Below are 71,446 nucleotides of genomic sequence, written 5' to 3'. Positions count from 1 at the left end.
GTTATAAATGTATAGAACAGCCAGGGCTATATGTGGCTACTAACATGAATTCAGGATGGTTTGTTGTCTCTGGTCCTGGATGTCACTGAATGGTGAAAGGTCATTTTTCTTGGTGAGGACGAGATATCAGAGGTTGTGGTCTATATTGGTATTAATGATATTGGTCAGAAGGAAGATGTGGTCCTGCAATTGGAATTTAATCTCCAGGTGACTCCTGGTGTCAGGAACGAATGAGTACAGAAATAAAAGGATAAGACAGAAGAAGGTGTAGCTGGAAAAATGGGAGGGTTTTAGTTTTCAGGTACACTGGGACTAGCTCTGGCATCTGTACAAAAACAATGTTGCTGGAAAAGCTCAGCAGATCTGGCAGCATCTGTGGAGGAGGAAACAGACTTAACATGTGAAGAAGAGTCACCGGATCCAAAATGTTAACTCTGTTTTCTCCTTCACAGTTGCTGAGCTTTTCCAGCAACTTTGTTTTTGTTCCTCATTTACAGCATCTGCAGCTCTTTTGGTTTCTGGCATCTTTTCAATGTAGACAGACTGTATCTGAACAGATCTGGGGCTGAATTCCTTGTGTGGTGTTTAGCTAGCGCTAATGAGGAGAGTTTAAATTAACTCTCCATGGGTGTGGGACTATTAGACAATACTACCAGGCAGAAAGAAATACTAGGAGAGGAAGATAACACTAGAACGTAGAATAGTAAGTGAATAGATGGAGTCAGAGTAAAAGAGAGAGTAATTTCTTTCTGATTAATTCATGGGATGTGGACGTCACTGGCTGGGCCAGCATTTATTGCCCATCCCTAATTGCCCGAAGGGCAGTTAAGTGTCAGCCACATTGCTGTGGGACTGGAGTCACAAGTAGACCTGAGCAGATAAGGATGGCAGTTTCCTTCCCAAAAGGACAGTAATTAATCAGATGTTTTTTTCTGATAGAGTTACATCGCATAAATGTGAATGCACAGAGTGTCATTAATAAGACTGGACAGTTACAGGCACAGATTGTCATGTGGGATTATGATGCTGTGACAGTAACAGAGTCTGGCCTCAAACAAGGCCATGTCTGGGAGCTCATATTCCTGCTCATGAGGTGTTCGAAAAAATGGGATAGGAAAGAAAAAGGAGGAATAGGATCTGGAAAGTGTTGAGTTCTGATGAAAGAGAATGTTGCAGAGGATTCAAGTACCGAATTGATTTGCTTCGAGCTAGGGAGTAAGAAGTGTGTGGTTACATTGTTCAATATAATCTATTCACCAACAAACAGTGGGAAGGAACAAATCCGAAAGGAAATTACACAGGCAGATGTACCCACCAAGGAGCAATTGACCTCAGCACTGACCCTCTGAGAGTGCGGCGCTCCCTCAGCACTGACCCTCCAACAGTGTGGCACTCCCTCAGCACTGACCCTCTGACAGTGTGGCACTCCCTCAGCACTGACCCTCCGACAGTGTGGCACTCCCTCAGCACTGACCCTCTGACAGTGTGGCACTCCCTCAGCACTGACCCTCTGACAGTGCGGCGCTCCCTCAGCACTGACCCTCTGACAGTGTGGCGCTCCCTCAGCACTGACCCTCTGACAGTGTGGCACTCCCTCAGCACTGACCCTCTGACAGTGCGGCGCTCCCTCAGCACTGACCCTCTGACAGTGTGGCGCTCCCTCAGCACTGACCCTCTGGCAGTGTGGCGTTCCCTCAGCACTAACCCTTTGACAGTTTGACACTCCTCATTTTAAAAGGTTTTGATGGGACATTCTCACCTTGTCTAAACTCCAAAGTTTCCTGAAGCTCCCTCTGGTCACAGGGATGAATGAAGTCAAAAATATTCTGTCCCATGAGTTCCAGCTGTTTCAGAAACAGACACATCAGTCTTAAATTACACCACCTTCTGATAACAGTGAAAAACCATGCTTTCAGAATCCTGAACAATGAGTTCCTCTTCCCTGTATCACCATCCAATACTCATGGTATCTGCTCCCATATCCCCAGCCCATACCCACTTCCCTCTCACCCTCTGTCAATCCCAAACCTGTCCGTAGTCTGAACACCATAGCTCTTGCACACCTCCAATCACCCCAACCCTCCTCCAACTTCACCAATCCCGCTGCCTACTCCCCCCAAGCTGTCAATATTGTGACTGCAGGAGTCATCCTGAGGGCTGGACTGATGCTCAGGGATTCTGCCAGCTCCTGATTCACTAATCTCACTCTCACCTCCACATGCCCCCTCACCATGCCTCCTCATCCTCATCCCTCATTTTGGCCCACACCCTGCCCTTCCCTGACAACCTTTCCCTTCACCCTGCCTCCATACTCTGCCCCCTCGCCTTGCCCCCTCACCCACCCTCTCACCCTTCCTTCTCCCAGCTCCGAGGCCTACACTCTTCCCACACATGCTGCCTCCACACTTTGCACCCACACTGTACCCATCCCCACGCCTGATTTACCTGTGTCAGTCCCAGGTATTGATGGACATTTCCCCTGGTGAAGGTCACTCCCCCACTCTGGCTCAGCAATAATAGAAAGCCATCCAGCAATGAACCCAATTCACTGCTCGATCCCGAGAGGCAACCAGGCCCCTTCTCACTGCTCCCTGCAAAAGGGAGAAATCTTTGCATTTATACGGCATGCTTGATAACCAACAACAGTGCAGCTCTGCGTCAGCACTGATGGTCGGACAGTGCAGAGCTTCCGCAGCACTGACTCTCTGACAGTGCGGTGCTCCCACAGCACTGACCCTCTGACAGTGCGGCACTCCCACGACACTGACCCTCCAATAGTGCGGCGCTCCCTCAGCACTGACCCTCTGACAGTGTGGCCCTGCCTTGGCCCTGACCCTCCGACAATGCAGCGCTCCCCCAGCACTGACCCTCCAACTGTGCCCATTCCCTCAGCACTGACCCTCCGACAGTGCGGCACTCCCTCAGCACTGACCCTCCGACAGTGTGGGTGTCCCTCAGCGCTGAGCCTGCAACTGTGCCCACTCCCACATCACTGACCCTATGACAGTGCAGCGCTCCCTCAGCACTGATCCTCCAACTGTGCCCACTCCCTCAGCACTGACCCTCCGACAGTGCGGCACTCCCTCAGCACTGACCCTCCGACAGTGCGGCACTCCCTCAGCACTGACCCTCCGACAGTGCGGCACTCCCTCAGCACTGACCCTCCGACAGTGCCCACTCCCTCAGCACTGACCCTCCGACAGTGCGGCACTCCCTCAGCACTGACCCTCCGACAGTGCGGCACTCCCTCAGCACTGACCCTCCGACAGTGCCCACTCCCTCAGCACTGACCCTCCGACAGTGCCCACTCCCTCAACACTGACCCTCCGACAGTGCCCACTCCCTCAGCATTGACCCTCCGACAGTGCGGCACTCCCTCAACACTGACCCTCCGACAGTGCCCACTCCCTCAACACTGACCCTCCGACAGTGCCCACTCCCTCAACACTGACCCTCCGACAGTGCCCGCTCCCTCAGCACTGACCCTCTGACAGTGCGGCACTCCCTCAACACTGACCCTCCGACAGTGCCCACTCCCTCAACACTGACCCTCCGACAGTGCCCACTCCCTCAGCACTGACCCTCCGACAGTGCCCACTCCCTCAGCACTGACCCTCCGACAGTGCGGCACTCCCTCAGCACTGACCCTCCGACAGTGCGGCACTCCCTCAGCACTGACCCTCCGACAGTGCCCACTCCCTCAGCACTGACCCTCCGACAGTGCCCACTCCCTCAACACTGACCCTCCGACAGTGCCCACTCCCTCAGCATTGACCCTCCGACAGTGCGGCACTCCCTCAACACTGACCCTCCGACAGTGCCCACTCCCTCAACACTGACCCTCCGACAGTGCCCACTCCCTCAACACTGACCCTCCGACAGTGCCCGCTCCCTCAGCACTGACCCTCTGACAGTGCGGCACTCCCTCAACACTGACCCTCCGACAGTGCGGCACTCCCTCAACACTGACCCTCCGACAGTGCCCACTCCCTCAACACTGACCCTCCGACAGTGCCCACTCCCTCAGCACTGACCCTCCGACAGTGCCCACTCCCTCAGCACTGACCCTCCGACAGTGCCCACTCCCTCAGCACTGACCCTCCGACAGTGCGGCACTCCCTCAACACTGACCCTCCGACAGTGCCCACTCCCTCAACACTGACCCTCCGACAGTGCCCACTCCCTCAGCACTGACCCTCCGACAGTGCCCACTCCCTCAGCACTGACCCTCCGACAGTGCGGCACTCCCTCAACACTGACCCTCCGACAGTGCCCACTCCCTCAACACTGACCCTCCGACAGTGCCCACTCCCTCAGCACTGACCCTCCGACAGTGCCCACTCCCTCAGCACTGACCCTCCGACAGTGCGGCACTCCCTCAACACTGACCCTCCGACAGTGCGGCACTCCCTCAACACTGACCCTCCGACAGTGCCCACTCCCTCAGCACTGACCCTCCGACAGTGCCCACTCCCTCAGCACTGACCCTCCGACAGTGCGGCACTCCCTCAACACTGACCCTCCGACAGTGCCCACTCCCTCAGCATTGACCCTCCGACAGTGCGGCACTCCCTCAACACTGACCCTCCGACAGTGCCCACTCCCTCAACACTGACCCTCCGACAGTGCCCACTCCCTCAACACTGACCCTCCGACAGTGCCCGCTCCCTCAGCACTGACCCTCTGACAGTGCGGCACTCCCTCAACACTGACCCTCCGACAGTGCGGCACTCCCTCAACACTGACCCTCCGACAGTGCCCACTCCCTCAACACTGACCCTCCGACAGTGCCCACTCCCTCAGCACTGACCCTCCGACAGTGCCCACTCCCTCAGCACTGACCCTCCGACAGTGCCCACTCCCTCAGCACTGACCCTCCGACAGTGCGGCACTCCCTCAACACTGACCCTCCGACAGTGCCCACTCCCTCAACACTGACCCTCCGACAGTGCCCACTCCCTCAGCACTGACCCTCCGACAGTGCCCACTCCCTCAGCACTGACCCTCCGACAGTGCGGCACTCCCTCAACACTGACCCTCCGACAGTGCCCACTCCCTCAACACTGACCCTCCGACAGTGCCCACTCCCTCAGCACTGACCCTCCGACAGTGCCCACTCCCTCAGCACTGACCCTCCGACAGTGCGGCACTCCCTCAACACTGACCCTCCGACAGTGCCCACTCCCTCAACACTGACCCTCCGACAGTGCCCACTCCCTCAGCACTGACCCTCCGACAGTGCGGCACTCCCAAAACACTGACCCTATGACGGTGCAGCACTCCGACAGTACAGACCCTGTGACAGTGCAGCACTTCCACAGCACTGACTCTCTGACAGTGCAGCACTCTCACAGCACAGACCCTCTGACAGTGCAGCACTCCCACAGCACTGACCCTATGACAGTGCAGCACTCCCACAGCACTGACCCTATGACAGTGCCCACTCCCTCCGTACTGTCACCATCAAAGAATCCCAGAGCACATTCCGAACAAGGTTTGGTGCAGAGTTAATTAGCTCAGCTGCCTGGACGATGGTTTGTCATGCAGAATGATGCTAAACAGTGTGGTTTAAATTCATCTCATGACTGACAACCCCATGAAGACCACATCCTCTCTCAACCTTATCCCTGACCTGAGACTTGTTGACTCTCAGGTTAAGATCATCACTAGGCTTCACTTTCTCCAATGGGAGAGAGATCTACTGTTTTCATTTTCAAAACCCTCTTCACATTCTCCCCTTAAAACACTCTGCAGACAAGTACAGCACAGGGTCAGATACATGGTAAAGCGACCACTACGCTGCCCATCTCAAATACTCCCATGGTGGGGATGGCACAGGGGTTGGATACAGAGTAAAGTTCCCTTCACATGGTCCCCACTGAACACTCCTGAAAAAGATCCCTTTGTCCCTACTGTCTGCCTTCTGCCTGTCACCCAATCCTCTATCTTTGCCTGTACTTTGCCCCTAAAACCATGGGCTGTTATTTGTTTAGCAGCCTCCTGTGAGGCACCTTATCAAATACCTTCTGGAAATCCAAATACAAGTAGATCGTGTGCACCAGCTCTTTTTTGTTTAACTTGCACGTAACCTCTTTGAAGAATTCTAACCGATTTGTCAGGCACAACCTTCCCTTGATGAAGCCATGCTGGCTCAGCCCTATTTTATCATGCACTTTCATGTACTGCACAATCTCACCCTTAATAATGGATTGTAAAATCTTACCAACAACCGAGGTCAGGCAAACTGGCCTATAGTTTCCTGTCTTCTGCCTCTCTTCCTTCTTAAACAGGGCTGTTACATTAGCCATTTTTCAGTCCTCTGAAATCTTCCCCGACTCTCATGATTCCTGAAAGATCACCACCAATGCCAGAACAATCTCCTCAGCTGTGTCCTTCAGAATTCTGGGGTGTAGTTCATCTGTCTGGGTGATTATCACCTTCAGACTTTTCAGTTTTCCCAGCACCTTCTCCTTAGTCAGGGCCACCACATCACTTCTGCCCCTTGACTCTCATGAAGTTCTGGTATGCAGCTGGTAACCTCCACCGTGAAAACTGATGCAGAATATGTGCTCAGCCCCTTCTCCATTTCTTTGTTCCCCATTACGACTTCTCCAACCTCATTTTCCAGTAGTCCGATGTCCATTCTCACCTCTGTCTTACTCTTTATGTATCTAAAAAAGTCATGCAATTTGCTTTTGTAATTCTTTATAGTACTTATATAAAAAGCAAGAGGGTAGCCAGGCAAAGTGTTTGCCCACTCATGTACAAAGGAGGGAATCTATGTGTGGTGCCAGAAGAGGGAGATGAGATCCTAAATGAATAGTTTGTGTAGTATTCACAAAAGAGAAGGAATTGGTGGAGGATGATCTCAGGAAAGGCAGTGTCGAATGTCTAAACCAAATTGCTAGTAAAAAGGATAAGGTATTGCGCGTGTTAAAAAGTAATAAGGTAGGTTCCGAGGTCCCGATGGGATCTATCCCAGAATATTGAGGGATGTAAGAGAATAAATTGCTGGAGCTCTGACTGACATCTTAGCATTCTCTTTGGCCACAGGGGAGGTCCCAGATGACTGGAGAATAGCTAATGTTGCCCCATTGTTTAAGAAAGGTAGCAAGGATAATACAGGAAATTACAAGCCTGTGAGCCTCACATCAGTGGAGGGAAATTATTGGAAAAGATTCTCAGGGACAGGATCTATATGCAGTTAGAACCAGCTTATTAGCGATAGACAGCATGGTTTTGTGTGGGGAGGTCATGCCTCACTAACTTGATCGAATTTTTTGAGGAGGTGACAGAGATGATTGATTTAATTTCATTTCTTACTACCAAGGCAACCTTTCTCCCACCATCCATTTGCCTGATCTTTCAATAGGATGCGTATCCTTGAATATTTAGTTACCAGCCTTGGTCCCCTCGCAGCCATGTCTCTGTGATGCCCACAGCATTGTACCTGCCAATTTCGAATTGCACTCCAGGCTTATTTACTTTGTTTTGTATACAGCACGCAATTAAGTACAACACACTTCGTCTTGTGTTGACAACTCCCTTCCTCATAGTTGTTCTCTGACCTGTTGTGCCTGAATTTAAATTCCTGAATCTTTCCATGGTGTCTGTCCTATTATTCGTTCTGGAAACATTTATAACCCTCTCCTGAGCACTTCCCCCAATTAGTTTAAAGCCCAGAAACCTTATTTAGCCTTTCCTCTAGGGTCCTGGTTTAAGATCAGTTCAGGTGGGGCCCATCCTGACAATACAGTTCTCTCCTGTCCCAATACTGATGCCAGTGCCCCGCAAAATGGAACCCCTCTTTCCCATGTCACTCTTCTAAAGGAAGCAGATCCTGAGTTGTTAGTTCGCGGAAACAGTGCACACTGAAGCTGAGACTAAAGGAGTTCCCAAATCTTATTGTACTAGAGATGGAAGAACTGTAGATTTCCTCACAGACCTGTGGATGAAGAATGGATGATTGTTTATCAATTAGTGGTACCACCAGGATATTGTAAGGAGTAGCACATGAAATTCTGAAGGCAGGACATGGAGGAGTGTGGACAATGAAGGCATCAAAAGCCAGGTATTTTACATGTTCAGGGCTTCATAAAGATATAGTGCATTCTGTAAATGTTGTGGTAGGAAACCCCTCAGTATGGAATTAAACTAGCTCCTTTGAGAGCCATACCAGCTTTGAGGGAGCATTCAGTCAGTTTTGAGTATATTGCATAGGACCATTGCCAAAAATATAAGCAGGTTCTCAGTATATGCTAACCGTTATAGACATGAGAACCTGATTTCCAGAAGCTCTTCTTTTCAGGACAGTTAGAGCTGAGGTAATAGTGGAGAAGTTAACTGCATTTTTTTAACTTGTTGTGGACAACCATTCGAGGAACAAACTGATCAGGGTTTGAACTTTATGTCAAGGTTTTCCTGGACATCATCCGCAGTTTGGATATAAAGCAGCTGAAGCTGACTGCGTATCATCCATAAACACAGGGAACTTTGGTGAGGGAGCAATGTATTCTCAAAAGCAGGATTGAAGCAAACCGTAAACAAATAGCCCCCAGGATTGGGACAGAGGGTGAGATTTATTATTCAGGAGTGTGTGTGTGTGTGTGTGTGTGTGTGTGTGTGTGTGTGTGTGTGTGTGTGCAGTGTAAGATTTGGACAGCAAAAAGAAGCTGATCTGAATCACTGACCGTGGTTGGGTTTTCTGACTTTGTGAACAACATCCCGGAAATGCTGGTTGGCACCATGACTAGCTCACCTGTAAGTAAGAGGTGCCGCGAATGTAGGAAACTGATGGTCAGTCTTAGGACTGAGGCTTTGTGGAGATGGATACTGATGTGTTGTGGCAGAGGCAGCTGACAGGCAAGCTCAGCAAATAATTTCCTCTCCTGGAAACGATGACATTGTGCAGCCTCTCTGCATCTTGTCCTCTGTGTCTCTGAGCTGCTCCTGTGGAAACAGTGGGAGTACGGTAATAAATAAACAGATAATTACATTGATGAACACAGGTTTTTCACTGTTCATCCTGTCCCCCGGCAACGAGCTCCAGATCCCCTCTCCTCCAGCACCATCTCTTTTTTTCATGCGTGTCACAGGACTACTTCACTTGTAAGGTCTGCGTCATTTCACTTTCTGTACTTGTGATTGGGGACTGAAATGGGACAAAAACGTTTTACAAACCAAGGATTCTTGAATGAATTACTGCACTTTAAAAAACAGGTTCTGGTATTTAAAGAGAGGTTTACTCTGTACCTAATCCAGTGCTGCCCCTGTTCTTGTGTTTGTTTGACAGACACAGTGTCAAGGGAACTTTGCGCTTTCCCTGTCCTGCGAGTGTTTGATGTAGACAATGTTGAGTGAGCTTTACTGCAGTTTAAAAGTTTAGAGAAAGCTTTACTTTTATTTTAAAAGAGTAGAAAGAGCTCTACTCTGTTTCTAACGTTGTGCTGCCTGTGTCCAGGGCATGTTTGATGGGGGCAGTGTAGAAGGAGCTTTACCTCATCTCCAATCCCATACTATCCCTGTCCTGGGAATGTGGACCTGGAGGAGCACAGCGGGCCAAGCAGCATCAGGGGAGCAGGAAAGCCGATGTTTTGGGTCGGGACCCTAATCCTCTGATGCTGCCTGGCCTGCTGTGTTCATCCAGCTCCACACTGTGTTATCTCTGACCCCAGCATTGACAGTTTTTTGCTATCCCTGTCCTGGGAGTGTTTAATGGAGACAGTGCAGCTTTACTCCATATCTAACCCCAAGTAGTCCCTGTCCTTGGACTGTTTGATGAGGATCTTTCTGACCCGAGTGTACACAGGATGATCGGTTGACCATTTGGTGTTAATTTCTACTCAATAGAGCTGATGGATCTGGTGATCTGGGAGCTGGGTTTTCTGCATTGAAACAGCGGACATGGTAGTGTGTGTGTGTGAATATATATATGTGTGTGTGTGTGTGATTGAGTGTATGTGTGTGTGTGAGCTTGATTGTGTGTGAGTTTGTGTGTGTGTGAGATTGTGTGTGTGTGTGTGTGTGTGTGTGTGTGTGTGTGAGAGAGAGAGAGATTGAGAGAGTGTGTCTGTGTGAGAGAGATATTGCAAGTGTGTGTGTGTGTGAGAGAGAGATTGAGTGTGTGTGTGTGAGATTGAGTGTGTGTGTGTGCATGTGTGTGTGAGATTGTGAGTGTGTGTGTGAGAGTGAGATTGAGATTGAGTGTGTGTGTGTGATTGAGTATGTGTGTGTGATTGATTTTGAGTGCGTGTGTTGTGTATGTGTGCGTGTGTGTGTGTGTGAGTGCGTGTGTGTGTGAGAGTGTGTGTATGTGAGAGAGAGAGATTGAGTGTGTGTGTATGTGTGTGTGATTGAGTGTTTGTGTGAGTTTGAGTGTGCATGTGATTGAGTGTTCGTGTGTGTGTGAGTTTAAGTGTGTGCATGTGATTGAGTGTTTGTGTGTGTGCCTGTGTGTGTTTGAGATTGAGTGTATGTGTGTGTGAGTGCATGTATATGTGAGATTGAATGTGTGCGAGTGCATGTGTATGTGTGTGTGTGTGTTTGAGATTGAGTGTATGTGTGTGTGTGTGTGTGTGTGTGTGTGTGTGTGTGTGTTTGATCTGTTACATTGGCATCTCCTGACCACATGGAGGCATCCTAAGACTGAGAATGAATACTGGCTGGTCTCAGGCTCTTTGATAGTTTGTTTAAGATGGGGAATTATTAGGAAATAGGTTCTGAATTGATACAGTACTGTGACCGCCATAGTCAGCGTCTGTGTTAGACCCTATGAGCTATCAGCATTTCGGTGGCAGGAATTGGATGTGGGCTGAGGATTTGCAGAATTGTGAGCTGTTGGACAGTGAAGAGGTATTGACGGCATCCTTTCCCTGAACTCTGCAGAATTTGGACTTTTCAATTGGCCTGCGTTCTGTTGATTCTGCAGGATGATATAAGGAACTCACAGACTGGTTGGTGCTGAGGCCAATGAAACCTCAGGCATTTGCACTGCGATAGTTAATGCCCTTTGATGTTCCTGGTGTTCGTCGTCCTCAGGAACAATCCTAAACCTGTTTGGCTTCTTTGTGTGGTGGTTAGGTAATATATATTTTGATGTTCCTGGTGTTTGTAAAACTCAGCCTTTACCATAAACCTGCCTGTTTCAGTCCATGACGCCACAAGCAAACTGGAGGAGCAGCACCTCATATTCCACCTTGGGACCCTACAACCCGATGGTCTCAATATAGACTTTACAAGTTACAAAATCTCTGCATCCCTGTCCATCTTGTCTCCCATCTATCCAGCTCTCCCACCTCACAGACCAACCCCCACCACTACCTACTTGCACTCACCTATCACCATCCCACCTACCTTCCCCAACCCCACCCCTCCTCTCACTATTTATTTCTGAGCTCCCTTCCCCCTCCACCATTTCTGAAGAAGGGTCCCAACCAGAAACGTCAACTTTCCTGCTCCTCTGATGCTGCCTGGCCTCTATGTTTATGCAGCTCCACACTGTGTTATCTCTTTCAGGCCAAGGCCGAAGTTCATTGGGAATGTACATTTCAGTCTAACATTTAGCTTTCCGCTTCTGGTATTTCAGAGATAGTTCTTGGAAAATGTTGTGATTTTTCACAGAATGCGGACATGGCTGGTTGGGGTAGCATTTAATGCCCATCCTATAAATACTGCAGCTATAGCAGCAGGTCAGAGGCTGAGAATCCTGCAGCTAGTAACTCACCTCCTGGCTCCCCAAAGCCTGACCACTATCCACAAGGCACAATCAGTAGTGGGATGGAATACTCCCCGCTTGCCCCTGGATGGGGGCAGCTCCAACGATACTCAAAGAAGCTTGACACCATCCAGGACAAAGCAGCCCCCGCTTGACAGGCACCACATCCACAAACATCCCTCTCCCTCCACCATCGATACTCAGTAGCAGGTGTGTACCCTCTACAAGATGCACTGCCAAAATTCACCAAAGCTCCTCAGACAGCACAGTCCAAACCCACAACTCACTTCCATCTTGAAGGACAAGGTCAGCAGATATATGGAAACATCACCCCCTGTAAGCTCCCCTCCGAGCCACTCACCTCCCTGACTTGGAAATATATCACTGTTTCTTTAGTGTTGCAGGGTCCAAATCCTGGAATTCCCTCCCTGAGGGCACTGTGGGTCTACCCACAGCACATGGACTGCAGCAATTCAAGAAGGCAGCTCACTACTACCATCTCAAGGGGCAATTAGGGACAGGCAATAAATGCTGGCCCAGCCAATGACACCCACAACCCAAGAACAAATTAAAAGATAATGAACACTGGGAAAATTATGCAGTTTCTTTCCTCTACCACCCCAAACCCAACTGTAACCCCATTGTTGGTAATTTGCTTTGTTCCTCTCCAGAAGGAACTTGGAGAGTTGTTGTGGAAAACTCATTAACTGAGTCAATCTGAACAGTGAGTATCAATGGGCTATTCAATTGCAGGAATCATCACACCTGAATCCCAGTCACAACTGAGGCCGAGCTCATCTTGTATGATCTGGGGCTTCTGACCCAGACAGTCTGTGAATAAAACATGGATCCTTCTGGAATCTTCCATGTGGGCCCAGAAAGGAGTAAAATAATCTTAAATGCTCCGAGTTATATTGAAAGTGTATGAGCTTCAGTGTGGCCCAGAAATTACATGACCTCCTGCCATGGCCTGAGAGTAGGGGAGCCAGGCTCACACTTGGACAACAGTGAATCTCTTGTGGACTAGAGCCATTCAGTCCAACCCTCTATACATCACACACCAGCAACAGTCAAGCTAAGAGAAAAGCAAGTGCCTACCTGATCTCTGTCAGTCCAACCATTTGCTCAGCTCTTCCCTTGAGGCAAAGGTGATGTGTTGGGAGAAGCAGATGCGGATAGCTGGACACATTGAACTGAGGCTGAGCTATCCCATTCCAGAGTAAGGATTCTTTAAACTCTGCAGCTTGGGGTCAGCCTGCCCCTTTAACAGAAGCTCGAGGGTCTAGGGTTCTGTGGATCCACGTTACAAAATTCAGGAATCCTGCAGCTTTCTATAAGAGCTGTTTGAGAAGTTATTTCTCTGACAGCTCATTAATCATAAAGAGTGACAGGGAGAAACAGGAACCCCTCCCACTGAGGGCTGCAGACATACAAAGCTCCACAGGGTCCCTGTGCCCAATCACTCACTCACGCACTCCTGGACACAGTGGCCATGCGTTATGATGGGCGGATGGAGGCCAGTTCATTTGCTGTCCACATAAGACATCAGCATAGGTGAATCCCATATTCACTGCTCTTTTAGGTCATCTTATTACTACAATGATTCAGACAGATTTCCAAGATCCTAGTCTTCCCCTAGCCCGTCCTATTAACCTGAGGATGAGAAAAGAACATTTCGGCCATCCAGCTCTTTTGTATTCTAGCTCACCCAGGCCAACATCCAAGGCTTCGCCAGCTTACCTGTCAGATTGTTACCATCACAGCCTCTCACCAATCTGAGCAAATATTTCACCATTCGTATTCACCTCGTTACAAAGTGCTCTGGCATTGGATCAAATGTCAACAGTGAACTGGAAAGGATTTAAAGTCTGTGTATTTTTTTCTCTGCTTGGTATTCACTGCATTGGGACAGAAAGCTTTCATTATTAATGAAATAATAAAGTCTGAATACTGGGAGGTAAGTGATGGTCTAGTGATATTATCATTGGACTGGTAACCAAGACACCCTGGTAACATTCTGGGGACCCAGGTTTGAGTAACAGTATAGTCAGTGGTGGGATTTGAATTTAGTAAATATCTGGAATTAAGAGTCTAACAATGACCATGAAACCATTGTCAAGTTTTGGAAAAGATCCCTGCTAGTTCATTGATGATGGCTAGCACAAGGGGACATAGCTTTAAATTGAGGGGTGATAGATATAGGACAGATGTCAGTGGTAGGTTCTTTACTCAGAGAGTGGTAAGGATGTGGAATGCCGTACCTGCAACTGTAGTAGACTCACCAACTTTAAGGGCATTTAAATAGTCATTGGATAAACATATGGATGATAATGGAATAGTGTAGGTTAGATGGGCTTCGGATTGGTTTCACAGGTCGGTGCAACATCGAGGGCCAAAGAGCCTGTACTGCGCTGTAATGTTCTATATCCTATGTTCTATACTCTATTCATATACCCATCTAGGTACATTTTAAATGTTGTAACTGTACCAGCCTCCACCACTTCCTCTGGCAGGTCATTCCATACATGCACTACCCTCTGCAGGAACAAGTTGCCCTTTAGGTCTTTTTTATATCTTTCCCTTCTCACCTTAAACCTGTGACCTTTAATTTCAGACTCTCCCATGCGAAGAAAAAGACCTTGTCTATTTACCATATCTGTGCCCCTCATGATTTTATAAACTTGTATAAGAACACACGTCAGCCTTCGATGCTCCAGGGAAAATATCCCCAGTCTATTCAGCTTCTCCCTATAGCTCAAACCCCCCAACCCTGGCCATATCCTTGTAAATCTTTTCTGAATCCTTTCAAGTTTCACAGCATCATTCCTATAGTGGACACCTGAACCCTCGCAAATCAACCCTTTACCCTCCCAGATCAACCCTATACCCTCCCAAATCTATCCTATACCCTCCCAAATCAATCTTGCACCCTCCAATCAGCATCACTCCTATCTATTGTATGCTCATCTAAACACTGTTCCTTGCAGTATCCCATTTGTCACAAACTGCCAATCTGAGAATAACCCATCTATTCCCACTCTCTGCTTTTTGCTGTTAACCAATCCTCACTCCACACTAATAGATCACCATAATCTAATCTGCCCAAATTATGTTTGTGAAGCTTTGTCTGCGACTTTTTTCAAAAGTCTTCTGAAACTCCAATTACATCATATCCACTGGTCTTCTCCTTACTGACTCTTCAGGTAGCATCCTAAACAAAGCTGGTAGATTTGCCAAATGTGATTTCCACTTCATTAATCCATGTTGATTCCATCCAAGCAGATAATTATTTTTTTCAACATTGAGTAATCATATCCTTTATCACCGATTCTGGCATTTCCCTTAATACTGATATTAGGCTGACAGGTCTCCAGCAGTCTGTTTTTTCTCCATTGGGGTTACAGTTGCAACCCTTTAATCTGCAGGAATTATTCTAGAATCAATGGAGTTTTGGAAGGTGACTAGCAATGAATTATCTCTGCAAGCCATCTCTTTCATTACTCTCAATGAAGATCATCAGATCCTGAGCATTTGTCAATTTTCAGGTCCATTCATTTCTCTACTGCTGCTTTATTATGAGTATAAAATATTTTCACTCTTTCAGTAGACCCTTGGATCTCATTTATTTCAGGGAGACTTCTTGTGTCTTCCTCTGTGAAGGTAAACACAAAGTATGCGTTTAGCTTCTCTGCCATTGCTTTGACCTTTTTCCATTCCCTGTTATGAATTCTCCTGACTCTGCCTGTAATGGGCCTGTATTTACTTTTTATGTAGCTACAGAAACTTTTAGAGTCCATTTTTCTCTTTTTTTTAGATTGTTAGATAGTGTTCATTTCCTTATCAGCTTCTTGGTTCCTTCTTTGCTATTCCATAAAACTCCCAATCTGCAGATTTACTGTTAATTTCTGCAACATTGTTGGCCTTTTATTTTAATCTTGTACAATCCTGAAGTAGAATTGGAAAGAAGGGAAGTTTATGCTCAACTAGTATTGAACCTTGCTTAGACCAGACTTACCCTCTCCCCATCCCCCTCTCTGATGAAGGGTCTAGACCTGAAACGTCAGCTTTTGTGCTCCTGAGATGCTGCTTGGCCTGCTGTGTTCATCCAGCTTCACACTTTGTTATCTTAGATATGGTGTGTAGTTTGGTTGCCATATTATGAAGGGATACTGAGACATACAAAAGGGTGACCTTACGAGAAGATATCAGAAATGAGTGGCTTTGCATATCAGGAAAGGATTGACAGACTGGATCTCCTCCTTTGGAACAAGAATGCTGAAGAATGACCTAGCAAGGGTCTTTGAATGATGAAAGGTTTTGATTAAGTGAATTGAGATAGAATGCTTACTCTTGTTGCTCATAGTGTAACTGGAGACTTAGCTGTTGTGGTACAGTGGCAATGTGTCTACCTGTGAGCCAGGAGATCCAGGTTTAAGCCCCAACTGTCCCTGACGTGTGTGACAGAACATCTGAACTGGTTTATTCCAATAAGTTGGGATGCAGACTGTTTCCATTAGGCAGTTAGGGGTATTTGAGAAGGCTCTTCAGCCAGTTTTCTTTTATTCATTCATTGAATGAAGGTATCACTGGCCAGGCAGCATTTATTGGGGGTGAAGGTTGGGAGTGCAATTGTGGAACTCACTCCTACAGCCGATCTCTGAGGTGAATTGTTTTGAGATATTTGAAGGGAAGTGAAAAAGCAGGCGAAGGAGGAGAGAGTTCTGCTGCTGGTTTAAATGGGACAAGTGGAGCAGTAAATACACATCCCTGGAGCTGTTGATCCGGACTGCCTTTTATATTCTTTGTACCTGCAGCCATTGCTTGGTAACTTGGATAGCATCAAATGCAGAGATAGTCACGTGCCCTGAATGAAAAATGAAGCAGATAATAATGAGAAAAAGACAGAAACCACAGAGGGGCTGACATGCAGGCCTACCCTTTGGAAGTAATGACAGTGATTAATTCATTTGTAGACACGCCTTGTTTGTTGGGCACTGAATGAGTTCATTCAAAGGGCGGCCCTCATGCTTAAGTTGCTAACTCGGCTTCCCCTGACACTGACGCTCCCAGGTTGAGATTCTCCAGAGTCAGCGATGGGCCAGATTGTGGGTTCTGAAATCACAGTACCAAATAGATTAGCTGTTCAGTGTCTGTAAGTCATTACAGGGCAGTGGCAGCAGGAGAGTGTGACTGGATCACCCAGACAGCCAGCCCACCCACCTGCTTGGGACTCCAGTAATCCCAGCTAGCAGACAGGCAGGAATCAATTAGTCAGTAACTCACTCTCAGGAATTTGTTTTTTTATACATAAACTACGCCAGAGCCCCTCGATTAGATTCCAGTCTATAACCTGTTCGTCGGTATCTGTTATTCTACACAAATACCACCTTGAATCCCTCAATTAGTTTTCAGTCAATAACTGACTTTCCAACAGTGCGATGCTCCCTCAGCACTGACCTTCAGACAGTGCAGCTCTCTCTCAGCATTAACCCCCCTGACAATGTGGAGCTTCCTTAGCACTGACCCTCCGACGATGCAATGTTCCCTCAGCATTGACCCCCCCTGACAATGTGGAATTTCCTTAGCACTGACCAACAGTGCATACCTGCCTTGAAATCTGGGAGTCCTGTCTCACAGACTATTCCAGGAACAGTCTGACAGAATCGTACTCACACAGTCATACTTTACAGAAATTTCCCAGCTATCCACCATCACCATTCCTTACTATGTTCTGTTCCAACTCCTGACTCTATAAATGTCAATTGCGGGAAAGGAACCCTCTTGCTGATGGCCAGGTTCTGCCAAGTCCCTTCATCGGCTGATGAACACCACTTGGAGCAGGCAGTGAGGGTGAGAAGGCTGCAGAATTTTGAGACGTCAACGTTCGCAGGCAAGAGTGGCTCGGGAGTGCTGCTGTTGATCCAGTTGCCTGAGGTTTGAAAGATGTAGCTGCCAGGCTGGATTTGAGGAAGATGCTGAGGGCCCCCACAAGAGGGAAAAACATACTTGACCTCATCCTCACCAGTCATCCATGAGGCGTTGTGATTCATCAACTGTAGCGGAATCATACTCCAAAACAATCTGCAACCTCATGGCCCAGCATATTCCTCACAACTTTTCCCATCATTCTAGGGGTTCAGCCCTGTTTCATTGGAGGGTGCAGGAGGGCATGCTAGGAACAGTGCCAGGGATACCTGAAAATGAGGTCTCAAACTGATGAAGCTACCAGACAGGACTGTTTGCGTGTCAAACAGCGAAAGCAGTAAGTGACTGATAGTATCAGAGATAATGGGAACTGCAGATGCTGGAGATTCCAAGATAATAAAATGTGAGGCTGGATGAACACAGCAGGCCAAGCAGCATCTCAGGAGCACAAAAGCTGACGTTTCGGGCCTAGACCCTTCCCATCCCAGGCCCCAAGATGACATTCCACATTAAGCAGAGGTTCACCTGCACATCTGCCAATGTGGTATACTGCATCCACTGTACCCGGTGCGGCTTTCTCTACATTGGGGAAACCAAGCGGAGGCTTGGGGACCGCTTTGCAGAACACCTCCGCTCAGTTCGCAACAAACAACTGCACCTCCCAGTCGCAAACCATTTCCACTCCCCCTCCCATTCTCTTGATGACATGTCCATCATGGGCCTCCTGCACTGCCACAATGATGCCACCCGAAGGTTGCAGGAACAGTAACTCATATTCCGCCTGGGAACCCTGCAGCCATATGGTATCAATGTGGACTTCACCAGTTTCAAAATCTCCCCTTCCCCCACTGCATCCCTAAACCAGCCCAGTTCATCCCCTCCCCCCACTGCACCACACAACCAGCCCAGCTCTTCCCCCCCACCCACTGCATCCCAAAACCAGTCCAACCTGTCTCTGCCTCCCTAACCGGTTCTTCCTCTCACCCATCCCTTCCTCCCACCCCAAGCCGCACCCCCAGCTACCTACTAACCTCATCCCACCTCCTTGACCTGTCCGTCTTCCCTGGACTGACCTATCCCCTCCCTACCTCCCCACCCACACCTTCTCCACCTATCTTCTTTACTCTCCATCTTCGGTCCGCCTCCCCCTCTCTCCCTATTTATTCCAGTTCCCTCCCCCCATCCCCCTCTCTGATGAAGGGTCTAGGCCCGAAACGTCAGCTTTTGTGCTCCTGAGATGCTGCTTGGCCTGCTGTGTTCATCCAGCCTCACATTTTATTATCTTAAGTGACTGATAGTGCTGAGCCATCTCACAACCACGGATCAAGTCTAAGCTCTGCAGTCCTGTCACATCCAGTATTAAACGGTGATGGACAATTAAATAACTCACTGGATGAGGCTCCTTAAATGCCTGAATATAGGAGGAATAGTTAGTAAGTTTGCAGCTGATATCAAAATTGGTGGTGTAGTCGATAGTGAGGAAGGTTACCTCAGAGTACAACGGAACCTAGATCAGATGGGCCAATGGGCTGAGGAGTGGCAAATGGAGTATAATTTAGATAAATGTTAGGTGTTGCAATTTGATAGGGAAAATCAGGGCAGGACTTGTATATAATGTGGGGAATGTTGCTGAACAAAGACACCTTGGAATGCAGATTCATAGTTCCTTGAAGATGGTGTCATAGGTAGACAGGATAGTGAAGAAGGCATTTGGTACGCTTGCCTTTATTGGTCAGCGCATTGAGCACAGGATTTGGGATATCGTGTTGTGGCTTGAGAGGGCAGTGGTTTAGCCACTTTTGGAATATTGTGTTCACTTCTGGTCTCCCTGCTATAGGAAGGATGTTGTTAAATTTGGAAGAATTCAGAATGGATTTGCAACGATGTTGCCTGGATTGGAGGGTTTGAGCTTAGTGGGGAGGCTGAATAGGCTAGGGCTATTTTCCCTGGATCATCAGGGGCTGAAAGGGTTAGCTTATAGACATGTATAAAATAATGAAGGGCATGGACAGGGTGAATAGCCAAGGTCTTTTACTTAGGGTACGGCATAGGTTTAAGGGTAGACAGGAAAGATATAAAAGGGATCTAAGGAGAAACTTTTTCATGAAGAAGGTTGTGTGTGTTTGTAATGAATTGCCAGAGGAAGCAGTGGAGGTGGCACAATTAAACATTGAACAGGTAGCTGGATGGGCATATGAATAAGAAAGGTTTAGAGGGATATGGGCCAAATGCTGTCTCACAACACCAGGGACCCCAGGTTTGATTCCAGCTTTGAGCAACTGCCTGTGTGGAGTTTGCACGTTCTGCTTGGGTCTGAATGTGATTCCTGTAGGTGCTCTGGTTTCCTCCCATAGTCCAAACGTGTGCAGGTCAGTTGGATTGGCCATGGGAAATGCAGGGTTACAGGGACCAGGTAGGGGCATAGATGCTGTTCAGAGGGTCAGTATGGACTCAATGGGTTCAATGGCCTGTTTCTACACTATAAGGATTCTGTGATTCTATAAATAGGACTAGATTAATTTCGGATATCTGGTTGGCATGGACAAATTGGACTGAATGGTCTATTTCCTTACTGTATACTCTGACTTTAAAAATCCCCATCCTCAACCATAGTAGAGCCCAGCATATCAGCGCAAAAGGTAAGGCCGAAGCATTTGCAACAATCTTCAGCCAGAAGTGCTGAGCAGATGATCCATCGCAGCCTCTTCCAGTGGTTGCCAGCATCACAGACACGCGTCTTCAGCCAATAGGATTCACTCTGCATGATGTCATCCCTTGACATTTCATGGCATTACCATCACTGACACCCCGATAATCAACATCCTGGGAGTTAGCATTCACCAGAAACAGAACTGGATTCAGCATATTAATAAAGTGGCTCAAGAGCAGGTCAGAGGCCAAGAATATTGCAGCAAATAACTCACCTCCTGACTCCCTAAAGCCTGTCCACCTTTTACAAGGCACACATCAACAGTGTGATAGAATACTTCCTACTTGCCTGGTTGGATGCAGCTCCAACAAAACTTGAGAAGCTTGGTACCATCCAGGACAAAGCAGCCCCCACTTGATTGGCACCACATCCACAAACACCCATTCCGTCCACCACCAAGGCTCAGTAGCAGCAGTATGTACTATCTACAAGATGCACTGCAGAAGTTTGCCAAAGATCCTTAGACAGAACCTTCCAAACTCACGAATACTTACAGCTAGAAGGACAAGAGCAGTAGGTACATGGGACTGTCACTCCCTTCTAGTCCCACTCAAAGGCACCGCCATCTTGACTTGGAAATATATCGTTGTTCCTTCAAATCCCTCCGTCAAGGCATTGCGGCTCAACCTACAGCAGGTGGACTGCAGCAGTTCAAGGAGGAAGCTCGCTACCACCTTCTCAAGGAGCACCTAGGGATGGGGCAATACAGATTGGACCAGCGGAGATACCCACCTGATGTGGTTGAAAGTAAAGAAAGGATGATTCAGGTTGTGGTCCTGGGAGTGAGAGTTAATAAAAGAATTTCAATCAGAAATAGATCTGTGAAGTGGCAGAAAATCCCTGGAGTGCAAGAGCTGCTGAAGGAGACATAAACAGAGCCATTTGCCAGAGCCTGGTAGATCTTTAACAATCCATTCAGGAGTAAACATTCCCAAATATCTCCAGTGCTTTGCACCGTGTCCAACATCGTTTTGGAGAATATGGTGTTTACACAAATCCCATTAAGAATGGGACTGCTTCATTTTGCTTCATATTTAAGTCTATGTGATCTGCACACTGTCAAAGGCTTCTTTAACTGATTCAAACACAATAAAATAACTTCAAACAAAATACTTGTTCTGAGGCAAAATGAGAGCTATTTCTGACAAATCTATCAAACCCCACAAAGAAGAAATGATGTGAAGTCAATTTTAAATGGCTTTTTGTTTAGTGATGATTGATAGAAGAATGTTACCCCCAGGATATGGAGGAAACTCAGGGACTTCCTTTTGAGAATACGTGACTGGTTCCTCACAACCCATTCAGAGGTAATCAGTCTAACATCTGATTGAAATCACAGTGTAATCCACAGTGCGGCGCTCCTTCACCACTGACCCTCCGATGGTGCGGCTGTCCCTTAGCATTGACCCACCGACAGTGCGGCGCTCCTTCAGTGCTGACCCTCCGATGGTACAGTGCTCCCTCAGCGCTGACCCTCTGAAACTGCTCCCTTAGTACTGAACGTCGGATAGTGTGGCTCTCCCTCAGCACTGACCCTCCTACAGCGCCCACTCCCTCAGCACTGACCCTCCGACAGTGCGGCGCTCCCTCAGCACTGACCCTCCGACAGTGCGGTGCTCCCTCAGCGCTGACCCTCTGAAACTGCGATGCTCCCTCAGTGCTGACCCTCTGACAGTATGACACACCCTCAGCCCTGACCTTCTGACAGTGCAGCTTTCCCTCAGCACTGACCCTCTGACACTGTGGCGCACCCTCAGCACTGACCCTCCGATAGTGCGGCGCTCCCTCAGTGCTGACCCTCTGACAGTGCGACGCTCCCTCAGCACTGACGCTCGACAGTGCGGCTCTCCCTCAGCACTGACAGTGCGGTGCTCCCTTAGTACTGAACGTCGGATAGTGTGGCTCTCCTTCAGCGCTGGCCCTCTTTCAGTGTGGCTCTCCCTCAGCACTGACCCTCTGACAGTGTGGTGCTCTCTAAGAGCTGACCCTCCGACAGTGCGGCAATCCCTTAGCACTGACCCTTCAACAGTGCGGCACTCCCTCAGCACTGACCCACCGACAGCGACACTCCTTCAGCGCTGATTCTCCAACAGTGCTGTGCTCCCTCGGCACTGACCCATCAAAAATGCAGCACTCCCTCAGCACTGACCCTCAGACAGTGCGGCAGTTCCTCAGCGCTGACTCTCCGACAGTGCCCACTCCCTCAACACTGACCCTCCGACAAGGGCAGTGCTCCATCATTACTGACCCTCTGACAGTGCGGCGCTCCCTCAGCACTGACCCGCAGACAATGCAGTGCTCTCTCAGCACTGACCCTCAGACTGTACAGCGCTGTCTCAGCACTGACCCTCTGACAGTGCAGCGCTCTTTCAGCACTGATCCTCTGGCTGTTGCACCCCCATCAACACTGACCCATTCCACCCTTTGAGCCTCTCTGCTTATCAATATGATTATGGCTGAATGTCCACCTCAGTACCCTGTTCCTGCCTTCTCCCCATGCCCTTAACCCTCAGAATTGTACCTAAGTTTTTCTTGAAAATATTCGTTGTTTTGGCCTTTCCCACTTTCTGCGGCAGAGAATTCCATAGGCTGGCTACCCTTTGGGTGAAGACATTTCTCCTGATCTCAATCATACTTGGTCTGCCCCATTGGTTTAATCTATGATCCTTGGTTCTGGACTCCCTGGCCTTGAAGAACATGCTTGTTCCTTTGTGTTTACCCTTTCTATCCTGGATGTGTACTGCTTCAGCATCTGAGAAGGTGCAAATAGTGCTGAACTTCGTGCTCATCAGTGAACATCCCCACTTATGACATAATGATGGAGGGAAAGTCTTTAATGTAACTGCTGGAGATGGTTGGGCCTAGGACACTATCCTGAGGAACTCCCGCGGAGATGTCCCAGAGCTGTGATGTCTGCTCTCCAACTAACCATAGCATCTTCCTATGTGTCAGGTATGACTCCAACCAGGTTTGCCCCCTGATATCCATTGACAGCAGTTTTGCCAGGGCTTCTTGATGCCACGCTCTGTCGAATGCAGCCTTGATGTCAAGGGCTGTCACTATCACTCCACATCTGAAACTTAGTTCTTTTGTTGGTGTTTGAACCGAGGCTGTAATGAGGTCAGGAGCTCAGCGGCCCTGGCGGAACCCAAACTGTGTGTCACTGAGCAGGTTATTGCTGAGCAGCTGCTGTTTGATAGCACTGTTACTGACACCTTCCATCATTTTACTGACGATCGAGAGGTGACTGATGGGACGGTAATTGGCCGGGGTTGGATTTGTCCTGCTTTTTGGGGACTGGACATAATGGGCAGTTTCCTACAACATCAAGTGGATCCTGAAAATATTTCAGCATGATTTAACAAAAGGGTAACTCGGTGAGTGTGCATCTCATAATTCAACACTGTCCAAAGTTGACAATGAAGCTCAGGAGACCTGGTGCCTCTCAGCTTGTGAGCTGGAGACCAGAGGACACTACCAGTCAGCCCATCAACCAGTAGTTAGCAACGGGAAGAAACTCACACAACAATCAGAGGATTATCTGTTTTTTTATTCACGAGAACACAAATAATGTTCATAAATAACAAAACAGGGACTTGAACAAAACAGTTAAAGGGACAGACATTTACAGAGGAGTGTTAAGATATTGTTTAGGGCAGTGCTTCATTCTGTTGATTGGTGATTAAGATTCGTAAACAATGAACACTGACAGACTGGGGTACACCTCAGTCCAGGGTAGACTCGACGAGGAGCAGTCTGACCCTCTTCTCAAAGTGTCTTGGTTGGAAGCCAGGTCTAGATGGAACACTGTCAAGTGCACTGTAGGTTAGAGCATTAAGCACGGTAAAACAAAAACACCTCCGGAGGACAAGAGATGGATTGCCTTTGTCCGAAAACTCACTGCCTTTCATTACTGGGCGGGGCTGAGATTCTTTAGAAGCATTTCCTGTGGACAATGGAAGGACCAGCTTCATCATATTCCTGTTTGCTGATCCACATCTGCTGGAAGGTGGACAGAGAAGCTAAGATAGAGCCTCCAATCCAAACAGAGTATTTACGCTCTGGGGGAGCAATGATCTGCAGAGATACAAAGAAAAAGAAAATCAACTTCCAACTTTGCTGCATCCAAAAAACTCACAACAAGACAACCTTTCTGAAGTTTTGGTCATTGTGCAGTTACAACACAGCAACTTCAGTGTGTTATCAAACCACACAAAATGTTTCAACTAATCACTGATATTTCAAAAAAATTGCAGCAAGCTTAATTGTGTCCCACGCCCAGTTAACAGATGGACAAAGTATTAATACTTTAGAGTTCTTTTGAGACACTGTCAAATTTAGACATGCCGAAAAGGTGCTATCGTCTCTCAGCTCAGTTCTTGTTGTTGAGAGATTATCCTTTCCCGGGCGGAGAGGCTATTAATTACTCAGCCTTCGACACAGGAATGTTGGCACCCGAGCAAGCTGCCTTTCCTGTCACAACGTGTGGTCATATTTGTTTGGAGCATGAATTGCCAATGACCTTCCAAAGCTATAGACCTACCTTAATCTTCATGGTGCTAGGGGCAAGGGCAGTGATTTCCTTTTGCATGCGATCAGCAATACCAGGGTACATGGTGGTACCTCCAGACAGCACATTGTTGGCATAAAGATCTTTACGAATGTCAATGTCACATTTCATGATGCTGTTGTAGGTAGTCTCATGGATTCCAGCAGATTCCATACCTGGTATAATGAGAAAGAGATGAAAGGACTGGGGTGATATACAGCAACTATGACCTGCTGTTCATGACCTACTATCCTCAGTAAACAAAGAACAGAGTGGGGGTCATGGCAAAATCTCTGTTATCCCTTCTCTCTACTTGCAAAGCTGCTTGTCTTTAAAGAAGCAGAAAGGCTTCCATTTCAATTAATTGAAGCAATAATTCCTGACAGACCGTAAAACAGAAGTGCTTGTTTTTGTTTATTTCCCACAGAAAATGCCATGATGGTTTCTATATTGCCATGGTGTGGACCACGGACTGTGGGATTTCACTGGATGTGAGGCATTGCTTCTGGCCTCTCCATCCTAGTTTACAGAGGAGGGAAGGAAACAAAACAACCCAAGCAATGTCCCTAATCCTGATTGTGTTGCATCAACTATTCTAGGGGTCAGATTGAGATGATTAGATGATTTCCCCAGGACTTAATAGCCCGACTTTGACTGTTGTTTGGGGCCATTCATGGTGTAAGACCAAGCTGATGGCATGGGCCAAACCACAAGGTAGGGTCCTTACCAATGAAGGATGGCTGGAAGAGGGTCTCAGGGCACCGGAAACGCTCATTGCCAATGGTGATGACCTGGCCATCGGGAAGTTCATAGCTTTTCTCCAGAGAAGAGGATGATGCTGCAGTCGCCATCTCATTCTCAAAGTCCAGAGCCACGTAGCAAAGTTTCTCTTTGATGTCACGGACAATCTCGCGTTCAGCTGTATTGAGTGAAACAAAGATGGTGAGTACAAACTGCAAGGACCATCTCGTCCCCTAAACAAAGCGTGGCCCAAGGTGCCAGTATTTCACTCACCGGTGGTGACAAAGGAATAACCGCGCTCAGTGAGAATCTTCATCAGGTAATCTGTCAGGTCGCGACCAGCCAAGTCCAGGCGCATGATGGCATGAGGGAGGGCATAGCCTTCATAGATGGGCACGTTGTGGGTCACACCATCACCAGAGTCCAGGACAATACCTGCAGGACAAAACAAAGCTGGTAAAAAGGTCAGGCATGGATCAAAGAAAATTGTGACATGGTTTCCTCATCGTTGAGAAGCGTTAAAATTTTCACTCCATTTCCCTGTCTTGGGAAGTCGATGGGATGGCCATTATTTGTCGATTCACAGCCATCCCAAGGTTTAAGCTAGCCAGATTCCTTGAACAAAGCCCAGGTTGTTTTGGATCTATTCAAGCTAGCTGTAGGAACCCTCCCAAACCTAGGGGAATCCAAACTTGCAAAGTGTGTTCCTGGACTGACTCAGTGAGAACAGAACCAGGTTTGGTTTTAATGGTCTCCACAGTGGAGTAGCCTCCATTACTGACCATGGACTCCAGTGAGATTTGCCATTAGACACATCAGGCTGAAAGGATTCAACATTGTATGAAGCTGAATGACAGTGAGCAAAGAAGAAAGATGACTTTACCAGTGGTACGGCCGGAGGCGTACAAGGACAGCACAGCCTGGATCGCGACATACATAGCAGGTACATTGAAGGTCTCAAACATGATTTGGGTCATCTTCTCCCGGTTAGCCTTGGGGTTGAGGGGGGCTTCAGTGAGCAGCGTGGGATGTTCTTCAGGGGCCACACGCAGCTCATTGTAGAAGGTATGATGCCAGATCTTCTCCATATCATCCCAGTTTGTGATGATGCCATGTTCAATTGGGTATTTTAGAGTTAGGATACCTCTCTTGCTTTGGGCCTCATCTCCTACATAGGCGTCTTTCTGACCCATACCAACCATTACACCCTGAAAGAGGACAGGAAGCAGGTTAGAATGAGTTCTGATAACATAACCGGTCAACTCCAAAACTAGAAATATCAGAGTGTATATGGGTTACTCAGAATGAGTGTGTGTATGTATGTGTGTGTGCGCGCGCACTCGTGTATCCATTTTTGTATGTGAGTGAATACGAGCGATTGAATGACTGTCAGAGTATGTGTGTGCGTGTGTGTGTGTGTCTGTGTATGTTCATGTGTGTGTGTGTGTCTGTGTGTATGTTCGCGTGTGTGTCTGTGTGTCTGTGTGTGTGTTTGTGTGTCTGTGTGTATGTTCGTGTGTGTGTGTGTCTGTGTGTGTGTGTTTGTGTGTCTGTGTGTATGTTCGTGTGTGTGTGTATGTGTGTGTGTATGTGTGTCTGTGTGTATGTTCGCGTGTGTGTCTGTGTGTGTGTGTGTGTGTGTGTGTCTGTGTGTATGTTCGTGTGTGTGTGTGTGTCTGTGTGTGTGTTCGCGTGTGTGTCTGTGTGTGTGTGTGTGTGTCTGTGTGTATGTTTGTGTGTGTGTGTGTGTTTGTGTATGTTCGTGTGTGTGTGTGTCTGTGTGTATGTTTGTGTGTGTGTGTGTGTGTTTGTGTGTGTTCGTGTGTGTGTGTGTGTGTGTGTATGTTTGTGTGTGTGTGTGTGTTTGTGTATGTTCATGTGTGTGTGTGTGTGTGTGTGTGTGTGTCTGTGTGTGTATGTTCGTGTGTTTGTGTGTGTCTGTGAGTGTGTGTGTGTGTGTGTGTGTGTGTGTCTGTGAGTGTGAGTGTGTGTGTGTCTGTGTGTGTATGTTCGTGTGTTTGTGTGTGTCTGTGAGTGTGTGTGTGTGTGTGTGTGTATGTTTGTGTGTGTGTGTGTGTGTTTGTGTATGTTCATGTGTGTGTGTGTGTGTGTGTGTCTGTGTGTGTATGTTCGTGTGTTTGTGTGTGTCTGTGAGTGTGTGTGTGTGTGTGTGTGTGTGTGTCTGTGAGTGTGAGTGTGTGTGTGTCTGTGTGTGTATGTTCGTGTGTTTGTGTGTGTGTGTGTTTGTGTATGTTCATGTGTGTGTGTGTTCGTGTGTGTGTGTGTGTGTGTGTGTCTGTGAGTGTGTGTGTGTGTGTGTGTGTGTGTGTGTCTGTGAGTGTGTGTGTGTGTGTGTGTTCGTGTGTGTGTTCGTGTGTGTGTGTGTGTGTCTGTGAGTGTGTGTGTGTGTGTGTGTGTATGTTCGTGTGTTTGTGTGTGTGTGTGACTGTAAGAGTGAGTTTGAGTGAGTGGCTTGGTGTGAGTTGTTGGGGTGCAGTGCAATACTCCTTAATTATTCACTCAGAGCAGGGAGTGTTCCCTGAGGAGGGCAGTCTCTCTGAGGAGAGGGATCTTAGAAGAGAGGATCTATTTGAGGAAGGGTCTCCCTGAAAAGTGATCTTCTGCAGAGGCACAACAGCCTTTCTTACTAAAGCTGGTTTAAAGCTGTATATTATTTTCAAACATCGCAGTAAAAGCTCCTGAATACACCACATGGTGAGAAATATATGACCCAGTCCGTGTTCCAAAAAGAACATGATTTAACATGCTAGAATGTTAACATAAAAGAAATTTAAAACTAAAAGCTGGGACCAGGCCTGCTCTGAAATCTTGAGAATTTGGGAAATGTAAGTGTGAATGAACGCTGCAGCCCAAAACTGTTACTGGTGACACATGGCCTCCTTCACAGTCACCCTCTCTATATTTAGTCACCCCCCGTTGCCACACAGGAATTCAGAAACTCATCATACTAAATGAGTCAAATGATTCATCAGCTTTGGCAAAGAGTCAAACGGGGGGAGATGAGGACCAGTTATATTTACAGTGTTGGCAGTTGGAATGCACTGCTTGAAAGGTAACATTCAAAGGGAATTTTAAAAATGAAATTGGATAAATGGGGGAGATGGTAGTGGACTGAAAAGTTTACTGGATGAGTAATCGAGACAGCCAGGCAATGCTCTGGGGACAAGGGTTCAAATTCTATCAAAGCAGCAGGCGGGACTTAAATTACCTAAATAAACTTACAAATGAGAGTTTGTCTCAGTGATGGTGACCATGAAACTATCATTGGTTCTCATAAAACCCCATTTGCTTCACTAATGTCTTCACGTAAGAACTGTACGAAGCCTACTTTGTGGACTACAGTGGTTTAAGAAGGCAGCTCACCAGCACCTTCTCAACAGTAACTAGGGATAGGAGCAATAAATGCTTGCCCAGCCAGTGATGCCCCACATCTCACAAATGAATAAAAACCAGTCTGGCTTACATGTGAGTCCAGACCCACAGCAATATTGTTGACTCCTAACTTCCCTCCTAAATGGCCCGTGAGCCATTCAGTTCAAGGGGCAATTGGGGACGGGCAACAAATGCTGCCCCAGCCAGTGACACCATAGAATACTTGTTTGAAAGTTGTGAGGTGTCTGGGAAAGAGCAGGGACATGAATCCTTGAGAATTGTTATAGCTTTCAGACCCTGTTCATTAGTGTGGGGTTTCTATTGACCCCTGTCTCTGAAGGAGTAAGATGAGTTAGACTCTTACCATTTCCATTGGGGGTATAAATGTTTTGTTAAGATGTATCAAATGTGTTGTACAGATGAATCATCCATCAAACTGTTTGGGAATGCTGGGGTTGCAGATAGAGTGAATGCACATGATAGTGCGGATAGGGAGAGTGGCGCCATCAGACTGAAGCTGAGGGGGGTATTGAGGGGAAAGAATTGGGGGATGAGTACCTGGTGTCTGGGTCGGCCCACGATGGAAGGAAAGACAGCCCTGGGAGCGTCATCACCGGCAAAGCCGGCCTTTACCAGGCCAGAACCGTTGTCACAGACCAGCGCGGTGGTTTCCTCGTCGTCGCACATGGTGAGGGATTTCTGCCATGGGAGGAAAAGATAGTTACAAATGTTTTGAAACACACACAGAGATTTCACAAAGAGACATAGCAGCCCAGCCCCTGTCCCACAAGTAATTCATCTCCCTGCTCCCCTCATGAAAGACAGTACTCAGTGTATTTCAGAACATACAGCAACTGGTGGCTGTCAAGCCCTTCAAACCCAACCTGCCATTCAATGAAATCATGGCTAACCTTGCACTTCAACACTATTTTTCTGTGCTATCCCATGTCTGTTGGTGTCTTTAACATCTAGAAATGTATTGAGCTCTGTCTTGAACATGTTCAGTGACTGAATATCTGCAGCTTCTGGCCTAGAGAATTCCAAAAACTCCCCCACGGTCCAAGTGAAGACATGCCTCCTCATCTCAGTCCTAAAGCACATGATCCATATCCTGACACTTTGTCTCCTGGTCCTAGATGTCACAGCCAGGGAAACATCCTTCTTATTTCTACTTATGTCCATCCCTGTAAGGATTTGTTTGTTTGGATCAGATCACCTCTCATTCTTCTACACTCCATGGAACACAGCCCCAGGACATTTGATTTTTCCACATCGGATGATCCCTCCATCCCAGGAATTTTATCACTTGCCCTGGTGCCTTGGGGTTAGAACTGAGCTGAATACTTCCTTCCTGACTCCTTCTGGGCTCCCCCTCTTCTTCAACCTTCCCTTCCAAAATCTCCCACCCTATTCTTAATGACTGAGCAACTTTCCTCCAAAGTCCAGGAGAAGGAGGTATGGTAGAATTCAGATCTCAGAGAAGAGGGAGGAATAAATCTGCAGATTATGAAGATTGGGCAGCGATGGCAGACCTGGTGACTGCAGCCTGTCCTGCATGACCTTCACACTTGATGCAGGTTAGTCAAGGGCAGAGGCTTTCAAAAGTGGCTCAGTTAGTCTGTATTCAGGACAGTGCAACTAAATCAATGCTTCCTAGCCATTAGCTGGTCAAGGTTTACCCCCAGGTCAAATTCCATTCCCATTGGCCCCATCTGCCCATTCACAGTGCGGTTCACAGACAGTCTCTCCAGTGCCGGGGCAGGGTGGGTGGGGGTGGTATATATGTTGAGTTTTGGTGAAAACGTTTGGAGTGAAGCAGGAAGGGGTAAAAGAGAGAAGGAGGGGGAGAATGAGGAGGGAATCAGGAAGATAGGGGAAGGAGGAAATGTGGAAAACAGAGGGGCAAAATGGAATGAGGAGAGAGATGCAGAACATGTGTAGGGGAATGGCAAATTAGGAATGCAGGTCCATCAGGGGCTGTACCCAGCCAGATTGACCCAGGGAGAAGCCAGGGAAAGACAGGCAAAATTGTCAAATTTTATCATACTGTCAGCAAGAATTTTGCCTGCTCTAAACCCAACACTTCCTTTGGAGAGAAGGAAGAAGAGAACCATGTTACTGACATTGGATACTGTAGAAGCTGATTTTCAAGAGACTGGAACAGTGCGCAGTCCCAAAGGATTCTCATTCATCAGTTGGCCATTGACGGAAGGCCACTCTCCCAGCTGTGCTGAGACTCTGCATCTCAGTGGTAACACTCGCTGCTCAGAGGCAGCTGCGCTGGATATTTCCAGCCAGGCTGTTTGAGGGACACCTCGAGTGCAGGTGGGACTTGAACCCAGGCCTCCTGGCTCAGAGGTGGGACATTACTACAAAGGCCCTGAGTCAATCACTGTGCACTTGCCACAAGCTACCCTTTTGTATAAAAGAAAAATGACACTGTGACAACAGGAGAAACAACCATGTTTTTGGATTTTATCAACCGTTATTTTTAGCCAGAAATGAAAGTATCTTTTCACCCAAACACCTCACACAATTTCCTAACCCCATTCCTTTTCCCTGTTATTTGTATTTGCTTTGATAATTTATTCTCTTTTTCTGTTTCTAATTTACTTAGAATGTACTACTTTTCTCTTATTTCACCTTTGGTGCATGTGCCATTATAGTTACTGTTCACTTCTGCTTGCTCTACTCTCTCCCGGGTGAAAGCCCACCATCCCTCCCCCATACCCCCCACAACGTGCCTATCACATAAGAAAGAGCGAGAATTTGGGTCTTACCGGCTCCTAGGAGAGAGAGCGAGAGAGGTCTAGGTGAGGATGGAGGTAGGATGGGGCTGCTTGGTGGCTTACTGACTTTTATAGTCCCCACTAGATCCCAGGCTGGCTGCACACTCAGATCCCCAGAAGGAATTGTCAGTCTCACACTCCATATTTGGAGAAGGGGCTGCGGCTCATTTTACCAGGCCCATTCAAGGTGAAATAGCAGCAATTTAGTCCCAATGAAAGGAAGCTCTCAGCCTGAGAGATAGACACAGCCATGTTAGGAAAAGAGAGGACCAATCAGAGGGAACCATGAAGAAGGAATACCTCTCCATATAGGGAATGTCTTCTGGGAACGCCCTGCATGTGTCTGTGATCACCCATCTCCCAGCTATTATTGCAGTAACTCGATCTGTCGCAGCTTAGCCAAGTCAAAGGAAAGTTAATCCAGTGGCCACTGGCAGCCTGAAAACTTTCACAGCAACAACTTCCATTGCACCCAGCGCCTTTGCAGCATTCGTACCCATTTTGTGAGCAGCCCCCCGAAAGGGGCATGGCCAGAGAGGAAGGGGTGGCACAGGATGGAAGACATGGTGTACTGGGGTGAGGAGGAGTGAGAGTGAAGTGGGAAAAGGGATAAGGTGGAGAAGGATATGATGGAGGAGGGGAACGTAGGGTGGGGGAGGGGATGGAGACGGAGGGGGAGGGGAAAGTGGGGTGACGGAGGCAAAAAGAGGTAGGAGAGGGCAAAGTGGGGGGAGTGAGGGGCAAGTGGGGTTGGGGTGGGGAAGGCAACAGCGAGGTAGGCGATGGAGAGGGTGGAAAAGGCAATTGTGCAGGGGGGAATGGAGAGGCAGGGAGAGGGGAAAGTGGGGGAGGGGAGGGGAAGGAGAGGGTGGGGAGGGGAACTGTGGTGTGGGGGATCAGGATGGAGAGGATGGGAGGGGGAAGGTGGGGTAAGGGAGGGGAAAATGGGATAGGGAAGAGGAAGGAGGGGGTGGGGAGGGGAACTGTGGGGTGGGGATCAGGATGGAGAGGATGGGAGAGGGGAAAGTGGGGGAGGGGAGGGGAAGGAGAGGGTGGGGAGGGGAACTGTGGGGAGGGGATCAGGATGGAGAGGATGGGAGGGGGTAGGTGGGGTAAGGGAGAGGGTGGGGAAGGGAATTATGGGGTGGGGGTCAGGATGGAGAGGATGGGAGAGGGAAAAGTGGGGGAGGGGAGGGGAAGGAGAGGGTGGGGAGGGGAACTGTGGGGAGGGGATCAGGATGGAGAGGATGGGAGGGGGTAGGTGGGGTAAGGGAGAGGGTGGGGAAGGGAATTATGGGGTGGGGGTCAGGATGGAGAGGATGGGAGAGGGAAAAGTGGGGGAGGGGAGGGGAAGGAGAGGGTGGGGAGGGGAACTGTGGGGTGGGGGTCAGGATGGAGAGTCTGGAAGGGGGGCAAGTGGGGCACGGAAGGGGAAGGAGAGGGTGGGGGGAGGGAAGAAGAGTTTGGGGGAGGGGTAAGTTTGGGGGAGGGGTAAGTTTGGGTAGGGAATGCGGGGGTGGTGGAATTTAGTAAGTGGGCTCAAGAATGGTGTGATAAGGAGGAGAGGAAGGAGGGTTGGGGAAAGGAAGTGGGTGGAGGAAGGGAAGGCTAAGGAGGAATGTGAGAGGAGTAGGAGGGATTGGGTTGAGGAATGAGGGGATATGGTGAAAAGGTGGTTGAGGTTAGGAAATGGAGGTGGGGGAGGGAATGGGTTTGTAGGAGGTGGGAGATGGAAATAGTTATGTGTGATTATATGAGGGATGTGTATGAGTGATGTGCACAGTGGATGGCTCCTGGGATGTGTATAGGTTATATACAGGGAATTTATATAATGGTCTGTGTAGACAGAATGTATATAGAGGGATGTATATTGAGAAAATGTGCAGGGGATGTATAAAGAGAATCTGCTTCTGGCTTGTGGTGCTGGCTCAAAGGGCCAAATGGCCTACTCCAGCACCTATTGTCTATTGTCTATTGACCCAAAAAGACCGTGCATTGGGGTGCATACAAATTTGAAAGTATGTATTGAAAACAGAAATTGCAGCAAAAGCTCAGCAGATCTGGCAGCATCTGTGAAGGGAAATCAGAGTTAACATTTTGGATCCAGAGACCCTTCCTCAAAACTGGATCCAAAACGTTGATTCCAATTTCCCTCTACAGATGCTGCCAGACCTGCTGAGCTTTTCTAGCAATTTCTGATTTTGCTTCTGATAGATAGCATCCACAGTTCTTTTGGTTATTATCGATAAAAGTTTAGTGGGTATTGTGTAGGATGTGTATTGGGGATACGTATCAGGAATTTTTTAGAGAAGATTCGTACAGAGGATGTTTTATAGATGAGGTCTGCAATTGTGGGTATATAGGAGTATTTATAGGGGATGTATTTAGAGGGATTTGTTTAGGGATGTGGTTAGGGGGTTTGTTTATGGGCTGTGTGCAAAATGGGTTGTGTGTAAGGAGTGTAAATAGCAGATGCAGATCATAATTGTGAGCTCTGAATATATTTATGGGGAAGGGTTCATTGTTTTATCAAGATAGAACATAGAACATAGATCAATACAGCTCAGAACAGGCCCTTCGGCCCTCGATGTTGCGTCGGCCTGTGAATTAATCCAAGCCCCTCCCCCTACACTACCACAGATATTGTGTGGTGAAGAGTTACTTGAGGAGTCTGAAGTTACTTGTCTGGATTTTGTGTGGTAATTGCAGGGTGTAGCAGTGATTGCGTGGAGTGGGGTGATACGTACAGGGTCTTGGGAGTATTTGTGTGGAATGTGGTGATGTTTACAGGGTCTTGAGGGTATTTGTGTGGCATGTGGTGATGTTTACCAGGTCTTGGGGGTATTTGAGTGGAGTGCGGTGGTATTTACAGGTTCTTGGGGGTATTTGAGTGGAATGCGGTGGTATTTACAGGTTCTTGGGGGTATTTGTGTGGAGTGCGGTGGTATTTACAGGGTCTTGCAAGTAATTGTGTGGGTTAGGATAGTATTTGCAAGGTCTGTACCTATGAGCAAAGAGAAATATGATTTGGACGCCTCCAGTAGCCACCGAAGTCTCCTGCAGTTTAAAAGCTGTCCCTGAAACCTGACTTCACAATCGACAAGACATATAGAATCATCGAATTTTACACTGCATAAGGAGGCCATTTGATCTGTTTTGTCTGTATTGGTTCCTGAAAGAGCTACCTAGCTATACCTACTGTCTGGCCCTATCTCCGTCACTGTCTAACTTCATCACTTTCAAATATATATGTAGCTGTCTTTTGAAACTGCCTATGGAATCAGTCTCCATCACTCCACCAGGCAGCACATTCCAAATCCTAACAACTCTCTGACAATCTTGAAATTGTGACCCCTAGTTACTGAAATACTAACTAGCGTTAACAGAATATCCTCTTTACCCTGCCAAAATTGTTCATAATTTTGGACACTTCAGTAAAGTCACTTCTTAATCTTGTCTCCAAGGAGAATAAATCCAATCTCTCCAATAACTTATCCAAAATCCTTCATTCCTGGTATCATTCCAATAAATCTCCTTTAAACTCTCTCCAAGGCTTTAATATCCTTACTTGAATAAGGTGCCCAAAACTGAACACAATACTTCAAATGTGGTCTGCCCAATGATTTGTAGAGGTATAGCATCACTTCTTCGCTTTTATACTCTATGCAGATATTTATAAACCAAGGAATCCTATTGCCTTCATAACAACAGCTTCATCTTGCCTGGCTACCTTCAGAGAATCATGCACATGAAACCCGAGGTCTCTCTGCTTGTGTAGTCCCTTCAAAGTTGGATCATTGAGCCTGTACTGTGTCTCTGTGTTTCTTCTACCAAAAATGCATAACTTCACATTTCTCTGCAATGAGATTCACCTGCCAGTTGTTTGCCTATTTGACCAACTTGTCAATATCCCTCTGAATTCGCTCAGCATCATTCTAACAATTCACTATTCTGTCTAGCTTAATACCATCTGCAAATTTAGAGATTTTGCTCTCAATGTCCATCTCCAAATTGTTTATATAAATCAGAAAAAGCAAGGGTCCCGTCATTGATCCCTGGGAAACACCACTATCAACTCGTCTGAGAAACGCCCATCTGTAGCTATCTGTTTCCTCTCTTTTAGCTAATTTCTAATCCATGCTTCCAAGGGCCCGTAAATATCAACAATTTCTAATTTGCTAACCAACCTGCCATGTGGCACTCTATGAAATGCTTTCCAAATATACAACATCTACAGCACCACTTCATCCGCTGCGCATGTCACCTCATGAAAGAACTAAAGTTTGTCAGACATGACCTGCCCTTGACAAAGCCATATTGACTGTCCAGTACAACTTATTTTTCTCCAAGTTATTTACTTTGTCTTGTATTATAGCCTCTATCAGTTTTCCCACTATTGATGTCAAGTTGACAGGCCTGTAATCTCCTGGGTTATCAGTTGCCTGTGTTTTAAACAATGGTGTCACCTTTGCAATCCCCCAGTTCTCCCGGGACTAATCCTGTGTTCAGAGAGGCCTGGAAGATTTCTGTCAATGGCTTTGCAATTTGCTCCCTTAACTCTCTCAGTAATCTAGGGATGCATCCCATTTGGGCCTGGTGAATTCTATCTGAAGTGCTGCCAACCTTTATCGCACCTCTTCTTTATTTATCACCACAGTTCTCAGTCGCTCAGCACCACATTTTCAATAGGTCATTGTCACAATTTTCTAATTTGGCAAGGAGAGAATGTAAGTACTTATTTCATACCTCTACCATATATTTGACTTCAGTGAACACTTACCCTGCTTGGTCCTTATGGACCCCACTCAATCCTTCACAAATCTTTTACCATTAGCATGTTTGAAAAACATTTTATTATTTGTTTTAGCACAGGCTACTATCCTTTCCTTATACTTTCTCTTAGACTTCCTTATTCCAGCCTAAGCCTTTCTCCTGCATTTGAGATACTCTTTCTGATTTCTGTTGCTATTATCATTTCTGTCATTTGGAGAGAAAAGTGAGGCTTAGAGACCACTGCTTTTTTATTCTGTCTCTGTACCAACCCCTGCTCTCACCTCAGTTCACTCAAGGTTTAAGGCTGGGAATTCAAGGCCTATGTTAGGCCTGGAACAAGGTTAGAGGTCATTCACTGCCCCAACCCAGCTACGACCAATCACACTGTTGGGATGAAGGGTCATGGCGAAAGGTTAGTATAAAATTTCAGGGAGTGGCAGGGCCCAGCTGCTCCCTACTCATCCTGTTTGACAAGCAACGAGACAGCTCACACTGAGAGTTAAATATAGACAGAGAGAGAGAGAGAGAGAGAGTGCAAGTCATACAAGGAGAGAGAAAGAGATGGAGACAGAGAGAGAGGCAGACGAAACAGAGAGACAGAGAGAATGGAGAGCATGAGATATATTGGGGGGGGGGGTGGAGGAGAGATGGGGAGAGAGAGAAGAAAGCAGAGAGAGAAAGACAGGAGAGACAGGGAAAGAGAAAGAGAGACAGAACAGCTGATGAGAGAGGGAGAAAGAGAGGGAAACTGAGACACAAAGAGGGGAGATTGGAGGAAGAGAGATAGTGGGGGGAGAATCAAGAGATAGGCAGTAAGAGGAATAGAGAGAGAGAAAGAAAGAAATAGAGAGACAGTGAGAAAGAGTGTGAGGGATAGAGAGGAACAGTGGGAAAATGGGGAGTGCAAGTTAGTGGGAAGAATAGAGAGGACAGAGTAGGGAGAATAGAAAGACAGGCAGTGGAAAGAATAGCGAAAGAGAGAGGGGGAGGAATAGAGATAGCAAGGGAGGGAAGAGACAGAGAAGGAGTGGGAGCGAGAGAGAGGGGGAGTGGGATGAATAGAGAGGGAAAAGGAGAAATAGAGAGGGAATAGGAGAAATAGAGAGACAGAGAGAGGGAGGAATAGAGACAGGGAGTGGGAGGAACAGAGAGATAGAGAGAGAGTAGAGGGAGGAATAGAGAGAGAGAGAGTGGGAAGAATAGAGATGGTGAGGGAATGGGAGAAATAGAGGGCGAGGGATGGAGGAAGAAAGAAGGAGAGGGAGGAATGGAGAGAGAGGAATAGAGAGAGAGGGAATGGGAGGAATAAAGATAGGGAGGAGGAATAGAGAGAGAGGGAGGAATAGAGAGAGAGGGACATGGAGGAACAGAGAGAGAGGGAGTGGGAGGAATAGAGAAAGAGAGAGGAATAGACAGCTTGAGGGAATGGGAGAAACAGAGACAGTGAGGCAGTGGAGGAACAGAGATAGAGGGTGAGGGAGGAATAGAGAGAGAGGGACGGGGAGGTACAGAGGGAGAGGGAGTGGAGGATTAGAGAGAGAGAGGCTGTGGGAAGAATACAGAGAGGAGTAGGAGGTATAGGCTGAGAGGGCAGGGAGGAATACAGAGAGTGAGGGAATGGGCAAAATACAGATGGAAAGGGAGAAATAGAGAGAGGGGGATGGAGGGAGGAACAGAGAGACAGGGAGTGGGGGAATGGAGATAGGGAGTAGGTGCAATAGAGAGAAAGGGAGGAATAGAGAAAGACGGATAAGGAGGAACAGAGATATAGTGGGAGAGTGAGGAATAGAGTGAGAGAGACAGGGAGGAACAGAGAAGAAGTGGGAGGAATAGGCAGAGTGAAATAGAGAGAGAGAGGGAGGGAGGAATACAGAGACGGAGTGGGGGAATGGAGATAGTGAGGGAATGAGATGCATAGAGAGAGAAGGCGGAATAGATAGAGAGAGGGAATGGGAGAAGTAGAGAGAGAGAAGCAGTAGGAGGAATAGATAGAGGGAACGGGAGAAGTAGAAGCAGTAGGAGGAATAGATAGAGGGAGGGAATGGGAGAAATGGAGAGAGAGAAGCAGTAGGAGGAATAGATAGAGGGAATGGGAGAAATAGAAGCAGTAGGAGGAATAGATAGAGAGAGGGAATGGGAGAAATGGAGAGAGAGAAGCAGTGGGAGGAATAGATAGAGGGAATGGGAGAAATAGAAGCAGTAGGAGGAATAGATAGAGAGAGGGAATGGGAGAAATGGAGAGAGAGAAGCAGTGGGAGGAATAGATAGAGGGAATGGGAGAAATAGAAGCAGTAGGAGGAATAGATAGAGAGAGGGAATGGGAGAAATGGAGAGAGAGAAGCAGTAGGAGGAATACAGAGGGAATGGGTGAAATAGAGAGAAGCAGTAGGAGGAATAGATAGAGAGAACGGGAGAAGTAGAGAAGCATTAGGAGTAATAGATAGAGGGAACGGGAGAAATATAAGCAGTAGGAGGCGTAGATAGATGGAACAGGAGAAACAGAGAGAGAGAAGCAGTAGGAGGAATAGATAGAGAGGGAACGGGAGAAATAGAGAGAGAAAAGCAGTAAGCTGAATAGGTAGAGAGAGAATGGGGGAAATAGCGAGAAGCAGTAGACAACATAGAGAGAGGTGGGAACGGGAGAAATAGAGAGAGAAGCAGTAGGAGGAATAGATAGAGAGAGGGAAAGGGAGAAATAGAGAGAGAGAGAAACAGTAGGAGGAATAGATAGAGAGAGAATGGAAGAAATAGAGAGACAGAAGCATTAGGAGGAATAGATAGAGGGAACGGGAGAAATAGAAGCAGTAGGAGAAATAGCTGGAGAGAGGGAACAGAAGAAATGGAGAGAGAGAAGCAGTAGGAGGAATAGTTAGAGGGAACGGGTGGAGTAGAGAGAGAGAAGCAGTAGGATGAATGGAGAGGGAACAGGAGAAATAGAGAGAAGCAGTAGGAGGAATAGATAGAGATAGGGAATGGGAGAAATAGAGAGAAGCAGTAGGAGGAATAGATAGAGAGAGGGAACAGCAGAATTAGAGAGAGAGAAGCATTAGGAGGAATAGATAGAGGGAATGGGAGAAATAGAGAGAGAGAAGCAGTAGGAAGAATAGATAGAAAGAGGGAATGGGAGAAATAGAGAGAGAAGCTGTAGGAGGAATAGATAGAGGGAATGGGAGAAATAGAAGCAGCAGGAGGAATAGATAGAGCGAGGGAACGGGAGAAATAGAAGCAGTAGGAGGAATAGAGAGGGAACGAGAGAAATAGAGAAGCAGTAGGAGGAATAGATAGAGAGAGGGAATGGAAGAAATTGAGAGAGAAGAAGCATTAGGAGGAATAGATAGAGGGAACGGGAGAAATGAGAGAGAGAAGCAGTAGGAGGAATAGATAGAGGGAACAGGAGAAATAGAAGCAGTAGGAGGAATCGATAGAGGGAACGGGAGAAATAGAGATAGAGAAGCAGTAGGAGGAATAGATAGAGAGAGGGAACGGGAGAAATAGAGAGAGCAGCTGTAGGAGGAATAGATAGAGGGAATGGGAGAAATAGAAGCAGTAGGAAGAATAGATAGAGAGGGAACGGGAGAAATAGAGAGAAGCATTAGGAGGAATAGATAGAGGGAACGGGAGAAATAGAGAGAGAGAAGCAGTAGGAGGAATAGATAGAGAGAGGGAACGGGAGAAATTGAGAGAGAGAAGCATTAGGAGGAATAGATAGAGAGAGGGAACGGGAGAAATAGAGGGAGCGAAGCAGTAGGAGGAATAGATAGAGAGAGGGAACGGGAGAAATAGAGAAGTATTAGGAGGAATAGATAGAGAGAGGGAACAGGAGAAATAGAGGGAGAGAAGCAGTAGGAGGAATAGATAGAGAGAGGGAACGGGAGAAATAGAGGGAGAGAAGCAGTAGGAGGAATACATAGAGAGAGGGAACAGGAGAAATAGAGAGAGAAGCTGTAGGAGGAATAGATAGAGAGAGGGAACGGGAGAAATAGAGGGAGAGAAGCTGTAGGAGGAATAGATAGAGGGAACAGGAGAAATAGAGAAGCATTAGGAGGAATAGATAGAGCGAGGGAACGGGAGAAATAGAGGGAGAGAAGCAGTAGAGGAATAGATAGAGAGAGGGAAAGGGAGAAATAGAGAAGCATTAGGAGGAATAGATAGAGAGAGGGAACGGGAGAAATAGAGGGAGAGAAGCATTAGGAGGAATAGATAGAGAGAGGGAACGGGAGAAATAGAGGGAGAGAAGCAGTAGGAGGAATACATAGAGAGAGGGAATGGGAGAAATAGAGAGAGAAGCTGTAGGAGGAATAGATAGAGAGAGGGAACGGGAGAAATAGAGGGAGAGAAGCAGTAGAGGAATAGATAGAGGGAACAGGAGAAATAGAGAAGCATTAGGAGGAATAGATATAGAGAGGGAACGGGAGAAATAGAGGGAGAGAAGCAGTAGGAGGAATAGATAGAGCGAGGAACGGGAGAAATAGAAATAGAGAAGCTGTAGGAGGAATAGATAGAGAGAGGGAACAGGAGAAATAGAGGGAGAGAAGCAGTAGGAGGAATAGATAGAGAGAGGAACGGGAGAAATAGAAATAGAGAAGCTGTAGGAGGAATAGATAGAGAGAGGGAACAGGAGAAATAGAGGGAGAGAAGCTGTAGGAGGAATAGATAGAGGGAACGGGAGAAATATAAGCATTAGGAGGCGTAGATAGACGGAACAGGAGAAATAGAGAGAGAGAAGCACAAGGAAGAATAGATAGAGGGAACGGGAGAAATAGAGAAGCAGGAGGAGGAATAGATAGAGGGAACGGGAGAAATAGAAACAGTAGGAGGAATAGATAGAGCGAGGGAACGGGAGAAATAGAGAAGCAGTCGGAGGAATAGATGGAGAGAGGGAACGGAAGAAATAGAGAGAAGCATTATGAGGAATAGATAGAGGGAACGGGAGAAATAGAGAGAAGCAGTAGGAGGAATACATAGAGAGAGGGAACGGGAGAACTAGAGAAGCTGTAGGAGGAATAGATAGAGGGAACGGGAGAAATAGAGAGAGAGAAGCAGTAGGAGGAATAGATAGAGGGAATGGGAGACAGAAAGAAGCAGTAGGAGGAATGGATAGAAAGAGGGAATGGGAGAAATAGAGAGAGAGAAGCAGTAGGAGGAATAGATAGAGGGAACGGGAGAAACAGAGAGAGAGAAGCAGTAGGAGGAATAGATAGAGAGAGGGAACGGGTGAAATAGAAGCAGTAGGAGGAATAGTTAGAGAGATAGAATGGGAGAAATAGAGGGAGAGAAGCAGTAGGAGGAATAGATAGAGGGAACGGGAGAAATAGAGAAGCAGTAGGAGGAATAGATAGAGAGAGGGAACGGGAGAAATAGAGTGAGAGAAGCAGTAAGAGGAATAGATAGAGAGAGGGAAGTAGAGAATCATACACCATTTGCAGAGCCTAAAGCCCTGGAGCTGCTTGCGTAGAAACACATTCCTTCCCAGCACTCACCCTTTGGTTCGAGTTGCAAGGATCTCAAGTTTTCGCTGAACATTCTCTGTTGCCAGTCTGAGGTTGGGTTGATCGTTCATTTGTTGAAAATGGACATATTGTCCACCAGGAGGTATTTTCTACAGGGACAACGGTGAAACAGCCAACCTTGCAGGCAGGCTGTCCGTTTACACCCAGAATTCACTGTAAGTAAATGCTTGAACAAGTACGGCAGCTTTATCCTGAAATCATTGAATTGCATAAGATAAAACAGAACAGAAGGCTATTCAACCCACTGTATGTGTCCTAGCTCTTTTATTATAGTACCACTGATCAGTTTGTTCCACACATCCCAAAAATCCTCCATTTGGAGTAGTTATCTAATTCCTTTCTGCAAATTACAATCGTATCTGGGTTGACCGTACTATCAGACAGTACATTCCAAACCCAAACTGTTCATTTCCCTTTTATCAATCACCTGTAATCTGTCTGTTTCCTATTGCAGCTGCAGTTGTTGACATTCCTACAAATGGGTATCATAGAATCCCTATCGTGTGGAAAAAGACCGTTTAGCTCATTGAGTCTGCACCAACTGCCCAAAGTGCATCCCACCCAGACCCACCCACTATTGTCCTGTAAACCAACATTCCCATGGCTAACCCACCTAACCTGGGCACTATGGGGCAAATTAACGTGGCCAATCCACCCTAACCTGCACGTCGACAAACCAAAGCACCCAGAGGAAACTGGGAGACACAGGGAGAATGTGCAAACTGCACAGGGACAGTGGCCTGAGAATGGAATCAAACCGTGGACCCTAGCACTGTGAAGCAGCAGTGCTAACCACTGTGCCACCATGCCACCCTGAGTTCATGAATCTGAATTTACTGGATCAAAGCCCTTTCTGGCTGCGTACACTTTGATGTCCCTCCTTTGAGATTCTTTGATTTGAGGAGGACAATCTTAGTGTCTCCACATTCACTGAAGCTCCTCATCTGACAATGCTTTTTAATACCATCTCAAAACATTCCTGCATACAGACTAGTCCCAATGAAAGAGGTTTCTCTTTGCGAGGCGGTCAACTTGACAGCACTTAAATATCTTGGAGAAATGCCAATGGATAAAAATATACAACAGTTTCAGAAATAGTTCGAGGCTTGAAGCTACCTTATCTGGGATGTAAGAGAACAACCTCAGGGTGAGTAGTCAGGGAGCTGAGACTGAGCAAATAACTTTCACTTAATGGACCCAACCCCAACAGCCTCTGCTTCCCGGTTCCCTTTCATTGAATTTTGTGCGTTTTGTTCTAGGCTGTCTTTCTAGGTGGCAAATGTACAAGCTGTCTGTGAGATGGGGCACTACAGTAGAATTCAGACCATCCTAGACCATAGACCCACAAAGGGACTTTCACATCAGACCCACAACATCACAGCAAGGTGCACTGACCCTGAGCATCAGCCTCCCTGCAAATTTGGCTATCTCACCAACTCCCCCTGTAGAAGGAAAACTTGAGAATACCTCCAGCTTGACAATGCATTCACACACTGTCACTCTCCCACACACTGTCACTGTCACACACACAGTCACTCTCATACTATCATTCTCACACCATCACTCTCACTATGTCACTCTCACACTTTGTCTCACACACACTCACTCTCACACTGTCATTCTCACACACTGACAATCTTACACTGTCACTCACATCCTGTCACTTTCACACACTTATTCTCACACATGTATTGTCACTCTCACACACTCTGTCTCACATGCACTGTCACTCTCACACTATCGCTCATACACATGCTATCACTTTCACACATACTATCTCACACACATATTTTCACTCTCACGTACAGTCACTCACACTATCACTCTCACACACGACCCCACACTGTCACACTCACACATGCTGTCACTTTCATACACTGTCTCATACACAATGTCACTCTCACACTGTGACTCACGTGCACAGTCTCACACAATCATTCTCACGTATGCACTAACACTCACACACACACTGTCACTCTTACACATGCTATCACTCACACTGTCACTCACACACATGCTATTACTCACACACTGCCACACTCACACTGTCACTGTCACTCACATGATGTCACTCTCACACTATCACTCTCTGACACACTCTGTCACACTCACACTGTCACACTCACATATTGTCACTTTCTCACACTGTCACTGTCACACTGTCACTCACAAACTATCACACTCACGCAGTCACTCACACACAGTTACTCTCACACACATTGTCACTCTAAAGCACACCGTCACTCTCACACACTCACTCTTACACACATTGTCACTCTCACACTGTCAATGTCTTGCACTGTCACTCATACACACTGTCTCACATACGATCACTCTGTCATACACTGTTACTCACACACTGTAATTTCCATACTCACTTCACTGACACATGCACTATCTCACACACACACGTCTCATGCACACTGTCACTGACACATATACACCCTAGAATGTGGGTGGACCATTTAAGGAGTCTGTTATGTCTGATGGAGAAGCAGGAAATATTTTCCTCTCACAGGGTCATGAGTCTTTGAAGTTTGCTCCCTGGAAGACTGGAAGGGCAGAGTTACTGTATATTTTTTAGGTGGAGGATGCAAGGAGGTCAAATGTTATCAGGGATTTAGGGTAGAGGGCACAGTCCCACCAGACAACAGCTGATTGAATGACAGAAGAGACTTGATGGGCTGGATGGCCTTTCCTGCTCCAAATTGTGTGTTCATGTCACACACACAGGCATTCACCCCCATCCATTCAGATTGACACAAACACACAGACACGTGTGCATCCACAAGTGCACACACACACTCAGACTCATAGTTGACTCATACTCAGATGCAAACATATTCACTCACACACACACTCGTAGACAAACACGCTCGCCTACTGGACTCAGAAATGCACACATTCTGACTCCCAATTGTATAAGTACATGCACACACAGGCAGTCAAACACACACACTCACTGACGAACACACAGACACACACACACACACACTCACCCACAAACACAAACTATGTCACCAACATGCAGACTCTTAATTTTATAATTTATCATTTTAATCCAAGATTTTTTGCCAGAGTATATCTCAGATTTAGGAAAAGGGACCCTGTTTAAAACACAGTCTGTTGGTCGCAAGACTAGGAGGACAAACCTTTCTAATTACTAAACCAAAAGCAGATCAACCCAACAGAAACAGTGAGCGCCTCATTGCCAGCTCCATATTGGCTCGGGATACAATGACCTTGACTGGTTTGATATCATCAGAGAGAGGACGGAGCCCATCAGAGGTAGTTCATTATATAATCATCAAGATCAGGAGTTGTCACAATCCTACATTTCAAGGCTGGTCAACAAGTGAAAATAAAATACACACGCTTCAGACCAGGGGAACCATCAAGGCAATCTTTATCTTTCTTGTCTCGTTTCTGTAGATGATATAATTGCAGCAGCCTCGTTAAGGAAAGGGCTGAACTGGGAGAAACATGAGCACGTAGCTCTGTGGTATCAGGTATACCAGAGCAGTGTATCTCTCTGTGTGTCTACAACCACCAGGAGGAAATCAGATAACCCAAAGAGCAGGAATGGCTCTGAAGGCAGCAACGAGAGGAGACAGGATATGGTGAACCTGCAGACCCCCTCATCCAATGGTCATGTGGAGAGTTGCTGCACATCTCCTGACCAAAGCTCCAGTAATTCTGAGAGCTTTAACCATCAGGAACTGGGAAGCAGGAAGGGCAGTTCAGTGAAATCCAAATGGGAAATAATCACTTTTGTTACAGAACATTTCCCATCAGTTGGTCACATTATGGCTCTCTGTACGCATTCTCTTCAAAATCTGAAACCTGTGTTGATCACTTTCTTCCTCATCCTTCAATGAGATTGAAAACGCAAAAAGCAGAACTTTGACCCTCACCTAATCAGATACAGACGACATATCCTGCTGAGCCTGGGGGCATATGTTTGGCAGTGGATTCACAGAGAGATATGGAAATTGTTTCCGGAAAAGATTTGGGTTTTGGGTGTTTGGGTGGTGGCGGGGGTGGGGTGTGCAGGGAATGATTTTCCTCATGTGTGTCAACAAAAAGTGAATGTGGACCCAGCCTGGGACTTCCTGGCACGTTCCATTCTCACTGGCTTCTGCAGAGAGCAGTGAATGGAGCAACAGTGACACTCCCAAAAAGTCCACACTTTGAGAAAGCAAAACACCGAAGCTCAGGGAGTGAGTGGGCTGGCCCTGGGTCGAAGTCCCTTCATGCCCCCAAAGGAAGAGAGTGAGGTCAGAGGGCCAGGAGATGACAGGAAGCTACAAAGAAGGTGCAGGAGGGAGCTCCTGATGAAGCACCTGGTACCCACGCTGAGGATGGGAAACATTAAGGAAGTTCAAATCTATGTTCAGGGTCCCTGGGAGGACAACCTAAGACCACTAGCCAGGCTGGGACAGCAGACGGGCATTTCAACTACCCGTGGGTATAGTATAGGGACAAGGATGTGGGTCAAAAGGTATTTATTGTAGGGACGAGATCAGAAACCTCCCCAAACCCTTGTAGAAAGCTGGAGGAGGGGAGGGCTGTCTGAAGATCTCAGGGCTTGGATCGCAGGAAAAGCAACAGGCCCTGGGTGATCCTATTTGTGTCACAGACAACAGCAAAGTTCTGGTTGCAGTGCCCTGCTCAGCGTGCGGTGGCTACCACAAAGCTCTTAAACAATGGCAGCAGTGGCACAGAACCAGGGAGCTCCATTCTTCCTGGTTGAAAGGATCAGGCAGATGCTTGAGGAATTTCCTATACTCATTTCCAGATTGGTTGTAAGATAATAAAGTGTGGAGCTGGATGAACACAGCAGGCCGAGCAGCACCTCAGGAGCACACAAGCTGACGTTTTGGGCCTAGACCCAGATTGGTTGTGGCTGCTGTATGGAAAGAGAGCTGCAGAGATTAGTGGGGGTGGGGGTGTGGTGCCATTGTCCAAATGGAGTTGATGGGGCCTCCAAAGGATCACTCGCTCAGAACCCTTTGGTTTGCCTGGAGTCAGGAATTGGGACAAGAGTTAGTTTGACCCCAAAACCTCAGAGCATGTGGAGGAATCTCTGTCTGGAGGGAGAGGGAGAACAAAGGGCATGCCCCGTGAGGCTTGAAACATAGAATCATAGAAACCCTCCAGTGTGGAAAGAGGCCTTTCAGCCCATTAGGTCTGCACTGATCCTCCAAAAAGCATCCCACCCTGAACCAGTACCCCAACCTATCCCTGTAACTTTGCATTTCCCACGGCTAACTCACCTTGCTTGTGCACTCCTGGACACGATGGGCAATTTGGCATGGCCTTCTCATGTGGACTGTAGGAGGAAACAGAAGAACCCCGGAGGAAACCTGTGCAGATACAGGGAGAATGTGCAAACTCTACACAGGCAGTTACCTGAGGCTGGTCCCTGGTGCTGTGAGGCAACAGTGCCAGTGCGACCCACTGCCAGTCAGTCTGAGGAAGATGGGGTCAGGGAGGGGCTAGGGGCATGCTGTTCATGTAGGAATGTGGGCCACTGGAGGAAGGGCTGACACAAATGGAGAAATTCCAGTTCCAGGAATCCCCTCTAGAACAGGAGTCCTGTTAGAATGAAACTGAAAGATTTCCCTAAGGTTAGGGATAAGAGTATAAACATGTGTGTGATGTGTCCAAAAGGGACGGGCGAGCAAGGTTAAGACTCGCAAGCATTCATTGAGAACGCCCAGCACATAATTTCGCTGTGTTTACTACATGATTATCCAGGGTAAGGTCTTTCCTGCGGATAGAGTGCCCTGCTGTGATTTCATTGAGGGTTAGACCACTCCCCGCAACTCCTCTGCATCACTTCCTCCAAGACGGAATGGGATGAGAATGGGAAGGGAATAGGAGACGAATGGGGTCTGGGCAAGCGAGCAATTAATGGGGGCGTGGATTTCTTCCTGAAAGGAGCAGACGATGGGGACAGCTTGGGTGCAGTGCTGTTCCGGGAGCCAAACGCAAATAAATGCTCATTGCTCTCAGAATCACACACTATCTCCAACATGCTCAGATCTCTAAGAATCTCTCATTCTCAAATGTTCACACATATACTATCTTACTCTCCCTCTCTCACAAGTCACTCTTGCAATGTGGTGTCTCACACTCATCATATCCCACTGTTAGCCAATCTCTTTTACACACTCATAGATACACACATGCAGTCCTTCACACCCTGGCATACACTTACACAGCCTTAAACACACTCATATACCCTTCCCCATACTTGTACATACTTTCACACACATTTGTGCACCCTCACATGCCTTCACGCACTTGTACCCTCACATACACTTGTGCATCCACCCTATCACATACCCTCACACACACCTACCCCTGCACTCAAACACACACGCACTCTCACACATTGATACGCAAAAATATATAAATATGTAAACATATACATAAACTCACATACAGTCTGTCTCTTACAGTCTCAAACACTCCCATAAACCCTCACAGACGTATACACACACACCACACACACAGGTTGTCATATAAATACATTTCAGAAACAGTCAGGGACAATGGGGATAAATGAGAAAAGGTCCAAAGCCCCTCTCCCTGTTTCAGCCTTTGAGGATTAGAGTGATTCAATGCCTCCCCCTGCTGGTGGATCGATGTGACTGCGCAGACTGTTGGTGAAGGGGTGAATCCATGCATCCGTCACAAATAAGAGCAATGATTAGATTAGTCGCGTCAACACTGATACCAGATCATTGGGTAGTGTTTAACACAACTCTTTATAAACAAAACCGTTCATAAAATATCAGCCAGTGATCCCACTCAGCATTGGCAAACTGACCTTGACAGCATTCTTCCTCACAATGAGGACTGGGCAGAGAGCGCTGTGTTTCTACTGAGGGGGGTATTGGGGTGGACAGTGAGGTTTCGGGTATGTATACCCTGATGGAAATGACTGTGACTGTGTGTGATTGTGTCTCTGTGATTCTGCGTGCGTATGTCTGATTATGGCTTTGGCTCTGTGTGCCTCTGTGTGACTGCACCTGTTTTTCATTTTTGCCTCCATGTCTCTTAATTCTCCAGAATCAGTTTCCAACAGCTATTTTCCCAAAAAAAAATCCTTTGATCAAGGAGCGAGTGTTCTTCACACATTCTGAGTCCCAACCAATAAAGACCAACACACTATCTGTCATCCCAATTGTTGACCGCACCAATGTGTTCACTTTCAGTGATGGTATACAAAGACATCTCATTCTTCTTGAACACCAACATTTGAAACTGATTAGTCTGAGCAAAGTGATTCACTCTTCCTCACATTATATTCCATCTGCCTACTCCTTTCCCAACGATTTAACCTGCCTACATCGATTGCAGCCTCTTTGTTTCCCTCTAACATCTCTTTTCCACTGCACTGTTTGGTTTTGGAAAATCTGGAGAAACAGTTTAAAGTCTATTTTGGGATTCCGGATGATATCAACAATCTGGTCTGGAGCTGGAGGAATGCTGATAGAAGCCCACACAAGATGTTTTATAAATCATGACTTGGTGCAATGAGAGAATAAATTCCATCCGGCCCATAGAGGTATTGAATGTCTCTGGTCAGGTACTGCATCAGTCACTGCCTGTCGTTTGGTGTGTAGGGTGTTTTGCCTCCTACACTGATCTGGGCAGTTCTTCTCCACTGGGATTCTTGGATTGTGGAGGTGGTGTTATGGGAGACAATAAGAGAAAATTTTTAATTCCTTTTTTATATGCATACAGCACTCCATCTGAGTGAAGGAGTCAAAGTGGCAAGTGACGCCTCTGGAATCAAACAGCATGCAATGTGTGTTGCTCTGAAGTGTCTCCTGGAAGCAATAACTGAGGTCCATGCACTTGGTATTTGTTGCTGATCAATGATATCTGTAGCCTCCTGTAACTCAAATCATGCAGTTCACCTTCTGTACCAGAGCTTTGAGCTCTGCAATTCCATCAATCATGTAGATAATACTCTCATTTCCAAGTCAAGCATGGTTACTGTTGGTGCAGGGGCCATCTGTTAATGACCTCCACTGATATGGGTTGGGGAGAGGGGAGTGGGTGGGGTGACATCTCGTGCTTTGGCTCCCAAACCACAGGGAAACCTCGATACCATCCTGTCCATCAGGCCATGTGGCTAGTCCCACTGAGCCATCTCTGACTGCCTCTCTTGTGCTTCTACCAACAAAGAAAATTTGTAAGTCTCTGATTGTAGGAACATGAATAGGCCATTCAGCCCCATGAGCCTGTTCCACCATGGAAAGGGATCATGGCTGAGTTGTGGCCTTTGGCCGATATCTTTTAACATCCTTCAATGGAGCAAACAATTATCACTCAGATTTAAAATTAACAACTGATCCAGCATTTACTTCCTTTTGTGGAAGAGACTACCAAACTTCCACAGTCGTCTGCATGTAGATGTGGTTCCAATCATCTCTTCTGAATGGCCTGGACTGAATTCTTAAGACTGTGTCCCCTAGTTCCAGAATCTTCAGCCAATGGGAACAGTTGAAACAGAGGGGCTGAAACAGAGTGCGAGAGACAGAGGGGCTGAATCAAAGGGGCTGAAACAGACTGCGAGAAACAGAGTGTGAGAAACAGAGGAGCTGATACAAAGGGGCAGAAACAGAGTGCGAGAAACAGAGGAGAAAGGGGCTGAAACAGAGTGGGAGAAACAGAGGGGCTGAAACAGAGTGTGAGAAACAGAGTGCAAGAAACAGAGTGCAAGAAACAGAGTGCAAAAAACAGAGTGGCTGAAACAGTGCGTGAGAAACAGAGAGGTAGAAAAAGAGTGCAAGAAACAGAGTGCGAGAAACAGAGGTGCTGAATCAGAGGGGCTGAAACAGACTGCGAGAAAGAGTGCAAGAAACAGAGGGGCTGAAGCAGAGGGTGAGAAACAGAGGGGATGAAACAGAAAGGCTGAAACAGATGGGCTGAAATGGAGTGTGAGAAACAGAGTGCGAGAAACAGAGGAGCTGAAACAAAGGGGCAGAAACAGAGTGCAAGAAACAGAGTGTGAGCAACAGAGAGCGAGAAACAGAGGGGCTGAAACAGAGTGCGAGAAACAGAGGGGGTGAAACAGAGTGGCTGAAACAGAGGGCGAGAAACAGATGGGCTGAAGCAGAGGGGCTGACACAGAGGGGCTGAAACAGAGTGTGAGAAACAGAGTGCGAGAAACGGAGTGCGAGAAACAGAGTGCAAGAAACAGAGTGTGAGAAACAGAGAGGTTGAAACAGTGTGAGAAACAGAGTGTGAGAAACTGAGGAGAAAAGGCCTGAAACAGAGTGTGAAAAACAGGGGCTGAAACAGAGGGTCTGAAATAGAGTGTGAGAAACAGAGTGCGAGAAAGTGAGGAGAAAGGGGCTGAAACAGAGTGCGAGAAACAGAGAGCGAGAAACAGAGCGCGAGAAACAGAATTCGAGAAACTGAGGAGAAAGGGGCTGAAACAGAGTGTGAGAAACAGAGTGGCTGAAACAGAGTGCGAGAAACAGAGCGCGAGAGACAGAGAGTGAGAAACAGAGGGGGTGAAACAGAGTGGCTGAAACAGAGGGTGAGGGACAGAGTGCGAGAAACAGAGTATCAGAAACACAGGGGCTGAAACAGAGGGTCTGAAACAGAGTGAGAGAAACAGAGGGGCTGAAACAGAGTGCGAGAAACAGAGTGCGAGGGACAGAGTGCAAGAAGCAGGGGGACTGAATCAGAAGGGCTGTAACAGACTGCGAGAAACAGAGTGTGAGAAACTGAGGAGAAAAGGGCTGAAACAGAGTGCAAAAAAAAGGGGCTGAAACAGAGGGTCTGAAATAGAGTGCGAGAAACAGAGTGTGAGAAACTGAGGAGAAAGGGGCTGAAACAGAATGCAAGAAACAGAGTGCGAGAAACAGAGCGCGAGAAACAGAGTGCGAGAAACTGAGGAGAAAGGGGCTGAAACAGAGTGCAAGAAACAGAGTGCGAGAAACAGAGCGCGAGAAACAGAGTGCGAGAAACTGAGGAGAAAGGGGCTGAAACAGAGTGCAAGAAACAGAGTGCGAGAAACAGAGTGCGAGAAACAGAGTGCCTGAAACAGAGGGGCTGATGCAGTGCGAGAAACAGAGTCGCTGAAAGAGAGTGGCGGAAATGGAGGGCCTGATACAGGGGGCCTGAAACACAATGCGAGAAACAGAGGGGCTGAAACAGAGTGCAAGAAACAGAGTGTGGGAAACAGAGTGCGAGAAACTGAGGAGAAAGGGGCTGAAACAGTGCGAGAAACAGAGGAGAAAGGGGCTGAAACAGTGCGAAAAACAGAGTGCGAGGGACAGAGTGCGAGAAACAGAGGGGCTGAAACAGAGTTGCTGAAACAGAGGGTGAGGGACAGAGTGCGAGAAACAGAGGTGCTGAATCAGAGGGGCTGAAACAGACTGTGAGAAAGATTGCGAGAAACAGAGGGGCTGAAACAGAGGGTGAGAAACAGAAGGGATGAAACAGAGTGTGAGAAACAGAGGGGCTGAAACAGAGGGTCTGAAACAGAGTGCGAGAAACAGAGTGGCTGAAACAGAGGGCCGGAAACAGATGGGCTGAAGCAGAGGGGCGGATACAGAGGGGCTGAAACAGAGTGCGAGAAATAGAGGGGCTGAAACAGAGTGCGAGAAACAGAGTGCGAGAAACAGATGGGCTGAAACAGAGGGGCTGAAACAGACTGCGAGAAAGAGTGCGAGAAACAGAGGGGCTGAAGCAGTGGGTGAGAAACAGAGGGGATGAAACAGAAAGGCTGAAACAGATGGGCTGAAACAGAGTGTGAGAAACAGAGTGCGAGAAACAGGAGCTGAAACAAAGGGGCAGAAACGGAGTGCAAGAAACAGAGTGTGAGCAAAAGAGAGCGAGAAACAGAGGGGCTGAAATAGAGTGCGAGAAACAGAGGGGTTGAAACAGAGTGCGAGAAACAGAATGCGAGGAACAGAGAGCGAGAAACAGAGGGGCTGAAACAGAGTGGCCGAATCAGAGGGCGAGAAACAGATGGGCTGAAGCAGAGGGGCTGAAACAGAGGGGCTGAAACAGAGGGCGAGAAAAAGAGGGCGAGAAACAGAGGGGTTGAAGCAGAGGGGCTGAAACAGAGGGGCTGAAACAGAGGGGCTGATACAGAGGGGCTGAAACAGAGCGGCTGAAACAGAGGAGCTGAAACAGAGGGCCTGAAACAGAGGGCGAGAAACAGAGGGCGAGAAACAGAGGGGCTGAAAAAGAGGGCGAGAAACAGAGGGCGTGAAACAGAGGGGGTGAAACAGAGGGGCTGAAACGGAGGGCGAGAAACAGAGGGGCTGAAACACAGGGGCTGAAACAGAGGGGCTGAAACAGAGGGCGAGAAACAGAGGGGCTAAAACAGAGGGGCTGAAACAGAGGGCGAGAAACAGAGGGCGAGAAACAGAAGGGCTGAATCAGAGGAGCTGAAACAGAGGGGCTGAAACAGAGGGGATGAAACAGAGGGCGAGAAACAGACGGGCTGAAACAGAGGGGCTGAAACAGAGGGGCTGAAACAGAGGGGCTGAAACAGAGGTGCTGAAACAGAGGGGCTGAAACAGAGGGGCTGAAACAGAGGGGCTGAAACAGAGGGCGAGAAACAGTGGGCGAGAAACAGAGGGCGAGAAACAGAGGGGCTGAAACAGAGGGGCTGAAACAGAGGGGCTGAAACAGAGGGGCTGAAACAGAGGGCGAGAAACAGAGGGCGAGAAACAGAGGGGCTGAAACAGAGGGGCTGAAACAGAGGGGCTGAAACAGAGGGCGAGAAACAGAGGGGCTGAAACAGAGGGCGAGAAACAGCGGGGCTGAAACAGAGGGGCTGAATCAGAGGGCGAGAAACAGAGGGCGAGAAACAGAGCGGCTGAAACAGAGGGGCTGAAACAGAGGGTCTGAAACCGAGGGGCTGAAACAGAGGGCGAGAAACAGTGGGGCTGAAACAGAGGGGCTGAAACAGAGGGGCTGAAACAGAGGGCGAGAAACAGAGGGCGAGAAACAGAGGGGCTGAAACAGAGGGGCTGAAACAGAGGGCGAGAAACAGAGGGCGAGAAACAGAGGGCGAGAAACAGAGGGGCTGAAACAGAGGGGCTGAAACAGAGGGCGAGAACCAGAGGGCAAGAAAGAGAGGGGCTGAAACAGAGGGGCTGAATGAGAGAGCGAGAAACAGAGGGCGAGAAACAGAGGGCGAGAAACAGAGGGGCTGAAACAGAGGGGCTGAAACAGAGGGGCTGAAACAGAGGCGCTGAAACAGATGGCGAGAAACAGAGGGGCTGAAACAGAGGGGCTGAAACAGAGGGGCTGAAACAGAGGGGCTGTAACAGAGGGCGAGAAACAGAGGGGCTGAAACAGAGGGGCTGAAACAGAGGGGCTGAAACAGAGGGGCTGAAAAGAGGGCCTGAAACAGAGCGCGAGAAACAGAGGACGAGAAACAGAGGGGCTGAAACAGAGGGGGTGAAACAGAGGGGCTGAAACAGAGGGGTTGAAACAGAGGGGCTGAAACAGAGGGCGAGAAACAGAGGGGCTGAAACAGAGGGGCTGAAACAGAGGGCAAGAAACAGAGGGCGAGAAACAGAGGGCGAGAAACAGAGGGCGAGAAACAGAGGGGCTGAAACAGAGGGGCTGAAACAGAGGGCGAGAAACAGAGGGCGAGAAACAAAAGGGCGAGAAACAGAGGGGCTGAAACAGAGGGGCTGAAAAAGAGGGCCAGAAACAGAGGGCCAGAAACAGAGGGGCTGAAACAGAGGGGCTGAAACAGAGGGCGAGAAACAGAGGAGCTGAAACAGAGGGGCTGAAACAGATGGGCTGAAACAGAGGGCGAGAAACAGAAGGGCTGAATCAGAGGAGCTGAAACAGAGGGGCTGAAACAGAGGGGATGAAACAGAGGGCGAGAAACAGACGGGCTGAAACAGAGGGGCTGAAACAGAGGGGCTGAAACAGAGGTGCTGAAACAGAGGGGCTGAAACAGAGGGGCTGAAACAGAGGGGCTGAAACAGAGGGCGAGAAACAGTGGGCGAGAAACAGAGGGCGAGAAACAGAGGGGCTGAAACAGAGGGCGAGAAACAGAGGGGCTGAAACAGTGGGGCTGAAACAGTGGGCGAGAAACAGAGGGCGAGAAACTGAGGGGCTGAAAAAGAGGGGCAGAAACAGTGGGCGAGAAACAGAGGGGCTGAAACAGAGGGGCTGAAACAGATGGCGAGAAACAGAGGGTGAGAAACAGAGGGCGAGAAACAGAGGGCGAGAAACAGAGGGGCTGAAACAGAGGGGCTGAAACAGAGGGACTGAAACAGAGGGGCTGAAACAGAGGGCGAGAAACAGAGGGCGAGAAACAGAGGGCGAGAAACAGAGGGACTGAAACAGAGGGGCTGAAACAGAGGGGCTGAAACAGAGGGGCTGAAACAGAGGGCGAGAAACAGAGGGGCTGAAACAGATGGGCTGAAACAGTGGGGCTGAAACAGAGGGGCTGAAACATAGGGGCTGAAACAGAGGGCGAGAAACAGAGGGCGAGAAACAGAGGGGCTGAAACAGAGGGGCTGAAACGGAGGGCGAGAAACAGAGAGCGAGAAACAGAGGGCGAGAAACAGAGGGGCTAAAACAGAGGGGCTGAAACAGAAGGGCTGAAACAGAGGGGCTGAAACAGAGGGCGAGAAACAGAGGGGGTGAAACAGAGGGGCTGAAACAGAGTGGCTGAAACAGAGGGGCTGCAACAGAAGGCTAGAAACAGAGGGCGAGAAACAGAAGGGCTGAATCAGACGAGCTGAAACAGAGGGGCTGAAACAGAGGGGCTGAAACAGAGGGCGAGAAACAGAGGGGCTGAAACAGAGGGGCTCAAACATAGGGGCTGAAACAGAGGGGCTGAAACAGAGGTGCTGAAACAGAGGGGCTGAAACAGAGGGGCTGAAACAGAGGGCGAGAAACAGAGGGCGAGAAACAGAGGGGCTGAAACAGAGGGGCTGAAACAGAGGGGCTGAAACAGAGGGCGAGAAACAGAGGGGCTGAAACAGAGGGGCTGAAACAGAGGGGCTGAAACAGAGGGCGAGAAACAGAGGGGCTGAAACAGAGGGCAAGAAACAGAGAGCGAGAAACAGAGGGCGAGAAACAGAGGGGCTGAAACAGAGGGGCTGAAACTGAGGGGCGGAAACAGAGGGGCTGAAACAGAGGGCGAGAAACAGAGGGGCTGAAACAGAGGGGCTGAAACAGAGGGGCTGAAACAGAGGGGCTGCAACAGAGGGCGAGAAACAGAGGGCGAGAAACAGAGAGGCTGAAACAGAGGGGCTGAAGCAGAGGGGCTGAAACAGAGGGCGAGAAACAGAGGGGCTGAAACAGAGGGGCTGAAACAGAGGGGCTGAAACAGAGGGCGAGATACGGAGGGCGAGAAATAGGGGGCGAGAAACAGAGGGGCTGAAACAGAGGGGCTGAAACAGAGGGGCTGAAACAGAGGGCGAGAAAAAGAGGGCGAGAAACAGAGGGGTTGAAGCAGAGGGGCTGAAACAGAGGGGCTGAAACAGAGGGGCTGAAACAGAGGGGCTGAAACAGAGCGGCTGAAACAGAGGGGATGAAACAGAGGGCCTGAAACAGAGGGCGAGAAACAGAGGGCGAGAAACAGAGGGGCTGAAAAAGAGGGAGAGAAACAGAGGGCGTGAAACAGAGGGGCTGAAACAGAGGGGCTGAAACGGAGGGTGAGAAACAGAGGGGCTGAAACACAGGGGCTGAAACAGAGGGGCTGAAACAGAGGGCGAGAAACAGAGGGGCTGAAACAGAGGGCGAGAAACAGAGGGCGAGAAACAGAGGGCGAGAAACAGAGGGCGAGAAACAGAGGGGCTGAAACAGAGGGGCTGAAACAGAGGGACTGAAACAGGGGGGCTGAAACAGAGGGCGAGAAACAGAGGGCGAGAAACAGAGGGCGAGAAACAGAGGGCGAGAAACAGAGGGACGGAAACAGAGGGGCTGAAACAGAGGGGCTGAAACAGAGGGGCTGAAACAGAGGGCGAGAAACAGAGGGGCTGAAACAGATGGGCTGAAACAGTGGGGCTGAAACAGATGGGCTGAAACATAGGGGATGAAACAGAGGGCGAGAAACAGAGGGCGAGAAACAGAGGGGCTGAAACAGAGGGCGAGAAACAGAGGGGCAGAAACAGAGGGGCTGAAACAGAGGGGCTGAAACAGAGGGCGAGAAACAGAGAGCGAGAAACAGAGGGCGAGAAACAGAGGGGCTAAAACAGAGGGGCTGAAACAGAAGGGCTGAAAGAGAGGGGCTGAAACAGAGGGCGAGAAACAGAGGGGCTGAAACAGAGGGGCTGAAACAGAGGGGCTGAAACAGAGGGGCTGCAACAGAGGGCGAGAAACAGAGGGCGAGAAACACAGGGCGAGAAACAGAGGGGCGAGAAACAGAGGGACTGAAACAGCGGGGCTGAAACAGAGGGGCTGAAACAGAGGGCGAGAAACAGAGGGGCTGAAACAGAGGGGCTGAAACAGAGGGGCTTAAACAGAGGGGCTGAAACAGAGGGGCTGAAACAGAGGGCGAGAAACAGAGGGGCTGAAACAGAGGGGCGGAAACAGAGGGGTTGAAACAGAGGGGCTGAATCAGAGGGGGTGAAACAGAGGGCGAGAAACAGAGGGGCTGAAACAGAGGGCGAGAAACAGAGGGGCTGAAACAGTGGGGCTGAAACAGTGGGCGAGAAACAGAGGGCGAGAAACATAGGGGCTGAAAAAGAGGGGCAGAAACAGTGGGCGAGAAACAGAGGGGCTGAAACAGAGGGGCTGAAACAGAGGGCGAGAAACAGAGGGGATGAAACAGAGGGGCTGAAACAGAGGGGGAGAAACAGAGGGGCTGAAACAGAGGGGCTGAAACAGAGGGGCTGAAACAGAGGGGCTGAAACAGAGGGCGAGAAACAGAGGGCGAGAAACAGAGGGGCTGAAACAGAGGGGCGGAAACAGAGGGGCTGAAACTGAGGGGCTGAAACAGATGGGCTGAAACAGAGGGCGAGAAACGGAGGGGCTGAAACAGAGGGGCTGAAACAGAGGGGCTGCAACAGAGGGCGAGAAACAGAGGGCGAGAAACAGAGGGGCTGAAACAGAGGGGCTGAAACAGAGGGCGAGAAACAGAGGGCCTGAAACAGAGGGGCTGAAACAGAGGGGCTGAAACAGAGGGGCTGAAACAGAGAGCGAGATACAGAGGGCGAGAAACAGGGGGCGAGAAACAGAGGGGCTGAAACAGAGGGGCTGAAACAGAGGGGCTGAAACAGAGGGGCTGAAACAGAGGGCGAGAAAAAGAGGGCGAGAAACAGAGGGGTTGAAGCAGAGGGGCTGAAACAGAGGGGCTGAAACAGAGGGGCTGAAACAGAGGGGCTGATACAGAGGGGCTGAAACAGAGCGGCTGAAACAGAGGGGCTGAAACAGAGGGCCTGAAACAGAGGGCGAGAAACAGAGGGCGAGAAACAGAGGGGCTGAAAAAGAGGGCGAGAAACAGAGGGCGTGAAACAGAGGGGCTGAAACAGAGGGGCTGAAACGGAGTGCGAGAAACAGAGGGGCTGAAACAGAGGGGCTGAAACAGAGGGGCTGAAACAGAGGGCGAGAAACAGAGGGGCTGAAACAGAGGGGCTGAAACAGAGGGCGAGAAACAGAGGGCGAGAAACAGATGGCGAGAAACAGAGGGGCTGAAACAGTTGGGCTGAAACAGATGGCGAGAAACAGAGGGTGAGAAACAGAGGGGCTGAAACAGAGGGGCTGAAACAGAGGGGCTGAAACAGAGGGCGAGAAACAGAGGGGCTGAAACAGAGGGGCTGAAACAGAGGGCGAGAAACAGAGGGCGAGAAACAGAGGGCGAGAAACAGAGGGCGAGAAACAGAGGGACTGAAACAGAGGGGCTGAAACAGAGGGGCTGAAACAGAGGGGCTGAAACAGAGGGCGAGAAACAGAGGGGCTGAAACAGATGGGCTGAAACAGTGGGGCTGAAACAGAGGGGCTGAAACATAGGGGCTGAAACAGAGGGAGAGAAACAGTGGGCGAGAAACAGAGGGGCTGAAACAGAGGGCGAGAAACAGAGGGGCTGAAACAGAGGGGCTGAAACAGAGGGGCTGAAACAGAGGGCGAGAAACAGAGAGCGAGAAACAGAGGGCGAGAAACAGAGGGGCTAAAACAGAGGGGCTGAAACAGAAGGGCTGAAAGAGAGGGGCTGAAACAGAGGGGTTGAAACAGAGGGGCTGAAACAGAGGGCGAGAAACAGAGGGGCTGAAACAGAGGGGCTGAAACAGAGGGCAAGAAACAGAGGGCGAGAAACAGAGGGCGAGAAACAGAGGGGCTGAAACAGAGGGGGTGAAACAGAGGGGCTGAAACAGAGGGGTTGAAACAGAGGGGCTGAAACAGAGGGCGAGAAACAGAGGGGCAGAAACAGAGGGGCTGAAACAGAGGGCAAGAAACAGAGGGCGAGAAACAGAGGGCGAGAAACAGAGGGCGAGAAACAGAGGGGCTGAAACAGAGGGGCTCAAACAGAGGGCGAGAAACAGAGGGCGAGAAACAAAAGGGCGAGAAACAGAGGGGCTGAAACAGAGGGGCTGAAAAAGAGGGCCAGAAACAGAGGGCCAGAAACAGAGGGGCTGAAACAGAGGGGCTGAAACAGAGGGCGAGAAACAGAGGGGCTGAAACAGAGGCGCTGAAACAGATGGGCTGAAACAGAGGGCGAGAAACAGAAGGGCTGAATCAGAGGAGCTGAAACAGAGGGGCTGAAACAGAGGGGATGAAACAGAGGGCGAGAAACAGACGGGCTGAAACAGAGGGGCTGAAACAGAGGGGCTGAAACAGAGGTGCTGAAACAGAGGGGCTGAAACAGAGGGGCTGAAACAGAGGGGCTGAAACAGAGGGCGAGAAACAGTGGGCGAGAAACAGAGGGCGAGAAACAGAGGGGCTGAAACAGAGGGCGAGAAACAGAGGGGCTGAAACAGTGGGGCTGAAACAGTGGGCGAGAAACAGAGGGCGAGAAACTGAGGGGCTGAAAAAGAGGGGCAGAAACAGTGGGCGAGAAACAGAGGGGCTGAAACAGAGGGGCTGAAACAGAGGGCGAGAAACAGAGGGGATGAAACAGAGGGGCTGAAACAGAGGGCGAGAAACAGAGGGGCTGAAACAGAGGGGCTGAAACAGAGGGGCTGAAACAGAGGGGCTGAAACAGAGGGCGAGAAACAGAGAGCGAGAAACAGAGGGCGAGAAACAGAGGGGCTGAAACAGAGGGGCTGAAACTGAGGGGCTGAAACAGAGGGGCTGAAACAGAGGGCTTGAAACAGAGGGGCTGAAACAGAGGGGCTGAAACAGAGGGGCTGAAACAGAGGGGCTGCAACAGAGGGCGAGAAACAGAGGGCGAGAAACACAGGGGCTGAAACAGAGGGGCTGAAACAGAGGGTGAGAAACAGAGGGGCTGAAACAGAGGGGCTGAAACAGAGGGGCTGAAACAGAGGGGCTGAAACAGAGAGCGAGATACAGAGAGCGAGAAACAGGGGGCGAGAAACAGAGGGGCTGAAACAGAGGGGCTGAAACAGAGGGGCTGAAACAGAGGGGCTGAAACAGAGGGCGAGAAAAAGAGGGCAAGAAACAGAGGGGTTGAAGCAGAGGGGCTGAAACAGAGGGGCTGAAACAGAGGGGCTGAAACAGAGGGGCTGATACAGAGGGGCTGAAACAGAGCGGCTGAAACAGAGGGGCTGAAACAGAGGGCCTGAAACAGAGGGCGAGAAACAGAGGGCGAGAAACAGAGGGGCTGAAAATGAGGGCGAGAAACAGAGGGCGTGAAACAGAGGGGCTGAAACAGAGGGGCTGAAACGGAGTGCGAGAAACAGAGGGGCTGAAACACAGGGGCTGAAACAGAGGGGCTGAAACAGAGGGCGAGAAACAGAGGGGCTGAAACAGAGGGGCTGAAACAGAGGGCGAGAAACAGAGGGCGAGAAACAGATGGCGAGAAACAGAGGGGCTGAAACAGTTGTGCTGAAACAGATGGCGAGAAACAGAGGGTGAGAAACAGAGGGCGAGAAACAGAGGGCGAGAAACAGAGGGGCTGAAACAGAGGGGCTGAAACAGAGGGACTGAAACAGAGGGGCTGAACCAGAGGGCGAGAAACAGAGGGCGAGAAACAGAGGGCGAGAAACAGAGGGCGAGAAACAGAGGGACTGAAACAGAGGGGCTGAAACAGAGGGGCTGAAACAGAGGGGCTGAAACAGAGGGCGAGAAACAGAGGGGCTGAAACAGATGGGCTGAAACAGTGGGGCTGAAACAGAGGGGCTGAAACATAGGGGCTGAAACAGAGGGCGAGAAACAGAGGGCAAGAAACAGAGGGGCTGAAACAGAGGGGCTGAAACAGAGGGCGAGAAACAGAGAGCGAGAAACAGAGGGCGAGAAACAGAGGGGCTAAAACAGAGGGGCTGAAACAGCAGGGCTGAAACAGAGGGGCTGAAACAGAGGGCGAGAAACAGAGGGGGTGAAACAGAGGGGCTGAAACAGAGTGGCTGAAACAGAGGGGCTGCAACAGAACTCTAGAAACAGAGGGCGAGAAACAGAAGGGCTGAATCAGACGAGCTGAAACAGAGGGGCTGAAACAGAGGGGCTGAAACAGAGGGCGAGAAACAGACGGGCTGAAACAGAGGGGCTCAAACATAGGGGCTGAAACAGAGGGGCTGAAACAGAGGTGCTGAAACAGAGGGGCTGAAACAGAGGGGCTGAAACAGAGGGCGAGAAACAGAGGGCGAGAAACAGAGGGGCTGAAACAGAGGGGCTGAAACAGAGGGGCTGAAACAGAGGGCGAGAAACAGAGGGGCTGAAACAGAGGGGCTGAAACAGAGGGGCTGAAACAGAGGGCGAGAAACAGAGGGGCTGAAACAGAGGGCGAGAAACAGAGAGCGAGAAACAGAGGGCGAGAAACAGAGGGGCTGAAACAGAGGGGATGAAACTGAGGGGCGGAAACAGAGGGGCTGAAACAGAGGGCGAGAAACAGAGGGGCTGAAACAGAGGGGCTGAAACAGAGGGGCTGAAACAGAGGGGCTGCAACAGAGGGCGAGAAACAGAGGGCGAGAAACACAGAGGCTGAAACAGAGGGGCTGAAGCAGAGGGGCTGAAACAGAGGGCGAGAAACAGAGGGGCTGAAACAGAGGGGCTGAAACAGAGGGGCTGAAACAGAGGGCGAGATACGGAGGGCGAGAAATAGGGGGCGAGAAACAGAGGGGCTGAAACAGAGGGGCTGAAACAGAGGGGCTGAAACAGAGGGGCTGAAACAGAGAGCGAGATACAGAGAGCGAGAAACAGGGGGCGAGAAACAGAGGGGCTGAAACAGAGGGGCTGAAACAGAGGGGCTGAAACAGTGGGGCTGAAACAGAGGGCGAGAAAAAGAGGGCAAGAAACAGAGGGGTTGAAGCAGAGGGGCTGAAACAGAGGGGCTGAAACAGTTGTGCTGAAACAGATGGCGAGAAACAGAGGGTGAGAAACAGAGGGCGAGAAACAGAGGGCGAGAAACAGAGGGGCTGAAACAGAGGGGCTGAAACAGAGGGACTGAAACAGAGGGGCTGAACCAGAGGGCGAGAAACAGAGGGCGAGAAACAGAGGGCGAGAAACAGAGGGCGAGAAACAGAGGGACTGAAACAGAGGGGCTGAAACAGAGGGGCATAAACAGAGGGGCTGAAACAGAGGGCGAGAAACAGAGGGGCTGAAACAGATGGGCTGAAACAGTGGGGCTGAAACAGAGGGGCTGAAACATAGGGGCTGAAACAGAGGGCGAGAAACAGAGGGCAAGAAACAGAGGGGCTGAAACAGAGGGGCTGAAACAGAGGGCGAGAAACAGAGAGCGAGAAACAGAGGGCGAGAAACAGAGGGGCTAAAACAGAGGGGCTGAAACAGAAGGGCTGAAACAGAGGGGCTGAAACAGAGGGCGAGAAACAGAGGGGGTGAAACAGAGGGGCTGAAACAGAGTGGCTGAAACAGAGGGGCTGCAACAGAACTCTAGAAACAGAGGGCGAGAAACAGAAGGGCTGAATCAGACGAGCTGAAACAGAGGGGCTGAAACAGAGGGGCTGAAACAGAGGGCGAGAAACAGACGGGCTGAAACAGAGGGGCTCAAACATAGGGGCTGAAACAGAGGGGCTGAAACAGAGGTGCTGAAACAGAGGGGCTGAAACAGAGGGGCTGAAACAGAGGGCGAGAAACAGAGGGCGAGAAACAGAGGGGCTGAAACAGAGGGGCTGAAACATAGGGGCTGAAACAGAGGGCGAGAAACAGAGGGGCTGAAACAGAGGGGCTGAAACAGAGGGGCTGAAACAGAGGGCGAGAAACAGAGGGGCTGAAACAGAGGGGCTGAAACAGAGGGGCTGAAACAGAGGGGCTGAAACAGAGGGCGAGAAAAAGAGGGCGAGAAACAGAGGGGTTGAAGCAGAGGGGCTGAAACAGAGGGGCTGAAACAGAGGGGCTGAAACAGAGGGGCTGAAACAGAGGGGCTGAAACAGAGCGGCTGAAACAGAGGGGCTGAAACAGAGGGCCTGAAACAGAGGGCGAGAAACAGAGGGCGAGAAACAGAGGGGCTGAAAAAGAGGGCGAGAAACAGAGGGGCTGAAAAAGAGGGCGAGAAACAGAGGGCGTGAAACAGAGGGGCTGAAACAGAGGGGCTGAAACGGAGTGCGAGAAACAGAGGGGCTGAAACACAGGGGCTGAAACAGAGGGGCTGAAACAGAGGGCGAGAAACAGAGGGGCTGAAACAGAGGGGCTGAAACAGAGGGCGAGAAACAGAGGGCGAGAAACAGATGGCGAGAAACAGAGGGGCTGAAACAGTTGGGCTGAAACAGATGGCGAGAAACAGAGGGTGAGAAACAGAGGGGCTGAAACAGAGGGGCTGAAACAGAGGGGCTGAAACAGAGGGCGAGAAACAGAGGGGCTGAAACAGAGGGGCTGAAACAGAGGGCGAGAAACAGAGGGCGAGAAACAGAGGGCGAGAAACAGAGGGCGAGAAACAGAGGGACTGAAACAGAGGGGCTGAAACAGAGGGGCTGAAACAGAGGGCGAGAAACAGAGGGGCTGAAACAGAGGGGCTGAAACAGAGGGGCTGAAACAGAGGGCGAGAAACAGAGGGGCTGAAACAGAGGGCGAGAAACAGAGGGGCTGAAACAGAGGGGCTGAAACAGAGGGGCTGAAACAGAGGGCGAGAAACAGAGGGGCTGAAACAGATGGGCTGAAACAGTGGGGCTGAAACAGAGGGGCTGAAACATAGGGGCTGAAACAGAGGGAGAGAAACAGAGGGCGAGAAACAGAGGGGCTGAAACAGAGGGCGAGAAACAGAGGGGCTGAAACAGAGGGGCTGAAACAGAGGGGCTGAAACAGAGGGCGAGAAACAGAGAGCGAGAAACAGAGGGCGAGAAACAGAGGGGCTAAAACAGAGGGGCTGAAACAGAAGGGCTGAAAGAGAGGGGCTGAAACAGAGGGGTTGAAACAGAGGGGCTGAAACAGAGGGCGAGAAACAGAGGGGCTGAAACAGAGGGGCTGAAACAGAGGGCAAGAAACAGAGGGCGAGAAACAGAGGGCGAGAAACAGAGTGGCTGAAACAGAGGGGGTGAAACAGAGGGGCTGAAACAGAGGGGTTGAAACAGAGGGGCTGAAACAGAGGGCGAGAAACAGAGGGGCTGAAACAGAGGGGCTGAAACAGAGGGCAAGAAACAGAGGGCGAGAAACAGAGGGCGAGAAACAGAGGGCGAGAAACAGAGGGGCTGAAACAGAGGGGCTCAAACAGAGGGCGAGAAACAGAGGGCGAGAAACAAAAGGGCGAGAAACAGAGGGGCTGAAACAGAGGGGCTGAAAAAGAGGGCCAGAAACAGAGGGCCAGAAACAGAGGGGCTGAAACAGAGGGGCTGAAACAGAGGGCGAGAAACAGAGGGGCTGAAACAGAGGCGCTGAAACAGATGGGCTGAAACAGAGGGCGAGAAACAGAAGGGCTGAATCAGAGGAGCTGAAACAGAGGGGCTGAAACAGAGGGGATGAAACAGAGGGCGAGAAACAGACGGGCTGAAACAGAGGGCGAGAAACAGAGGGGCTGAAACAGAGCGGCTGAAACAGAGGGGCTGAAACAGAGGGCGAGAAACAGAGAGCGAGAAACAGAGGGCGAGAAACAGAGGGGCTAAAACAGAGGGGCTGAAACAGAAGGGCTGAAACAGAGGTGCTGAAACAGAGGGGCTGAAACAGAGGGGCTGAAACAGAGGGGCTGAAACAGAGGGCGAGAAACAGTGGGCGAGAAACAGAGGGCGAGAAACAGAGGGGCTGAAACAGAGGGCGAGAAACAGAGGGGCTGAAACAGTGGGGCTGAAACAGTGGGCGAGAAACAGAGGGCGAGAAACTGAGGGGCTGAAAAAGAGGGGCAGAAACAGTGGGCGAGAAACAGAGGGGCTGAAAGAGAGGGGCTGAAACAGAGGGCGAGAAACAGAGGGGATGAAACAGAGGGGCTGAAACAGAGGGCGAGAAACAGAGGGGCTGAAACAGAGGGGCTGAAACAGAGGGGCTGAAACAGAGGGGCTGAAACAGAGGGCGAGAAACAGAGAGCGAGAAACAGAGGGCGAGAAACAGAGGGGCTGAAACAGAGGGGCTGAAACTGAGGGGCTGAAACAGAGGGGCTGAAACAGAGGGCTTGAAACAGAGGGGCTGAAACAGAGGGGCTGAAACAGAGGGGCTGAAACAGAGGGGCTGCAACAGAGGGCGAGAAACAGAGGGCGAGAAACAGAGGGGCTGAAACAGAGGGGCTGAAACAGAGGGCGAGAAACAGAGGGGCTGAAACAGAGGGGCTGAAACAGAGGGGCTGAAACAGAGGGGCTGAAACAGAGAGCGAGATACAGAGGGCGAGAAACAGGGGGCGAGAAACAGAGGGGCTGAAACAGAGGGGCGGAAACAGAGGGGCTGAAACAGAGGGGCTGAAACAGAGGGCGAGAAAAAGAGGGCAAGAAACAGAGGGGTTGAAGCAGAGGGGCTGAAACAGAGGGGCTGAAACAGAGGGGCTGAAACAGAGGGGCTGATACAGAGGGGCTGAAACAGAGCGGCTGAAACAGAGGGGCTGAAACAGAGGGCGAGAAACAGAGGGCGAGAAACAGAGGGCGAGAAACAGAGGGGCTGAAAATGAGGGCGAGAAACAGAGGGCGTGAAACAGAGGGGCTGAAACAGAGGGGCTGAAAAGGAGTGCGAGAAACAGAGGGGCTGAAACACAGGGGCTGAAACAGAGGGGCTGAAACAGAGGGCGAGAAACAGAGGGGCTGAAACAGAGGGGCTGAAACAGAGGGCGAGAAACAGAGGGCGAGAAACAGATGGCGAGAAACAGAGGGGCTGAAACAGTTGTGCTGAAACAGATGGCGAGAAACAGAGGGTGAGAAACAGAGGGCGAGAAACAGAGGGCGAGAAACAGAGGGGCTGAAACAGAGGGGCTGAAACAGAGGGACTGAAACAGAGGGGCTGAACCAGAGGGCGAGAAACAGAGGGCGAGAAACAGAGGGCGAGAAACAGAGGGCGAGAAACAGAGGGACTGAAACAGAGGGGCTGAAACAGAGGGGCTGAAACAGAGGGGCTGAAACAGAGGGCGAGAAACAGAGGGGCTGAAACAGATGGGCTGAAACAGTGGGGCTGAAACAGAGGGGCTGAAACATAGGGGCTGAAACAGAGGGCGAGAAACAGAGGGCGAGAAACAGAGGGGCTGAAACAGAGGGGCTGAAACAGAGGGCGAGAAACAGAGAGCGAGAAACAGAGGGGCTGAAACAGAGGGGCTAAAACAGAGGGGCTGAAACAGAAGGGCTGAAACAGAGGGGCTGAAACAGAGGGCGAGAAACAGAGGGGGTGAAACAGAGGGGCTGAAACAGAGTGGCTGAAACAGAGGGGCTGCAACAGAACTCTAGAAACAGAGGGCGAGAAACAGAAGGGCTGAATCAGATGAGCTGAAACAGAGGGGCTGAAACAGAGGGGCTGAAACAGAGGGCGAGAAACAGACGGGCTGAAACAGAGGGGCTCAAACATAGGGGCTGAAACAGAGGGGCTGAAACAGAGGTGCTGAAACAGAGGGGCTGAAACAGAGGGGCTGAAACAGAGGGCGAGAAACAGAGGGCGAGAAACAGAGGGGCTGAAACAGAGGGGCTGAAACAGAGGGGCTGAAACAGAGGGCGAGAAACAGAGGGGCTGAAACAGAGGGGCTGAAACAGAGGGGCTGAAACAGAGGGCGAGAAACAGAGGGGCTGAAACAGAGGGCGAGAAACAGAGAGCGAGAAACAGAGGGCGAGAAACAGAGGGGCTGAAACAGAGGGGCTGAAACTGAGGGGCGGAAACAGAGGGGCTGAAACAGAGGGCGAGAAACAGAGGGGCTGAAACAGAGGGGCTGAAACAGAGGGGCTGAAACAGAGGGGCTGCAACAGAGGGCGAGAAACAGAGGGCGAGAAACACAGAGGCTGAAACAGAGGGGCTGAAGCAGAGGGGCTGAAACAGAGGGCGAGAAACAGAGGGGCTGAAACAGAGGGGCTGAAACAGAGGGGCTGAAACAGAGGGCGAGATACGGAGGGCGAGAAATAGGGGGCGAGAAACAGAGGGGCTGAAACAGAGGGGCTGAAACAGAGGGGCTGAAACAGAGGGGCTGAAACAGAGGGCGAGAAAAAGAGGGCGAGAAACAGAGGGGTTGAAGCAGAGGGGCTGAAACAGAGGGGCTGAAACAGAGGGGCTGATACAGAGGGGCTGAAACAGAGGGGCTGAAACAGAGGGGCTGAAACAGAGGGCCTGAAACAGAGGGCGAGAAATAGAGGGCGATAAACAGAGGGCGAGAAACAGAGGGGCTGAAACAGAGGGGCTGAAACAGAGGGACTGAAACAGGGGGGCTGAAACAGAGGGCGAGAAACAGAGGGGCTGAAAAAGAGGGAGAGAAACAGAGGGCGTGAAACAGAGGGGCTGAAACAGAGGGGCTGAAACGGAGGGCGAGAAACAGAGGGGCTGAAACACAGGGGCTGAAACAGAGGGGCTGAAACAGAGGGCGAGAAACAGAGGGGCTGAAACAGAGGGCGAGAAACAGTGGGCGAGAAACAGAGGGCGAGAAACAGAGGGCGAGAAACAGAGGGGCTGAAACAGAGGGGCTGAAACAGAGGGACTGAAACAGGGGGGCTGAAACAGAGGGCGAGAAACAGAGGGCGAGAAACAGAGGGCGAGAAACAGAGGGCGAGAAACAGAGGGACGGAAACAGAGGGGCTGAAACAGAGGGGCTGAAACAGAGGGGCTGAAACAGAGGGCGAGAAACAGAGGGGCTGAAACAGATGGGCTGAAACAGTGGGGCTGAAACAGATGGGCTGAAACATAGGGGCTGAAACAGAGGGCGAGAAACAGAGGGCGAGAAACAGAGGGGCTGAAACAGAGGGCGAGAAACAGAGGGGCTGAAACAGAGGGGCTGAAACAGAGGGGCTGAAACAGAGGGCGAGAAACAGAGAGCGAGAAACAGAGGGCGAGAAACAGAGGGGCTAAAACAGAGGGGCTGAAACAGAAGGGCTGAAACAGAGGGGCTGAAACAGAGGGCGAGAAACAGAGGGGCTGAAACAGAGGGGCTGAAACAGAGGGGCTGAAACAGAGGGGCTGCAACAGAGGGCGAGAAACAGAGGGCGAGAAACACAGGGCGAGAAACAGAGGGGCGAGAAACAGAGGGACTGAAACAGCGGGGCTGAAACAGAGGGGCTGAAACAGAGGGCGAGAAACAGAGGGGCTGAAACAGAGAAGCTGAAACAGAGGGGCTTAAACAGAGGGGCTGAAACAGAGGGGCTGAAACTGAGGGGCGGAAAAAGAGGGGCTGAAACAGAGGGCGAGAAAAAGAGGGGCTGAAACAGAGGGGCTGAAACAGAGGGGCTGAAACAGAGGGGCTGCAACAGAGGGCGAGAAACAGAGGGCGAGAAACAGAGAGGCTGAAACAGAGGGGCTGAAGCAGAGGGGCTGAAACAGAGGGCGAGAAACAGAGGGGCTGAAACAGAGGGGCTGAAACAGAGGGGGTGAAACAGAGGGCGAGATACGGAGGGCGAGAAATAGGGGGCGAGAAACAGAGGGGCTGAAACAGAGGGGCTGAAACAGAGGGGCTGAAACAGAGGGGCTGAAACAGAGGGCGAGAAAAAGAGGGCGAGAAACAGAGGGGTTGAAGCAGAGGGGCTGAAACAGAGGGGCTGAAACAGAGGGGCTGATACAGAGGGGCTGAAACAGAGCAGCTGAAACAGAGGGGCTGAAACAGAGGGCCTGAAACAGAGGGCGAGAAATAGAGGGCGATAAACAGAGGGCGAGAAACAGAGGGGCTGAAACAGAGGGGCTGAAACAGAGGGACTGAAACAGGGGGGCTGAAACAGAGGGCGAGAAACAGAGGGTCTGAAAAAGAGGGAGAGAAACAGAGGGCGTGAAACAGAGGGGCTGAAACAGAGGGGCTGAAACGGAGGGCGAAAAACAGAGGGGCTGAAACACAGGGGCTGAAACAGAGGGGCTGAAACAGAGGGCGAGAAACAGAGGGGCTGAAACAGAGGGCGAGAAACAGAGGGCGAGAAACAGAGGGCGAGAAACAGAGGGCGAGAAACAGAGGGGCTGAAACAGAGGGGCTGAAACAGAGGGACTGAAACAGGGGGGCTGAAACAGAGGGCGAGAAACAGAGGGCGAGAAACAGAGGGACGGAAACAGAGGGGCTGAAACAGAGGGGCTGAAACAGAGGGGCTGAAACAGAGGGCGAGAAACAGAGGGGCTGAAACAGATGGGCTGAAACAGTGGGGCTGAAACAGAGGGGCTGAAACATAGGGGCTGAAACAGAGGGCGAGAAACAGAGGGCGAGAAACAGAGGGGCTGAAACAGAGGGCGAGAAACAGAGGGGCTGAAACAGAGGGGCTGAAACAGAGGGGCTGAAACAGAGGGCGAGAAACAGAGAGCGAGAAACAGAGGGCGAGAAACAGAGGGGCTAAAACAGAGGGGCTGAAACAGAAGGGCTGAAAGAGAGGGGCTGAAACAGAGGGCGAGAAACAGAGGGGCTGAAACAGAGGGGCTGAAACAGAGGGGCTGAAACAGAGGGGCTGCAACAGAGGGCGAGAAACAGAGGGCGAGAAACACAGGGCGAGAAACAGAGGGGCGAGAAACAGAGGGACTGAAACAGCGGGGCTGAAACAGAGGGGCTGAAACAGAGGGCGAGAAACAGAGGGGCTGAAACAGAGGGGCTGAAACAGAGGGGCTTAAACAGAGGGGCTGAAACAGAGGGGCTGAAACAGAGGGCGAGAAACAGAGGGGCTGAAACAGAGGGGCGGAAACAGAGGGGTTGAAACAGAGGGGCTGAATCAGAGGGGGTGAAACAGAGGGCGAGAAACAGAGGGGCTGAAACAGAGGGCGAGAAACAGAGGGGCTGAAACAATGGGGCTGAAACAATGGGCGAGAAACAGAGGGCGAGAAACTGAGGGGCTGAAAAAGAGGGGCAGAAACAGTGGGCGAGAAACAGAGGGGCTGAAACAGAGGGGCTGAAACAGAGGGCGAGAAACAGAGGGGATGAAACAGAGGGGCTGAAACAGAGGGCGAGAAACAGAGGGGCTGAAACAGAGGGGCTGAAACAGAGGGGCTGAAACAGAGGGGCTGAAACAGAGGGCGAGAAACAGAGGGCGAGAAACAGAGGGGCTGAAGCAGAGGGGCGGAAACAGAGGGGCTGAAACTGAGGGGCTGAAACAGATGGGCTGAAACAGAGGGCGAGAAACAGAGGGGCTGAAACAGAGGGGCTGAAACAGAGGGGCTGAAACAGAGGGGCTGCAACAGAGGGCGAGAAACAGAGGGCGAGAAACAGAGGGGCTGAAACAGAGGGGCTGAAACAGAGGGCGAGAAACAGAGGGGCTGAAACAGAGGGGCTGAAACAGAGGGGCTGAAACAGAGGGGCTGAAACAGAGAGCGAGATACAGAGGGCGAGAAACAGGGGGCGAGAAACAGAGGGGCTGAAACAGAGGGGCTGAAACAGAGGGGCTGAAACAGAGGGGCTGAAACAGAGGGCGAGAAAAAGAGGGCGAGAAACAGAGGGGTTGAAGCAGAGGGGCTGATACAGAAGGGCTGAAACAGAGGGGCTGAAACAGAGGGGCTGATACAGAGGGGCTGAAACAGAGCGGCTGAAACAGAGGGGCTGAAACAGAGGGCCTGAAACAGAGGGCGAGAAACAGAGGGCGAGAAACAGAGGGGCTGAAAAAGAGGGCGAGAAACAGAGGGCGTGAAACAGAGGGGCTGAAACAGAGGGGCTGAAACGGAGTGCGAGAAACAGAGGGGCTGAAACACAGGGGCTGAAACAGAGGGGCTGAAACAGAGGGCGAGAAACAGAGGGGCTGAAACAGAGGGGCTGAAACAGAGGGCGAG

The 71,446-nt window shown here is 49.6% G+C and overlaps 1 protein-coding gene across 1 annotated transcript; it reads right to left on the bottom strand.

The window, feature by feature from the left end:
• Positions 1–23,883: 23,883 nt before the first annotated feature.
• LOC125449213 (actin, alpha cardiac muscle 1) lies at positions 23,884–31,946 on the bottom strand. Its single transcript, XM_048524899.1, has 7 exons — positions 31,812–31,946; positions 29,590–29,730; positions 26,522–26,846; positions 25,912–26,073; positions 25,625–25,816; positions 24,892–25,073; positions 23,884–24,425 (listed from the first exon to the last, which is right to left on the bottom strand). The coding sequence occupies exons 2-7, from the start codon at positions 29,716–29,718 to the stop codon at positions 24,282–24,284; spliced, it is 1,134 nt and encodes a 377-aa protein (XP_048380856.1). The 5' UTR covers positions 29,719–29,730; positions 31,812–31,946; the 3' UTR covers positions 23,884–24,281.
• Positions 31,947–71,446: the final 39,500 nt, after the last annotated feature.

This window comes from Stegostoma tigrinum, chromosome 42 (genome assembly GCF_030684315.1).
Source record: "Stegostoma tigrinum isolate sSteTig4 chromosome 42, sSteTig4.hap1, whole genome shotgun sequence".
In the NCBI taxonomy this organism is placed as follows: Eukaryota; Metazoa; Chordata; class Chondrichthyes; order Orectolobiformes; family Stegostomatidae; genus Stegostoma; species Stegostoma tigrinum.
This window is presented reverse-complemented; position numbering and strand designations above follow the sequence as displayed.

Bases quoted from the DNA above. Each gene is read 5' to 3' on its own strand.
- LOC125449213 (XM_048524899.1), bottom strand. From the start codon at position 29,718: ATGTGCGACGACGAGGAAACCACCGCGCTGGTCTGTGACAACGGTTCT. The intron at 26,847-29,589 runs GTACTCATCCCC...GTCCTCTTTCAG, and splicing joins TGGGCCGACCCAGACACCAG to GGTGTAATGGTTGGTATGGG. The intron at 25,817-25,911 runs GTGAGTGAAATA...CACTCAATACAG, and splicing joins TTATTCCTTTGTCACCACCG to CTGAACGCGAGATTGTCCGT.